Consider the following 54,684-nt stretch of genomic DNA (forward strand, 5'->3'; position numbering starts at 1 on the left):
TTTGTGCAAACTCATGTCGTCACATCCTGGAATCTCATTGGACGAACCTGGATTTGAAAAAAAAATCCAGTTTGAATCTGAACATCCGACTGGTTTTTACGAGCCCGGTCCGAGCAGTGGGAGTTGATCCAGTTAAATCAAGCTGATGCTTTGTGAAACAGGCTCAGGTGTGGGATCACGCAGAGTCTATGTCACTTCCTGTCAGACGCTGAGGTCACTTCCTGTCAGACGCTAAGGTCACTTCCTGTCAGAAGCTAAGGTCACTTCCTGTCAGACGCTGAGGTCACTTCCTGTCAGACGCTAAGGTCACTTCCTGTCAGACGCTGAGGTCACTTCCTGACGCTAAGGATGGTCATCTGCAGACACTCCTCTTTCAGAGCCTCCAGCTCAGTCTTATAGTTGTTGGTTTTGTTTCCGTTGCCGTAAACACACGTCTGCTTCTTCACAGACAGCGGCGTTTCCATGGTGACAGAGCCAGCGTTGAGCACGTCACCGTGGGACGGCGAGGGCCGGCTTCTGTGGCAGGCAGCCGACAGTAGGGTGGTGAGGGCGCGGCCCACATCGTGCCGAGCCCCTTCGTTGACAAAACAGTACAATATCGGGTCTGCCACGCAGTTGAGGCTGGTGAGCGCCAGCGACACGTGGTACGAGGCGAACAAGCTCTCCTCTGAGCTGCAGTCACACGGCTGATTCAGGAACATGACGCTCCTGACCAGGAGCAGCACGTGGTACGGCCCGAAGCACACCAGAACTATCAGGATCAGACTCAGGGCCAGGCGCTGGATCTTGGCCTTTTCCTGCCGCTCCGTAGACACGTTGCAGCGTACGGCGGCCAGGATCCCGCGGTATGCCACCAGCATGGCCGTCCACGGCGCCAGGAAGCCCAGAAACGTCCTGTAGAGGTTCATCCCCGCCACCCAGTCCTGCATCGGGTACTTCTCAAAGCAGAAGGTGTGGTTGAAGCGGTCCTTGAAGAGTTCGTCGTGGAATAGTGGAGCAGAGTTGGCCACGATCTCAATGAGCCAGACCACCACGCTGACCACCACCGCTGAAGAAAGAGAAACACGTTATACTCTGAGCACCAAAGTCACAACGTTATCTCTAAGTCATATATGAAAACCAATGTGGGAGGAGCATAGCGGGCAGAAAGGAAGCATGAAGAACTGTTAAAAGAATAGGAACCGTTATTGCACTTTTTAACACGGAACTCATAAATTGGCGTCTGACTCGATCTGTGGAGAAAACTTCATCAGTGAAAAGAAAATGATGGAGCTTCTGCGTGAGTAATAGTAATCATTGTGTCTGCTCAGTGTCCAACGTCTCTGAATTGTGAGGAAATACAGCATAAAATTATATTTGTTACTATTGCACCTATCACTAGCTCTCCCTGTTCAGCACCACTCGCACTCTGACTGACTAATGTAGATAATGGGCTGGTCTGGACACATCCACCATACACACACACACACACACACACAGTTTTCACATGACCTCCAGGTCACTGAGCAGAGCTAGTCTTCCCTGTGGAATATAAATCAGGTTTGTACCTCTTTGTACAGGGCAAGGAGGGCCCAGCCCCGAAGATAACTGTGCTTACTTTTTTACTTTTAAACAGAGACATAGATGTAAATATACAGATATACAGAGGATAGAGAGACATGGTGAAACACAGACTTCTTCTCCAGACCACCTGTGTGTGGGCTTAGTCTGATAAAACTTAAATTGTGACTGTAACAAAAATAAACCATATAGAAAAAAAAGAAACAAATGTTCTATTAAAAGATCCAGGAAAAAAGTAGAAAAATGATGAATGAATTTGTGAGAATATTAGTCACAAAAAAGCAGGCGATTGATGTTGTAGATTGTCTGATGTACTGTACCTGTTTTGATGCGTCGGACCTTGGCAAAGCGCAGCGGGTAAGCCACAGCCAGGTATCGGTCCAGTGAAATGCAGCAGAGGAAGGCGATGCTGACGTAGATGTTGGTGTAGAAGATGAAGCCGAACAGTTTGCAGCTGCCCTGGCCGTGGATCCAGTCGTCACGTTGCAGGAAGTAGTCGATCCACAGGGGGAGGGTGCCGATGTACAGGAGGTCGGCCACAGACAGGTTAATCAGGTAGATGCCCAACTCGTTACGCTGTCGGACCTGTGGCGAACAGGAGGAGAGTTAGAGTTAACAGAGGGAATGAAAGTAAAGGAATTTAAGTGTGTTCACTCATACCCAGGTTACAGATTCATTAGCGGCTAACGCGCTACATATCGTTAGTGGTCTAGAAATTTTAAATAATAATAATATATCCAGGGATCCTTCCTGCTGCTTAAGTGACCATCATGAATGTAACAAACGTAAAGTCTCTGATTCTCTGTGAAAACAGACCGAAAATATGGAATTTAGAAACAAAAAATCTTTCTATATAATTCTATATGATTCTATATTTAAAACTACTACTAGAAAACTGGAGACTGAATGTCTAGAAAGTGTTACAAACACACAAATATGTCCAGTTTCTCCCGTAATCTTGTAAGTGTTAAGGTTGGACTGGTGATCATGTTATCCTGTGACTGAAAATGAATGTAGAGCGTCATCTGAAGTTTTTCATTTTTAATGTCTGAGATTATTATGACTGCATTCAAATGTGAAAAGGCTCTGGTTTAGCTGTTGGTGTATTATCTGAACTGGTGATCAGTTTATCTGTGCCACAATCACAGCTGAAGCTCCAATCACACGGCTGTGAAGGCTTTGGTGCAAAACGTAGGAGTGATTATCTGCAGATAATTCAAGGTTTTGAGAACATATCACATATTTCCTTTGGATTTTTCCCGTTAAACTGGAGGCTAAGGGTTAGCATTGCGGCTAACATTACCCTATATTCCACTGAAGCATTACAGTAGAATTTAAATTGAACAACAGTAGTTGACTCTAAAGTATTTAAACAGGGAATGACGACACAGAGAAGCATAAGTTGATGTGGAATCATTTTTAAAATTAAAAACTGCACATTAACAAATAACTGTATTATATATGTTCACTTACTCAAATATATGAATAAATGTAGTAAAAAAAATTCTAATAATCAGTATAGGTATATTTGGCTAGGAAATTTGTGATGTCAAAATGGGGTCACGACCCAAAACGGTTGGGAACCAATGGGATAAACCATGGAAAGGAATTTGGGAAGTTTTTAAACACAACGTGGGAGGTCCTACATGTCGTGTGATGTTTCTTGTGACTTTTTCACAGTTTGAATGCTCATTTATTTGCATTGAAAATTAGAATCAGTTATTAAATTAAAGGTGTAAGTTAGTCCTTTAATGTTTCCCCAGATTCGTGTGTTTTTTCCCGTCAAAGGAACATCTCTAGTGTTTCCCAGAGACTGTAAGCTTCAGCAGCCTGACGATGGATTGCTGTTGACTTTTCTTTTCTGTCTGCATCATAGCTAACTTCTGCTTTTCCAAGAGCAAATATGGTTGAAATTCACTTCAGCGTGGGATTGTTGTTTGTCCTCCATCCACGCGTGAAACTGCAGCTAAGGTCAGTTTTTAGAGATGAAGCAACGTGGGCGGAGAGAGGAGCGTGAGGGGGCGGATCTTCACACTGAATCACTGATTATAGAGGTTTTTATCTGCTTTACTGATAATTACGTACTCAGAAACCAACAGGAGCTGCACCGAATCATGCACGTAACGTGTTTCTGTGCAAACATTCACTTTTTAAGTCATGCAGCAATTTTTATATGTATCTTTTATAAAAAAATAAAAGTCCTGAATGCATCGAGCCAACCTTACATGACACGTCCTGCATGTTTTTAGCTAGCTCAATATTAGGCTTTCTGCAGAGCATCAGGGGTTCTCAGGCTGTGTTGTTTTGTGTGCCACAGAGAGAAAGCTTCTATAATGGGAACTCCCTCAGCACTCAGAGATAAACCTCTCTCCTGGTATTGATTCATAACTTTAAAAAGAAACAATCGATGCATTAAAGGCCAGAGATCGACAACTTTTATCACATTCAGTGCCACAAAAGTCAGCTTTTATGATAAGGACAGGTTTGTGGGGTTTTGTTGTGGTTTTATGTGTTTTTGGAATTATTTTGTGTAGTTTTCTGTCAATTTGTTGCTTTATGTTGTATTTTGGTGTCGTTTTATGTGTTTTTCAAAATCACTGATTGTATTTTCTTTTAGTGTTTTTTTTTTTCTCAGTTGTTTTGTATGTTATTGTGTTTTTTCTGTCTTTTTTGTGTGTATTTTGGAGTTGAGTATCTTTGTTGTGTATTTTATTTGTTGATTTGGGTATTTTTTTGTACATGTGTGTATTTTGGAGTGATTTTGTTTATTTTTCTGACAATTTATTTCTTTATGTTGTTGTATTTCGTGGTTTGGGGAAATTTTATGTGTTTTTAAAAATCAATCATTTTTGTCATTTTGTGCATTTAGGTTTTCCTTTAGTGTGTTTTTGTTGTAGTTTTGTGTATTTTCCTCTCAATTAGTGTCTTTCTGTTGTTGTCTTTATGTTTTTGTTGTCGTTAATTGTTTTTTCTGTGTTTTTTGTGCCTTTTTGGATTCATTTTAAGTATTTTTTTTGGTCAATGTGTGTGTGTGCGTGTGCGTGTGCGTGTGCGTGTGCGTGTGCGTGTGTGTGTGTGTGTGTGTGTGCGTGTGTGTGTGTCACCTGCATGTAGGCCGCCCACAGGGCCATGCAGTTGGTGGGCAGTCCCAGGATGATGACTATGATGTAGAGCGTTGGCTGGAAGTACTGGTCCACCTTACTGTCCACATTACAGAAGGAGATGTTGCACATTGTCCTGCGTGCGCCCGTGTGTGTGTTTGTGTGTGTGCTCAGCAGGTCTCAGCTCTGTCTTTTCACTGCCCGGACTTGGGCCTCCCGCATCCAGCAGTCCATGGAGGAGCAGCGCGGGAATATAGGGAACGTAGAGAACGTAGAATAGTGGCATCTCATGTTTCCTCCTCTTCTCTCACACTTCACAGACTTAACTCCATGTGTCCCTCAGCAGAGGACATGTTACACAGAGCATGGTGACTCTAAACCTAGACTAGACCTCATTAATCTTTCAGAGACCAGTGATCTGCCAAAGACCTGCTAAAGGTCTGCCAGGGTTAATGGGAGTGAGAGGCGGAGTCCCAAGGTCCTGATGACACATGCTATGAGAGGCTTTAATTAAGACAGTGGAAGGATGTCACAGTCCATCTCTCTCTGGGTCAGTCCATCCATCCATCCATCCATCCATCCATCCATGCTGGAAGAGAAACAAAGAGAATGGAACTAGTTTAGTTTTGTTCTTTTAAACTTGCACTTAGCTTCATTAAACCACAAGTGTCAAGGAAACAACCACCCCCCTATTCTGGTCATTTCTACATTTAACGGAACATAGTCATGTGATAAATAGTTTCAAAGGTAATTCAGCGTAGATTACGATTTCACGTCGCACAATTTAATTTGTTTTACTCGGTGGAAATGAGTCATTTCACTGAATTCTCTGGAACGTGGTACGTGTTATTCGGCGTGGAGACATTCCGCGGGCCCGGCCGTACTTCATCAGAACTTGTTTTCTATCAGACTATAATGAGTGTTCTTCAACCTGTCATCACCAGATATTATTTTAGTTTAAATAACCAATAACCTTTGTTTTTCTCCGCGCCGGTGCCTGACCTCACAGGAAACAAATGGTTTGGCCGTCACTGAGGGAGAATGAAATACACACACACACACACACACACACACACACACACACACACAGTCCATCTATTGTTTTCCTATATTGAGTTTAGCTGCTGCTAGCATTGGGGACAGTGTATGAAATGAAGGAGAAGAATCCAGAAGCAGCAGCAGCTCATGGTGGGACTGCAGTGACCTTCCTATAGGCAGACGTCTCCATATGGAACATGTGGTGAGATAACAGTGAACATGCTGACACGGACTCATGGGGAAGATTCCACGGACATAGGATGAGCGTTATGTAAAGTTTGTACGTCTTGGATCTGAGCCAACATGTGCTTTCAATCACTTCACCTGAAAACGCCTTCGTCCACATCCACGTTTTCAGCTGCTTTCCATTCCTCCTGTAGCGACTCTTTCAGGTTTAAATAATAATATTAGTAATAAAATAACAACACCTCTGCATCCCTCAGAATGATGTAACACTCATTTCAACATCTTAATGTTATTTTAACTCTTCAAAATCTCATATTTGCAACAAACTCAAGGTTCAAAGGCCTTTAAAATTATTGTTATAAATAATTAGAGGAAATGCATTGATTATGAGCTCATACAGTATATTATTTAATTTCAGATATTATAGAGTAGTCATTTCAAATAGAAAGTTCATTGACAGTAAAGATACTAATATATCTTTAGGATATTTGAGTTTTACCCTTTTTGGTAATACTCGTTTCAGATACGACAAAATAGAGAATAACTACTCTATGTCAACATTTAGCTCTTTTATTAATTTGATTTTCACACCATTTTTCCTGATTTGTTCCACTTAAAAATAAATGCAACACTGCTTTCTCCAAAGGAATCAAACCCTGAACCTTTCAGCTGTGAGACAGAAGATATTAACACACTTAACGAGTCCTTAAAGGCGTATGACGTATGATTTATGGTCATGTTGTTGATGTCATGTGTTTGTTGATGATTTGAATTTATTTTACTGCTGATTTTAAATGTTCTTATTGATTTTAAACAATTGAATGTTTTATCATGTAAAGCACATTGAGTTGCCTTGTGTATGAAATGAATAAAGTGAATGTGGTCAGTGTGTGTGTGTGTGTGTGTGTGTGTGTGTGTGTGTGTGTGTGTGTGTGGGGTGAGATGAGCATGTTCACTGCTTTTCTTATCTTTACGGCTCATATAACATGCTAAGTGATGTGAATCCCTCCGACCCAAAAGGTCAGAATCTGAATAATTGATCATTTTACATGGTTATCAGACCTGGGCAGACGTTGGATCAATAACAACACAAATGTCCTGCAGCGTGCTGAGTAAGGCTTGATTTCCTGGGTAACGGGACCAGGAAGTGGTCTGTCAGCACCACACGCCCCCCGCCTAAATAACCACGTGAGGGGAAACGGTCCAGTGACTGATATTAGTGGAAGAGACACTTCTCACTAACCTGTTTTATAAAATAGATCAGTTAGTGCACAGCAGAGAGCTAAATTATATGTTGGAGAAAGTGCTGCTCTGTCATTCCTAAATATTATCTCATATTTGACATTTATTCATATATCAGCATCATTCAAGATCTTAATTTACATTGGGTTTACCCTTTACTAGCAGAATTGTAAAATGATTTGTAGAGAATTTGGTCCTGTTTTTCTATACTTAGGGAAACTTTCTCTGTGCATTTTTGGACCATTTAGTTTCATCTGAACCATGGTTTGGACACCACAGCCTACATGAGTATCAACTCAGCCTACCGAGGTATTATTGCTGAGTCATGATTTTAGTGTTAATGCTGGGCCATTGTTTGAGTTTTAATGCTGAGTCATGTTTTCAGGATTGTAGTTGAGTCTTTGTTTGAGTAAGTACATTTTTATCTATAAAGTGCTTTTCACAGATAAAAATCACAAAATACTGTACGAAACAAAGGTGAATTTAAAATAACAGAAGCGTCATCATAAAAACAAAAACAAAAGTTCAAAATGCAAAGTCTTCAAATGCTTTTTAAAAGAGTCCACAGTCAAGCTCCCAGAGGGACTGGTGAAGGTCCTTCCAGAGTCTGGAGGCAACAGTCTACAACGCTAGGTCTCCCCGTGTTTTAAAATTAGTTTTAAGGATCTTTAGAAGACCCTGGCCTGAAGGCTGCGCCCCGAATTGTAGGGGTACAACAAATCAGCAATATACTGAGGGGCCTGACCACGCAACGCACAGAAAATCAGGACAAAAAATTTAAACTCAATGTGAAAACTGACTGGAAGCCAATGAAGACTGGATATAAAGGGGTTAATGTGAGTGTTGTTGCTAAGTCATGGTTTGAGTGTTGTTGCTGAGTCATGGTTTGAGTGTTGTTGCTAAGTCATGGTTTGAGTGTTGTTGCTGAGTCATGGTTTGAGTGTTGTTGCTGAGTCATGGTTTGAGTGTTGTTGCTAAGTCAAGGTTTGAGTGTTGTTGCTGAGTCATGGTTTGAGTGTTGTTGCCGAGTCATGGTTTGAGTGTTGTTGCTAAGTCATGGTTTGAGTGTTGTTGCTGAGTCATGGTTTGAGTGTTGTTGCTGAGTCATGGTTTGAGTGTTATTGCTGAGTCATGGTTTGAGTGTTGTTGCTAAGTCATGGTTTGAGTGTTGTTGTTAAGTCAAGGTTTGAGTGTTGTTGCTAAGTCATGGTTTGAGTGTTGTTGCTGAGTCATGGTTTGAGTGTTGTTGCTGAGTCATGGTTTGAGTGTTGTTGCTGAGTCATGGTTTGAGTGTTGTTGTTAAGTCAAGGTTTGAGTGTTGTTGCTAAGTCATGGTTTGAGTGTTGTTGCTGAGTCATGGTTTGAGTGTTGTTGCTGAGTCATGGTTTGAGTGTTGTTGCTGAGTCATGGTTTGAGTGTTGTTGCTAAGTCATGGTTTGAGTGTTGTTGCTGAGTCATGGTTTGAGTGTTGTTGCTGAGTCATGGTTTGAGTGTTGTTGCTAAGTCATGGTTTGAGTGTTTTGCTGAGTCATGGTTTGAGTGTTGTTGCTAAGTCATGGTTTGAGTGTTGTTGCTGAGTCATGGTTTGAGTGTTGTTGCTGACCATTTCCAGCCCCTAATGGTTCAGTCGTCTGCTCTACTTCCAGCAGGTCAATCCTCCACATCACAAACCTCAAACTGGTTTCTTCAACCTCACCATGAGTTCACTGAAGTCCGACATCAGAGAGAACTGAATCACAGTCATTCTACAAAAGGAGAAGTCCCCACATATAAATACAGAATATAAAATATACTGTACAACTAACATCATAAAATAAACCCACTGCAATACAAACAAACCCAAAATAAACCTGATGGAGGAAGTGATCACAGACTGGTTCAGTCCTGATAACATCTACTGTAACAATGGAAGCTTATAGATAATTACATAATAAATAATATGGGTTAACAGTGACCAAAAATGGTTGAAAATGTGGTGAAATGAGATTTTAAAAACCATAGAAATTGGTTAATAAAGGGCATGACAAATGGAGCATGTGATTAAATTGAATGACAGTAGTTGACTCGACTCGACTCGAATCAACGTTTTTTTAACGGAGTCTGGAATAAAGCAATAATACGTCATGTTTCTGTTGAAACTAATCCTTTCATTTTCACAACACTGTGCTGTAATCCTGGCGATCTATTTATGTTTTGCTAAACATTAGCATTAGCATCAGTAGTGAATGTTTCTTACCTTTACACGTTTTCCCAAGTTTGACACAGAAGTTCTGAACGCGGGAACATTTAAAGTTTACTTTGCATTATGATACTGTTCCCTTTCCTGTGTTTAAATGCAAATATGTGAGAAGGATTGTGTCATCATCATCATCATCATCATCATCATCATCAGCAGCAGCAGCCTCCCTCTCGCTTGTGTACAGTAATAGTTTGGTGTAGAAATGTAAGTCATTTTGTGTGTTTTCTGCATCATTGTGTGGATGTGTTTTTGTCGTTATGAGTATTTTCTGTCAAATATTTGTTATTATTTTGTGTAGTTTTTTGAGTTATTTTTCTTGTATTTTTTTTTTTTTAATGATTTTGAAATATACTATAAGTACCTATAAAAACAACTAAATTACAGTAACGTGAGTACTTGTAATCCATTACTTTCACCACTGACTTTCTTTACATATGTAAACACGTTAAACCAGGATTTGTTTACAACATAACAGCTGTGATTACACACGCAACATTCTGTCCTCACATGTCAACGCCACACACACACACACACACACACACACACACACACACAAACGCACACACATACACACACGCACACACACACACACACACAACGCACGCACACACACGCACACACACACACACACACACACACAACACACACACACACACACACACACACACACACACACACACACACACACACCACAACACACACACACACACACACACACACACACACACACACACACACACACACACACAACACACACACACACACAGACACACACACCTCGTTTCCATTATGTTGCTTCAAATACAGCTAAAGTGTGTGTTTTTGTGCGTCTGTAACACACATGGACAAACAGTCAGTTACAGACACACAATGACATCAGCACGTCTTCCTGATTGTTTCAGTGTTTTGGAATCTCAGCGTTTTCTGTCAACAGTTTATATAAGTCACTGCGTTTACATCTTAATACTCATTATTCACACACACATTACACTGCAAGGACTGACACACACATGAACACAGGAAACAACAAATGCTTTTTGTGGTTTCCTTTTCTGTGTCTGAGGTTTATTCCATAAAGTACGTTATGTTCAAACTCTGATTATGTTCAGGCTCAAATGATGAAACTCTGAGTATCTCATTCATAAACGTGAGGTATGTTCTTCTCTGAGTATGTTACCATGGTAACATTGTCCGTGAACTAAACCTGGTCACTGACAGGTTTTATCAAATAAACCCTGGGTTTCTACCTGGCTCCGCCCACCTGAACACTTTAATAAACCTTAACACTTTTCTCTGAAACACATTAGTGACATCACACACCACAGACGTGTTCACATCATTACTAATGTTGTGTTGATTTATGTTATAGTTTTCTTTCTAACATTGTAGATGTAGATCATTTAGTGAAAGTCACTGAGAGGTTGATCTACATTAAAACATCTACTGACGTCTGTAGTAAAGTTCACTGAATACAAACCTGTAGATAATATAAAGGAGGAGATGATCATTTAAATTAATACACTTTTAAGGCTTGATTATTGTTTTATATTGTTATACAGTTAAATCTGTAGATCATACGTCTATGAAGTTATGAAGTCATAGTGAATTGTGACACTGCACTTGAAAGTGACGAGTTCCGGGTTCGCGTCCCACTTCAGTGTTTTTTATGACATTTTTTATGACGTAGAGATGAATCTGGTGATAATATTACATTAAAAATCAATATAAATGATTAGATATGAAGCATCATTTACTGTGTTTATATCCAGTGTAACAGGAGGACTCTCTATGCAGACATCCTATGATGCTGACACGTCTCCTCAGACACATTTTATTATTATTATTCACCACTCGTCACGTCACTGAAGAGATAAAGTGATGAAGTGATCATAAAGTGTTACTAATTACAGGTGATTTAATCACTATAATCACTGAAGACTGAACACACCTTTAGAACAGGATCATATTCATCAAACACTGACTTATTTCATTATTACGGTGAATAAATCACTCTATGGTGGTTGCCATGGCAGCTCGAGTAAATCTCCAATCCATTGATGATGGCTTTTTATCGTGCACGTCAGTAACCCAAGGTTTACATACTCAGAGTTGATTGATCCACTTCATACCAGCTGTAATGAATCAGATACACAGAGTTTACCATGGAGGGTATGTTGACCTAGAGTTTATGGATAGACTCAGAGTTTGTTAAACCTCCTTTATGGAACACACCTCAGATCTCATTTTGTGTTTTTTTGTCATTCTGTATATTTTTATTTCATTTTGTGTATTTTTGTTGTTTTGTATGTCTTTTTATTAATATTCTGTGTGTTTTTGTTTTTGTATTTGTTTTGTGTGTTCTTTGAGTACTTTAATGTTGTGTGTTTATGGAGTGATTGTGTGATGTCATTTTTTGTATTTTTGTATTGCATCCTTTTCTGTAGTTTTTGTAGACATCTTGAGTGGTTTTAGGTGTAATTCTGTCTAATTTTGTGTAATTTTTGTTGTCATTTTGAATGTTTTTGTAATCATTTTGTGTTTCTGTTGTGTTAATGTACATTTGTTGTCATTATGTGTATATTTTACGTCATTTTGTGTATTTTTGTTTTCATTTTGTGTCCTATGTGGGTGCTGCATATCTGACATGTGGTGTGTGATGAAACTGTTGGTTACAAAGGGTACAAATGAACAACTGTTCAGTGACGGGAAAAATGCAGGAAACAAAGTATTATTAAAGGCATTGATTTCCATGAAGCGTTCCCTCTCATATTGTGTCTTCAATCATTCTCACACCTCCTGTCATCCTCTGGTCCTCAGACAGAACTCATCATATCTCACACTAATGCAGCCAGCACTAAAGGGGTGGGTGGGGGGGGTGGAATGTTCCTGTTTGTGGTGATACTCGTGAACAGGTTTGTTTTATCTACCCACACAGAAAGGACCTCCTATTGGCTCATTTAACATGAACGACATGCTTGGTTTGGAAATATCATCCATTTTAGTCTTTAGTTTAAGTCATCCACACCTCGGTGACAGAACAAAATCCCAATGGACAAGAATCCTAATTAAAAAAATAGATTAACTGACAAAATCCCACAGAAAAAAACAACAACTGACAATATCACAACAGTCGGAATCCAGGAGAACAAAATCCCAACTGAAAAAATCCCAAAGAAAAAAATGGATAAAGTGATTTATGACTTATTTCTATTTAATATCTTGAGTGTTATTTTTAAGTAGCTATTATTATTGGGTTTTCTAAAAATACAAAGATATTCAGGTTCTAGCGTGAGGAGGATATCTATATTAGCGGCCACCTAAACTCTTGCCCATGGCGCTAAATTGCTTAGTACCAGCATTGGCTGTATTAATGAGAACTAATGCAGTGACATCACTTTGTTTCTCAAATCTACCACTAATTTCACCCAATCAGAAGCTCATTTTCAGTACTGTAAGTGTAAAGGGGCGGGGCCTAATGCTAAATAAGCCAATCAGATGTAGTCTTTGTGGACGTGGCCTAAAGTCAGTTTAAATCGAGTGGAGCGAGGCCTAAAATAGAACCACGGTGTAATTGTGTGTGGTCAGGTAAATGTTGTGTTACTGGTGATTATAACGTTATACCACAGGTGACTTCAGGTGAGTTCACAGAGAAGATGACGGGCTTTTACCAAAGTGTGTCATTAGAGAGGCTCAGGATGCACCTAAGTGCTCATTTAGGTCGTATCAGCAGAGGAAAAAACTCACACAGCACTGACCACTGACGTGTCAGTCATTAGAACAACAACAGGAACACACCACGTTAGCATTTACTAACGCTTTAGAACTGTCAATGTACAATAGGACTCCAAAAACACTCAAAATCACAGACAAATACACAAAAAAGACAATAAAATGACCCATAACATAAAAAAACAACTAAAGAAGAATGATAAAAACACACAAAACAACCACAAAAACACAGAATGAGAGAAAAATATACAAAATGACAAGAAAATACACAAAACAGCTCCAAAAATATGCAAAAAATGACTCCAGAAACACAAAATGACTCGTAACACAAAAAAACTACAAAAACACAGAGAATGAAAGAAAAATGCACAACATGATGAAATACACAAAAGAACAACATAAACACAGAAAACACAGAATGAGAAAAAGATGAACTTCTAACTTTTCTATCATGTTTTTACACCAACTTAATAATAATTAATGCATTATTTATTCATCTATGTTTATATTTCTTCCTATACGACTTTTTAAATAAACATGCAGCAGCAGCAGGAAGAAGAAGAAGAAGAAGAAGAAGAAGAAGAAGAAGAAGAAGAAGAAGAAGAAGAAGAAGAAGAAGAAGAAGAAGAAGAAGAAGAAGAAGAAGAAGAAGAAGAAGAAGAAGAAGAAGAAGAAGAAGAAGAAGAAGAAGAAGAAGAAGAAGAAAAAGAAGGAAAAAGAAGAAGAAGAAGAAGAAGAAGAAGAAGAAGAAGAAAAAGAAGAAGAAGAAGAAGAAGAAGAAGAAGAAGAAGAAGAAGTTAATTAAAAGTATAAACTGCATATTGTTTGTTTTCAGAATATAATGATAAGAATTTAAGGTTATCATTTATTTGCAGAGGAAGTACAAAATTATCAATATTGTAATGGTTGAAAAAAGTCTATATTAATAAAAACATAATGATATTTTTTTTGGGAAAACTAAGACAAAATCCAAACAGACGAACACAGAGATTACATTTGAGAGGTTGTTGTTAGACTTCAAGTAAAAATCTGAATTTTATGAGAATCAGGTACAATATTACAATAAGAAAGTCATCATTGTATGAGAATAAAGTCGTAATTTAATATGATTTACTTCCAGATTGGAGCTTTTTTCTATTTACAACTTCATTCTTACAAACAACTTTTTTTTAAATCATAATAGTGCGACTTGTAATATTATACGTCTTTCCCTCATATTTAAACTTTATTTACGTAACATTGTGAGTTTATTGCAATATTATGAGATATTGTGATAATATATATTACTTCCTTCTCAAAATCTTCACCGTGGCTCTAAAATGCCGTCGTAGTTTTCCAATGTTGGCGTTTATACGTGGCAATAAATGGACTGAATGGACCATAAACAGGCCGTTAGCCGTTAGCTGCTAGCTTCCTGGTTTGAAGGCTGGGATGAAAATGAATCATAAAAATGTAAAGAATGTAAAACGGGAAACAATCACATTTCTTATCACAGCACAGGACACTCACTTCCTGTTTCTAAATAAAGCTTGAGGAGGGGGCGTGGCTACATTTCCATCACTATGTTCACCTGGTGCGGAACCAGAGAGAACCTTTGATCCAGGACAGAACAGGAGCTTTGATCCTTTGTGTAGCAGCGCTAATAAATGGTTCTTTGTTTTTATGGAAATCTGTTATGTTTCCTGCTCATGTTTTCATAACGTCTGATTGGACGAGTTCAGCTTTTCTAAGGCTTTTAAAGCAGAAAATAAGTTTTAGTTAGCAGCTAAGCTAAGCTAAGCTCCAGTGAGCAGCTAGCATCTATAAAAAGAAACTTTTATCACAAAAAGGTTCTTCACAGTAGTAAAATAAATAAAATGGATAAGTATAAGAGCATGTAAGTATAAATAGTGTCTGATCTGAGGGTCACATGATCAACATTCTCGTCATTCATTGGAATATTGACCAATAGGAGCATTGACACAGGAAACAAAGGATTTGTGTGATTTTGTTGTTTTGTGTATTTTTGTTTTTTAGTAATCTTATGGGTGTTTTTTATTTATTTATTTACATATTTCCTGTCATTTATTTGTGGTTACTTTGTGCATTTTTGCTGATATTTTCTCTTATTTGAAGTCATTTTGTGTATTTTCTGTGATTATAAATATTTTTTGTCATTTTTCCAGTCGTTTTGTGCGTTTAGTTTTGGGGGTCGCTCTAAATAAAGCCAGAATACGACACACTGATTATAAAATACAGACGCCTTCACTACAAACTCATCCACACCACCAACATTTAACCTATACAGGTTGGCCCATGTGAGCAGAAAGGGGTGGAGCTTCCACCTGTAACCCCTCCCACAGACCGTATTAACGTGCCACTACACACAGAGAATCAATGTGTGTATCAACCATCCTGCAGCGGCTGAAATAAAGCGCACCTAAATCAAAAGTCCTTCATCAGCACAAAATGAGGAAAAGTGAAGAGAAATGAAGGCTGCAGCAGGTACTTCATCCTGACCCTTCATTTTACGCTCCAACGGTCGCCATGACGCCCTGCAGAGAGAATTAATGCCTGTGATAAAAGCGCTGAGCAAGGAACCAATCACTGAGCTCGTCCTCTGCACAGGAAGGAGTGATGGACGTTTAGGACCATTTATCACAATTTAATCCTCTTTTTTCTGTCATAACTCAGTGGTTTTCAACCTATTCAGCCCACGACCCCCAAAATAAAGGTCTCAGAGAGTGGGGACCCTCCAAAATAAAGGTCCCAGAGAGTGGGGACCCTCCAAAATAAAGGTCCCAGAGAGCAGGGACCCCCCAAAATAAAGGTCTCAGAGAGTGGGGACCCTCCAAAATAAAGGTCCCAGAGAGTGGGGACCCTCCAAAATAAAGGTCCCAGAGAGCAGGGACCCCCCAAAATAAAGGTCCCAGAGAGTGGGGACCCTCCAAAATAAAGGTCTCAGAGAGCGGGGACCCCTACTGTAGCTGAAGGTGGTTGAACACAGACATGAACATTGAAGAACAGTCATGTGGAGACAGGACCATCTATAAGGGGGAATAAAGGGGAGATTTTTGGGGTCCATCCATAAAGTCAGTAAAATGATGGTCTATTGTTCTATGAATCTGTGATAACCACATTTATTTATTCATCTGAATAATATCCACTGTTATCCAGGAACGTTTATTATTATTATTATAGTCATCTTAAAGATGGAAATCCTGGTTTTAATCACTAATCAAAGCAGTGGGCGTGTACTGTAGCTGTTCCCACTCAACGTTCTTAGGGGCGTTTCCATCTTGTAATTTAGGAGCCAGAGTCTGTGCAGTAGGGTCAGGTGGGAGGAGCCCTGGAAACTCGCCCCGCCCATTTAGCGTACTGCCCTGATGACTTACGCAGCCCAGCTACGCCATGAACATAAATATCTTTCCCACTGGAAATTCCTTCACGACGTAACTGCAAGTCACAAAAAGAGCGACAGCTGTCAATCACTGTCATATATGACGTCAAATCCCGTTTTTCCAACCTGAAATAACTTATTTTAAAACAAGGTTCACAGAAAAATGAGCACTTGAACACAATGTAGGTGATAATAACTAATGATCACAGCAGAGTTTAGGTTTGGAAAAAAATGATGTGACGAGTATTTTAACGTTCCAGTTTGATTCACATCCCATCTGTTATCACTGAGGAGGCTCTAAAAATAAAAGCTTCACTCCACCGGGAGTTTGTCCCATCCATTCTTTTTACAGTCTATGGTACAAAGGTGTTGAAATGGGATTTTAAAAACCACAGAAATTGGATAAAAGTTGTAAATTAGAGTGGATACAAACAGAAAGAAAACGTAATGAAAAAAGGTTAAAAGTGACAATAATGGGTCAACATATGTGACATTACGTGGAAAGGTTTTATAAGTGCTGGAAATGTCTGGAAAGTAGAAAAATGTGCAGAAAAGACATTGAAATGTGAGTCATGTAGCAAAAATACATCAAAAGGAGCAAAAATATCAATTTCACTCTAAACAGGTTCTCAGAGATGCATTCAGCACAGTTACAGCAGAGAAATATGAGATAAATGACAATAGTTAGTGATGGGTATACCTGTGTGTGTGTGTGTGTGTGTGTGTGTGTGTCAGGATGTGGTTGTTTCCTGTGTCATATCCTGTTTTGTTTCCTCCCGTCTGATTGGTCGGTTCTATTGTCATTAGCAGTTTGCAGCGAGTCAAACAGAACTCTGTGATGAAAAATGAAACCGTTTATTAAAAACGCGACCACTCGTTTACCGTTTCCTGTCTGCCTCACTTCACAGCTAAGATCCTCAAGTTGTGGGCCGCTGCCCAAATGAGGGTCACTGACCCACTTTTAGTGGCTCACAAAAAAATCAGCGGTCGACAGAAGACATTAGAAAGAGATCGTAATTCATAGTTCAGTTCAATACCATGGAAGACGTGAGACTTTTCTGTGTGGAGTTTGCATGTTCTCCCTCTGTCACAAACTAAAAACACGTTCTAGCAGGTATTCTCAACCTCCTTTTAATGTATTTTTGCTACATTTCTCCCATTTCTGACACTTCTACATCACATTTAATGCTTTTTCTGCACATTTTTTCCACTTTCCAGACATGTTCATCACTTATAAACCCTTTCCACCACTTTTACACCTAATGTCACATACGTTGAACCATTATTGTCACTTTTAACCTTTTTTCACCAGATTTCATCATTATTTTTTTGCTAATTTAACCACATTCACCATTTGTCATGTCCATTGTTTGTCAGTTCAAACTAATTGTTCCAATATTGACACTTTGAACCATTTTCACCACCTTTTCCACCATTTTTTGTCAATTTAACCCATTTTGTTTCTGATTAAAACATGGGTTTACATCTTTAAGATCACACACACACACACACACACGCACACACACACACACACAGCTGTGTTGTGTGATGAGCTGACTTATCACTGCAGAGCATTAGCATTAGCATTAGAGAGTGACACGTGTACAGAAATGTGTGTCTGCAGGAAACCCAAGCCAGGGTTATCACCATGACAACCAGCCAAGCATGTGAAACCAGGGGAGCAACAAGACTTTTAGGCTGCGAGAAAAAAACCGCACAAGCATCAGAAACTGCTGAGAGACACAATCAGATCAGACTGCAGCGTCACATGACACCATCTGTGTGTGTGTGTGTGTGTGTGTGTGTGTGTGTGTGTCTGATCAAAGTAAACACAACTTGTCACTCATACAATCATCAGTCATTATGTAACACAACTGGTGTTTTACCTAATCACATGTTATCACGTCAGCTAATAAACATACCAAATATACTTAATACTAATATATAGTCCCAATACATGCAGACAAAAGCATACCCATAAACACTAAATTATTCAAAAAACACCAAGTGCGACCACAAAAATACACAAAATGAGACAAAAATTTACAAAATAACAACAAAATCACACAAAATGAGAGAGAAATGAACAAAATCACAACAAATACACACAATAATAAAGAAAGATACACAAAAGAATGATAAAAATACACAAAATTAACAGAAAAATCTAAACAATGACAACAAAAATACACAAAGTGAAAACAAACAGATACAGTAAAGGAAACCACACAAACTGTTGTTTCCTGTGTTAATAATAATAATGATAATTAATAATGCTCTGGTTCTATTTCTAATGATCATGTGACCCTCAGATCAGATAAAATCACATGTTCGTGGCCCTACTGTGATAACATTTGTCGTCTCTGGTCTAATATTGTACGTATTACTGACTTATCATAATATAAGTGTTATGAGGAACTGACATAAGGGAGTGTGTGTGTGTGTGTGTGTGTGTGTGTGTTCCTCACTATCAGATCAGGGTTCACAGAGGAGGACAGGCGTGATACTAGAGGAGTTCCCTCAGGAGGAGAAAGGAGTGATGAAGCTGTGAAAGCAGCACTTAGACGAGTAATGACTGTGATTAACATCCACAGAAGAAGAAGAAGAGGAGGAGGAGAACCTGAGCATCATCACGTTATAGTGGAACACGACACCAGAGAAACATCAGCACCTTTCTACATTCTTTACTCACTATTAAACCTTCTAAAATCAGACCAAACATCATCAATAAGAATGTTCAGAATTTCACTGTTTTATGCTTCAGATGATTTACAGAAGTCTGGATGGTTATGATGAAATCACCTTAGATTATGTTAAAATGGTTTAGCATGTCTGTTAGCCACAATGCTAACCCTCAGCCACCATAAATACCATAGGAATGTGTGATATGATGAAGAATGATTATTTATGACAGTGGTTCCAAAAGTTTTTGAAAAATAAAATATTCTCAGTGACCCTGGTTAAAAATGAAGTGTGACCTTTTTTTAAATAAATAAATATGTGGACTATTCTTCTTTAAATCTAATAAAAATAACAAATAAAATTTGCAATCACATATTTTAGAAGAAATAAAGCTTTTTAATGAAGTGCAAAGACAAAAATATCTTCTATTTTTCATGATTAAGGTTCAGAAAGGAAACAACATTCAATGTTCAGAGTTCAGAAACTCACAAAATAACTACAAAAATACACTAAGAACTCCAAAAAGGCATAGACAACAAAAAGACAACGAAAACACACAAAACATCAACTAAAACACACAAAATGAAGTCAAAAATACATAAAATGAGAGAAAAATACACAAAATGACTCCAAATACACACAAATAAAGAAAAAAAATACACAAAGTGAAAACAAACAAATACAGAACAGGAAACAACACAAACTATTGTTTCCTGTGTTAATATTAATAATAATAATAAATGGACATGATTTATATAGAGCTTTATCACCACTGTAACAGTCTCAAAGCGCTTTACACATCAGTTCATTCACCAGTGGGACAGGACTGACATGCAAGGCACTAGTCGACCACTGGGAGCAACTTAGGGTTCAGTGTCTTGCCCAAGGACACTTCGACACATAGTCAGGTACTGGGATCGAACCCTCAACCATCAAGTGCGTGTGTGTGTGTGTGTGTGTGTTTCCATCATAGTTTTTTAAAGACAATAGACTACGACTAATCTAAACTGTTTGAAAACATTAGACACTTTTGTTCACTAATAAAAACTAAAACAGAAACAAAATCCAATCAGAAATAATTTGTTTCCTCTTTTCTTTGGAAGGTATCCAATCAAAACTCATCTTTGGTTGAATGGAAGGCGGGACTTGCTGGTATCAGTCATCCAATAGGAAGTCAAATACATCAACTATTCTTTCTATTTTAGTCAAATAAAACTAGACGATAAGTGAAATAGTCTATATTTAGACTGAAACTAATCTAAATCAGTGGATGGATAGATAGATATATACTAGATAGATAGATAGATAGATAGATAGATAGATAGATAGATAGATAGATAGATACTAGATAGATAGATAGATAGATAGATAGATAGATAGATAGATAGATACTAGATAGATAGATAGATACTAGATAGATAGATAGATAGATAGATAGATAATAGATAGATAGATATATACTAGATAGATAGATATTAGATAGATAGATAGATAGATAGATACTAGATAGATAGATACTAGATAGATAGATACTAGATAGATAGATAGATAGATAGATAGATAGATAGATACTAGATAGATAGATAGATACTAGATAGATAGATAGATAGATAGATAGATAATAGATAGATAGATATATACTAGATAGATAGATACTAGATAGATAGATAGATAATAGATAGATAGATATATACTAGATAGATAGATAATAGATAGATAATAGATATATAGATACTAGATAGATAGATATAACCAATCGCAAAAATGAGAACAGATCTCAGTGAATGAGTAAAAGCAGAACTTACTTGGCTCCACTCACTCCTCTATCAGTCCTTCTGTGTTTCTCTCTTTCCTTCACATCACATCCAAACACTAAAGTCCAACAAAGTCCTCCAAGAACCGAGAAAACGCGCAGTGAGTTCTGCGTCAGAGAGAGAGAGAGAGAGAGAGAGATCACACACACACACACACACACACACACACACAGAGGAGGAGGAGCTCTGATAGAACCTCCTCTAAATGTTCTGCAGCTGATGATAATAAAGAAGCTGATCAGCACATGCAGCAGCTACAATCAGTGGGTGTTAAACCACGGTCCGCGGGCCACAAGCGGCCCAACATTTACTGCAGTGGATTCATTTGAGCGCTAATACAACAACACGACAATAGCTGGGTTTCCATTACACATTTTCACAAGTATAATTGCTCTTTGAACGTGTTTCCATTGAACGTTGTTTTGGGGAGGAGCCTCGTAACTCCCGTGAGTCTTTGCTGCAGAAAGACGGACGCTCTAAACCTCCTTAGAACTCTCCGTATTCTTTGTTGTTTCACGTCTAATGTGGCAGTAATCAATCATTATTAAATCTAAGGTTAAGAAACATACCGCGCCATGTTGTTTTCTCAGAGAGAAGTGGTCATGTGACCAGGTATGTCACATACTGTAACATGTAATTGCAGAAAAAGTGTTTCCATAGCACCTTTGCGACACATTTCAATATCGAAACATCTGAAAAAATTCTTCATGAACGCGTCAAAATTTTCGACGATATTTGAGTTTTTTTTTCTAATTTTCATTACCAGTTTTTATTGCGTTATTTCGATTTCCAAAGGTAATGGAAACAGCTTAAAGTTGTTTAAATCGCCCGTGATGAGTCGCTTGAACATAGTCGCGCTTTTTGCACGCTTCATGGCTCCAGTGATGTGATAACAACGCTGTTATTTTTGTGCCATAATTCAGAACAAAACAGCGTAACAATGTTCCATGATTCCTAGTCAACAAAACAACCTCATGTGATTGGCTGATATGTTTCCAATCACAGGCACGAAGCATCTCGTAGTGCGAAGGAAGTCGTAGATGCAACATGGATCCTAGCGCGTTGAGACAACAGGTGAGTTAGTAAAGTATGAGATGATTAAATCCAACAATAAGATGATGTGTGTTTTTATTCATGGTTTCTTTTTTAACAAACTGTAATTATAAGTCCAATATTTAACCATAATAAAATATATTCAGGTGCGGTGGGGGTCGCCCCCTGGACCGCTGGGGTATGTGGCTGGTGCCCGGCTGCACCTGTGGGGTGGGGGGTGCTGCTGTGCTTCGGGGGCACCGTGGAGTGGGTCCCTGTCTGTGCTGCTTGTTGCATCCCTGGGGCTCACAGTGCTGCGTGCCCGTCTGTGCCATCTACCCTCTCCGATGGCCCGCCATGTGGCACACAGGCCTCCTACATGGACACTTCACTCTCAGCTGGTCTGGCACACTCACACCACACAACCATACCCAACCCTTGGGGGGCTGGATGGTGGGGCTAGGGGTGGAGGGGGCTGCCATTTGTGCTACTAAGTAGTGGCACCGGAGCAGTACTCCCACTTCAAGTTGTCCTACCAATCTCTCCAATTTTAGGTACGACGATGGAGGGTACGACCACCGCTCCCCTCCATCCCCTTTCTTTTAATTGCACCTCATACATTCACTAAACATATATGGGGGGGCGGTGGCTGCCTCTCAGCTTGGGATGTTGGGGGCGTCTGGGGGGCTGCTCGGCTGTGGGGGAGGGGAGCGCTTGGGTTTGCAGTAGCAGTTCTTACACATACACTGGTCTATGATACACTGACATGTCTTAGACTGTAGATAAAACTGGGCTTAACTTTAGACACGTTGATCCTAAATACCAGTTCTAGGTTTTACCACTCACTCCTTCCCTCTGTCCACAGACACCACCATTATAGCTAAGCTTCACACTGGTCACCAGACTGGTTTGATTACACAACACAATATACACAACTACAACTACACATCTCACTCTCACTTTATCATCAACTCTTCCCACCCTTTATATTTCCTACCTTTAGTCTCTCCTCCCTGTTCCCTCCCCCCCACCCCTCCACCCAGGTGTAACACTGCTCTCCCTTTTTATATTCTCCCTATAATAAAGTGTTTCTTACACTTCCTTAGGGAGGGCTGGTGATGGTCACAACTACTGTATTTAATTGCAATAACAAAACATGCATTGCTGTGTTAAAAAGATTCCACTTCTTGTAATGTTGACCTTTGACATCATGTGATCTCAGGTAGTGAACTCTAACAGGACACAGCCCCACGTATCATTCACGTTGGACTGAGTTTGAAGGCTTGGTGTTTATTAACACTTTTTATGGCTTTCATCACTTTTTTTCTCACGACCATCAAAGGTTGATGGAAGAAGACACAGTTTAGGATGGACGAGGAAACCAATATCACACCAGTACAGGCTGTTAAAGGAGATGAAACACACTTTATACTACACACTATAACACACTTTATACTACACACTATAACACACTTTATACTACACACTATAACACACTTTATACTACACACTATAACACACTTTATACTACACACTATAACACACTTTATACTACACACTATAACACACTTTATACTACACACTATAACACACTTTATACTACACACTATAACACACTTTATACTACACACTATAACACACTTTATACTACACACTATAACACAATGAGTACATACTGTCTAGTATATACTATATACTGTAAAGGTCCCAGAATAATTTTCCATTTCACTCACAATGCATCATGGGACGTTGAGTGCGTACTTAAAAAATGACGTCATATACTCATGATGATGTCAGACTTAGTATGAATCGTACATTATGATGACATTTACAACAGCCTAATGTCTGGGTGAGAGAAGAAGAAAAAAGGGCGGAGCCAGAGTGGAGAATAATTAAAGACCCAAAACTCTTTGTTGTGCTGAAATCAAGTGTTTTGTGTGTGAATGAAAGGTTGTGTTGTTGTGTAAGTGTTTAAGCTCTTTCACCGACGCCCCAAACATCAACACGCTGCTCAACAGGCCCTCAGCAGCAGCTCAGACCAGAACAACCTGCATTCCTCACTTTTTCACTTTCACTCTGTGTTCTATGGATCACATGGATCCACTAGGATCTATTTCATCACAAACATGTGTTTGTAGCTAATCTGAGGGTCACATGATCAACATTAACGCTTCAGTTTTACAATAATGACCAGAGTTTGGTTTACATTATTGTTTTGTGTTTTTTTAAGATCACGTTCTGCTTTTTAACCCATTTTGTATGTTTTGTCAGTTTCTGTTATTATTTTGTATGTTTTTGGTGTCATTGTGTGTATATTGATGTCAATTCGGGAATTTTTGTTGTCAATTTGTATGAGACATTTTGTGTATTGTCTATTAGTTAATGCGTTTTTTAATCATTTTGTGTATTGTTGTCCTTTTCTATGTATTTGTGTACTTTTGCAGTCATTTCATGTACTTTTATTGTGTTTTTGTGTATTTTCTGTAATTTTGTATGTTTTTTGTGTGAGGTTTTGCTGTTTTTTTGTTTTGTTTTTTCTGTAATTCTGTGCTTTTACTTTGGGGGCCAAACAGGATTAGAGCGGGGCCACATTTGGCCCCTGGGCCGGTGATTGCCCATGTGTGAGACACTGTAGATCTTTTACACTTAATATAGAATCCTGTTCACTGATGTTTCAGTGTGCGTTTGTTGTGCGTTTCTACAGCTCAGATGAAGAGAAGTGTTTGGAATCATTGAAATGTGAGAATGATCGCTGACATATAAACATATATTCACACAGTTATGGTTACATCATCATATGCTTAACTCTCAGACATGGGGAAATGGGGTCTTACTCTAATTTTGTTCCCAAAGTAAATACACAAAATGATATGAGAAAATACAAAAATACTACAGAAATGCACAAGATGACAACAAATATATACAAAAAATACACATAAATGACTTGAAATGACACATCAATGACAAAAACATAAAATTAGATTAAATTGAAAAAAAAAAATGACTCCAAAAACACACAAAATTATTAAAAATAAAATAAAAAAAACTCACTTTCTGTCCTGCATGTAAAACTCAAATAAGACGAGTCAGAGATAGACTCAGAGAATCGCATTCGTGTGTGTGTGTGTGTGTAACAGCCTGAGGGAGGTACAGTATGATGAGACCATTATTTAATTTATCGTCCCTGAGAACAAATCAGCCTGTGTCTGTTCTCACGGCTCCAAAATGGGACTGCACTTGATTTTAGGGTCATTGTTATGAATCCTGTGTGTGTGTGTGTGTGTGTGTCCTCAGATGGACTGCAGACCTGTTCATGGTGAAATGTGTGTGTGTGTGTGTGTGTGTGTCCTCAGATGGACTGCAGACCTGTTCATGGTGAAATGTGTGTGTGTGTGTGTGTCCTCAGATGGACTGCAGACCTGTTCATGGTGAAATGTGTGTGTGTGTGTGTGTGTGTGTGTGTGTGTCCATGGAAACTCTGAGAGGAAACAGTTTTAATGTCTACACACTGTGACACTTCCTGTCTCTAATGCAAATGTGCAGCCTCACGTGCACATACCGTGCACGAGGAAGACACACTTAGCTCTGCAACAATCACAGGAAATATTTATAGCAACACGTTCTCTAAAAAACACAAACACAACAGGCTTTTAAAGTCCATCACACTCACTTTTGTTTTTACAACTTTTATTACAGGGGGCGGGGCCACGAAAATGTGAATGAATCTGATCTGAGGGTCACATGATCAATATTCATGTCAAAATTTAGAATAATGAGCAATCTGAGCATTAACACAGGAAACAACAAAGGGTTTGTGTTTTTGCTGAGTCATTTATGTTCATTATTTTGTGCATTAACAGAGGGATGTTGGTAATATAGTTATATTTTGTCTTTTTTTAAGGTTTTACAGTCATTTTTGTGTCTTTTTTCTGTGGTTTTTGTGTTTTATATTTCTTCTAATTGTTATTTTTCTTTACAAAAACACTTTAAAATAAATTCCAGGTGATAAAATTCACTCTAACAAAGAAATAAAACTATTTGAGGAGATTTTTTTTCCAATGCCTCTGCTATAGACTTCTATATACACTTATCCACATTAAAGTGGATAGATATTTTTATGTCATTATGTGTATTTTTGGACTTATTTATTACTAATATTATTTTGTTATTATAATTATATATGTGCCGCTTCATTTTAAGGTGAATATTGGGGGTCTTTGACACATTTTAGTTTCTGGCTGCAGTAAAACAAGAGCCACTTTTGCAATAGGGTAAAAACTTTATTAAGCAAACAGAAGGTGAAGCTAAAGCACAGCAGTCCACAACAAGCCCCCGGTCCACAACAAGCCCCCGGTCCACAACAAGCCCCCGACTTCTGCTTTAGAGAACGATACGAGGGTAAATATTAAAATAACACATCCATCGGCTACACTGCAGGATACACAGACAGTTATCATTAATAGTTACTGTTAAAACCTTTGTGTAAGATGAACAGTATCATTCATGCTCTAGTGCTGCGGCCCCCCCTGGTGGCCCCACACACAGTTACAGCAGTATTTCACTCAGAGCAGGTGAAAATGAGACACTTTTGGGGATAAATGCTGACATCAAGGCATTCATAGGTTACAGTCGGCGTTAAAAAGGGGGAATCCCACCTATTTTAGCACAATCCAGTGTAGATTTACACCCCGAGACCCAAACCAGTGCAAAGGCCTGCTAGCTTTTAGCATCTGAAGGCTTTAACTTAGTTATTAACTTAGACATAATCATTATTATTCACCTGTGTTTATATAATTTAAACGGACATACTGTGACACTTTACATTAACACCATCGTAAACAGCCTTCACTCCATAAATATGACAATAATAGTGACAATATTGTTACATTCGTCTATGTGAGAATCAAGAAGATCATTTCAAGTTTAGCTGGAACGTTAGGACCAAAAATAAAACGGCTAAAATAGATGGAATTCCCAGTTAAAGGGAGTGGAAAGTGGAAGGCTCAGGCACGTTAGCGCTAATGCTAATGATACAGGTTAGCTAATGCTAACGGCACAGGTTAGCATGGTGTAAAATCGTTCTAAGCGTGACATCTTGCTCTATTCATGCGTCTTATTTCTGCAGCAGGACGGGGAGGGCGTGTTGTACACAGCATACAGGAGCGGCGTTGCCTAGGCGACCACCCACTGCAGGACGCTGGTGTCTTTCCCTCCAGTAGAGATCAGGTGACTGTCGCCATGCAGAAAGGCAACGTTGGTCACGTGACTGCTATGGCCGCCGTACTCATGACTTGGAGCCTGGAAGGTTAGGAAAGCAGTTTAAACTGAGAACACACACACACACACACACACACACACACACACACACACACACACACACACACACACACACACACACACACACACACACACACACACACACACACACACACACACACACACACACACACACACACACACACACACACACACACACACACACACGCACACACACGCACACGCACACACACACACACACGCTTTTGTTTTCATTTTTGTTTCTGAAGCAATTTCAGTGTATTTTTTGAAATTTTGTGCGTTTTGCTGAATCATTTAGTGTATTTATATTGTCATTTTGTGCATTTTATAGTCATTCTGTGTATTTTTGTTGTCATTTTGTGCATTTAGGAGACATTTTGTGTATTTCTGTGCTGTTTTATGTGTGTTATTATTCTGTGTACCTGCAGTCGTCTTGTTTGTTTTTGGAGAAAAGTTGTGTATTTTTGTTTTCCCTTTGTGCATTTTCTGAAACTTTTTATGTTTTCAGGAGTCATTTTGTGTTTTTTTTTTGTTGTTTTGTGCATTTTTGTTGTCCTTTTTTCGTATATTATCTGTCATATTGTTCGTTTAAATTGGGGGCCACACAAAGTTAGACTGAGGGCCGTGTTTGGCCCCCGGGCCGCCTACACCCTAAACAATGCCCAGGATGAAATAAACTGCTGGCTTTCTTTAATATGTGTGTTGTGGTGTGTGAGAATCACTGACCCTTGGTTGAGAGCACGGGTATGAAAACAAATGCACTTTTCCAAAGTCGTCGGCGGAGGCCAGCAGGGATTGGTCATGTGACCTGCACACGGCATTGATGTCCGTGCCGTCGGCGCCATCGGGCCAGACTCCTGAGAGAGACACACACACAAATAAATAAAGTTAGTTAGTGAACCATCCCTGGATTAACCACACAATGCCACAATATCTAACTAATAAATACAAATGATCAATAAATGACACCCACTTATACTGTAATAACAGAGGCTGTTAGAGTTCTAAATGAAACAATAAATAAAAATGTTCAATAAACAAATAAAATTATAAATGAATGGTGTAAAAAATAAATGAATAAGATAATAAAATAAACAAATGAATAGAATAAAATAAATAAAATGAAATAATATAAACGTAAGACACAAAAATGAATAAAATAAAATAAAAAATAAATGATGTAAGAAACAAATGAATGAATAAAATAAATAAGCAAACAAACAAATTAATCGAATTAAATAATAAATGAATAAATAACCATATAATGAATAAATAAACAAAACAAATGAATAAAATAATTAAAAAAAAATGATGTAGGAAGCAAATAATAATAAAATAAAACAACAAATCAATGAATAAATACAAAATGAATTAAATAAATAAATAAAATAATACCCCCGCAACCCTAAAAAGGAGCAAACCGGTTGGAAAATGGATGAAAATAAAATAATAAAAACATCACCAAAATAAAACTAATAAATAAATCTAACCCTTCTTTCAAAAGTGTTAATAATGCAAAAAAAGTAAATAAAGAAAATGCATTTAAAAAAAATGCAAGATTCTGAACTGGATTCAATGAAGGAAATCAATGAGTCATCACTGATGATAGAACCTGGTGCTCCTTTAAGGACCCACCAAAGACGCTGAAGCCCAGAGTGCAGGTGGAGGTGGCCCAGTCCAGTCTACGCACCGTGTCCATGTTGGTCACATGTTTACCGTTTGATCCCTCCCCTGAACACAGAAAGACGTAAACACCAATCAGCTCAGCTCTTTATGAATCACAAACACGTGTGAATAAAAACACGTGGAGTCGACGTACAGAAGAGGATCTCATAGTCCCCTGAGTTGGTGACCAGGAACTGACTGTCTGTGGACCAGTCCAGGTGGGTGACGAAGCTGGAGTGACCCTGGGAGACAACGAGGACGGGTCAGATGAACACACACATTATTACCCAGCATGCAGCAGAGAACTATCACGTGTGTGAACTCACCGAGCATTTCCCAGCTCGGCTGTACTTCCGTCCGTTCTCCGTCACAGCGTAGATGTAAACAAAGTTGTCGTGAGAAGCCACGGCCAAGAAGTTCCCGTCTATGGACAGAAAGGAGCATGTTAGCTGAACGTTAGCGCTACGTTAGCGGTGAGGCAGAGGAAAAAGGCGGAGCAGGGCTTGGGCTCACCTGGAGAGTATCTGACGTTGGAGATGATCTCGTTTCCGTCCGTGTGAGTAGAAACAAGATCTTGAGTGTCGGTGTCCAGCACCAACCACCTGCACACACAATGATGAACGTTTACCACCAAAGAGCAGTGAACAGTGTGTGTGTGTGTGTGTGTGTGTGTGTGTGTGTGTGTGAAACCTACCTTCCCGTCATCGTCCCCACAGCCACAACGGAGCCACTGGGATGGAAACTGACACACCTCCCTGGATCCTGTGAAAACAGATCAAATACTCGTTCTCTAAACTTGTTATTACGTAAAAAATAATTTTATTAAATGTAATTAAAGAAGAAAATAAATAAATAAATGCTTAGATGGAAACTGTAAAAATTACTAATACAGTTAATTGCCTGATATTTGTGTGTGTGTGTGTGTGTGTGTTCCTACTGGACCTCAATGGTCTTGCTCCAGAGGGGCTGATGGGATTTGGTGTCCCAGAGGTGAACCTGTTTGTCCTGTGCACAGGTAACAAACTGCTCCATGGAGGGGTGGACGTCTAAACCCCACAACTCGTCAGTGTGGCCCTGAAACGCATCATGACTGAAATGTAAATTTGTTGTTCTGTTGCTTTGTATCATGTGCATTGACAAATAAACTCATCATCATGACATGATGTAACACATCACAATGTATGACGTAACACATACAACATGAGGTAACACGTTACAACTAAGCATGTGGAGATTAATCAATACAAATCAAATATCTAGGTACAAACATGCGCGATGTGGGTGTATCGATCCATTCAGTGTGCATCGGTACAATTAACGGGTGAAATCGAGATGCATCGGTCACTGCGTGCCTGCATCGGTAAAATCCATGCTTGCATCAATTTTTTCATCCATCCATTTTCTGACCCGCTTGTTCCTGTTGTCAGGGTCACAGGGCGGTTTTTTCATGCTGTATTTCATTCTATCCTGTTTTTCTGAGGCACACTGAATGCACCACATGCTTCTGTTTAGTTTTGAACACGGAAGCCGGGAAGCACGTTGGTACCGAAACACGGGAATCCAGAGCAGCAGCTATAGAAGATATTTATAAGGCACATAAATACTCAGGCGTAGAAAGATGGTAAACTTGACCAGATGTAAAGAATGCTGTGCTGCTAAACCTACACAAACTGAGGGGCTCACTAGTATTGATACGGCGCCGCTGCTGAAATAAACCCATCCAGTCATTTGCTTGTGGTCTGTGTAAGTCTTATAACACAGAGAAAATTGCCGTGTTTCAAATTTTCTACATTTGTGATGTCACACGTGAAATCGGGAATCAGTGTTGCCAGATCGATGGACAATTTCCAGCTCAATCACATCTTAGAACAGCCCAAACACGAATCACAAATCTGGCAACACTGTGTGTGTGACACAATGTGACACAGCGGTTCAGACAAAACAGTGAACTATCACCTCGAATGGACTTTCCTGTAATCTCTACATGAGATGAGGACAATAAAATTACTGTAATTAATCACACAATATATTTAATCTATTGACAGCACTAATTACAACATGACATAACGCATGGTGTAACGCATCAAAACATGCAGTAATGTATCACAACAATAATAATAATAATGTGCTCTCTCCCCGCTGACGCTGCGTTCAAACTACCGTCTGAAGGTCACCTGTACGATGGGAGTTAAGGAATCAGGGAAAGATGCTCTGATGATGGCGTTCTTGGTCGTTCCAACAAAAAGTTCTCCAGGTTTACCTTCAGCCAGAGCCCGAACAGGACCGTACAGGTCTCCCACCTAAACACACACACACACACACACCGATTAAAACACAGTCACACTAAATAGTCGTGATATTCTATATCCTCGGGGGGGGGGGGGGGGGGGGGTTGGGTGTCCTCCCTGAACTGCTCCCACCTCCATCTCAGACTGTTTCCTGTAGTTGTGGCCCCACAACACCACTCTGCGGTCCTTCCCTCCTCCAGACACCATGGTGCCGTCCTTCAGGACGCACAGGGAGAAAATCCCACCTTCGTGAGCGCCAGACACCACCTGACTAATGCGGTTCCCGCCTGTTGGGACACAGAACTCATCATTCTGGTTTCTCTATTTCAAACTGGCGGAAAATTCAAGAAATGCCTTGATAATGGGCAGGACTAATGCAGACGATAAGTCTATACTATAAAATCTCCAAAGAACAATCCACGTTATGCTAACTAGCTAATAGCATGAGTAACAGTGAAGGAAACAGCACTTCCTTTTTTTTTTTTTTTTTTTTTTTTTTTTTTTTTTTTTTTTTTTTTTTTTTTTTTTTTTTTTTTTTTACCTTGTCTGCACATGCTGTCGAAGGTTAACACTACAAGAAGTGCAATCTTTTAACAGCAATGCATATTTTATTATTGCAATTAAATAAATTTATTTATTTCATTGCATAATTGTGACCATCACCAGCCCTCCCTAGGGAAGGGTAAGAAATACTTTATTAAAGGGAGGATGTAAAAAAAGAGAGGGCAGTGTTTACACCAAGGTGAGGGGTTGGAGGGGGGTGGGGAAGTTAACAGGGAAGAGGGATACAAGATAGGATATGGAATGAGTGGGGAATAGTTGTTAGGTTCCAAGTGATGCGATGTGAAATTGTGGTTGTGTATATTGTGCAGTTTGGTGACCAGTGTGCGGTTTAGGAATAATAGTGGTGGCTGTGAACAGAGGAAGAGGTGAGTGGAAATTCCATAAAACAGGTATTTGGGAACAAGGTGTCTAAGGTTGAGCCCAGTATGAGTGTTATCCCACAGCCCAAGGCCAGTGCATACATGACAAATGTATTTCCAAGAACCGCCACTGCAAAACCCACGAGCCGCCCCCGGGCCCGAAGAAGCAGTCAGGCCAGCAGCGAGAGCGGGCAGCCTAAGGGCCCCCGGCGACCACCCCACGGCCAAGCAGCCCCCCGCACGCCCCCAAGGTCCCAAGCCGAGAGGCAGCCATCGCCCCCCCCCATACACACCCGAGAAAGCCCCAAGGAGCCAAGGACCCAGCGCACCACGCCACCGATCCCACCCCCAACCCCCAGACCCCCCACCCCACCGACCCCCCCCCCCCCCACACACACCCCCGCGCCCAACCCCCCGAGGGGAGGGCCCAGAGAACTCCCTGCCCGAGGCGCCAGCGGAGGAACCGAAGCCCACGCCCAGCAGACGACCAGAGCCGCGCCGAACGGGCAGCCGGCGGGCACCCGCCGGCGAGCCCAGAGCCAGCAGGGGCCCGACCCCAGGCCAGAAGGACCCGGAATGGATGCAGCACCAGGAGCAGCCCGCCCAGGGAGGACGACCACACCCCAAGCCGCATAAGGCACCAGGGGGCCGCTGGGAGTCCCCCCGCCGGCCCCCAGGCACCCCAACCTAGCCCCCCATGGCGCCCCAGATCACCCCCTGCTGATGCCGCCCGCGCCACGAGCTTCAGTTTTTTTTTAAAGCCAGGGCCCCCCCCAAGGGCCAAGCCAGACCGCCCCGCCGGGATGTGGCCCCTGTTCGGGCCCCGACACCCTGCCTCACGGGGCACTGCCCAAGCAGGGGCCGTACCAGTAGGTACGCAAGGGCGCGGCACGCGCCACCCGCCCCGAAAGACCCCCGCCACGACCGGCCCGGCCAGCAGGCCAAGCACCCCGGGCCCCAGGAGCACCCCCCGGGAACAGGACCCCCCAAGGGCAAGCCCCCGGGCCAAGCCCCCCGGGACGCGCCCCCCACCCCGGCCCAGGACCCGGCCACAGCCCAGCAGAACCGCACAGCCCCAGACGGCACAAGGCCAGCAGCCCAGGGCCCGCCGTCCCCCGGACGGCGCAAGCCACGGGGCAGCGCCCCCCGCCGGCCCGCGAGCAACCGGCGACCCCCACCGCGGGGACGGAGGCACCCCAACGGCACACATCAAGTAAGGGACAGCAGCCCCCAGCCAAAGATGCCCCGGACCCACCCACCAGTCCGCAGATGGCAGGACGTACCCACCAGGCGGCCGAAAGCAACCTCAACCACCGGAACAGCTAGCGCCGCCCCCCCAGTAAACAGCATCATCCCGAGGCGCCAAACAACCCCCGCCCCAACCCCGGTGAGGACACCAGCACCCCCCCAGCACACCCACCCCCCAAACCGGCGAGGCAGGCCGCCCCGGGCCCGCACACCACGGGGCCCGCCCCCAAGGCCACCAGGAGACGAAACAAGCACCAAGCCACACCCAAGGGGGAGAGGCACCCCCGCGCCCCACCAGGCCGACACCGCCCGGAAAGACCCCGCAAGGAGAGACCCCGGCAAAGCCCCTCCGAGACCCACCGCCACGCCCGACCGCACCATCGTGATGTATTTTACTCTATGCAGTGGCCCAGCCACCAACAGAGGGGCCAGGCCCCCACCGGAGAGGCCCAAATGTGTGTACCAACCCACCACCCTGTTATGGTGCCTCTCCATTCCCCAATGGAGAGGCACTTCCCGATCCCCTGTGTGAATGTGTGTGTTTGGTGAATGTATGGGGTGTGATTAAAAGAAGGGGGATGGAGGGGAGCGGTGCTCCCCATCCAGCCTCTGTGGATTTATGTGTATGTGGTGTAATAGGCCGGAGGGTGTAAGTGATAATACACCCTCCGGGGGGTGGCATGTTGAGATGTGATTAAAATTGGAGGGATTAGTAGGGCAACTAGGGTGGGAGTGCCGCCCCCACGCCACTACATAGTAACACAGGTGGCGGCCCCCTCCACCCCCAGCCCCACCATCCAGCCCCCCAAGGGTTGGGTATGGGTGTGTGGTGCATTTTGTGAGAAACAGCACTTCCTGATCACGGCTTTAACGATCAATCCTCCAGGTTTCTTCTTCCTACCTTTGGCCCAGACGTAGATGTTCCCGCTGGAGTCTCCGGTGATGGCGTCTCCGTTCTCGGCAAAGGCCACACACAACACGTACTTGGGTTTCTCATGTTTCTGAAACACAGACGTTCACAGTGAGAGCAGTAACAGTAAAAAGCTGAGGCGATGATGTCACAGCGCTCACGTCGAACAGGCCTTGTTTCTTGGTGAGCGAGCTTCCCTCCATTGTCCAGAAGTTGATGTGTGACTTCCCACAGGTGACGATGAGGTTGGAGTCCATGGGATGAAAAGCAGCTCCCAGCACTGAGTCGTTGGAACACTGCGGAGCCACAAAACCAGTGTGTGATTCTTTTACTTCCACAACACGGAGCAGAGAAAGGTGACGCTACCTTCACATCAGCTAGCTGCTTTTCCTTCTGCCAGTTCCACACGGACAGGATGTGGTCGTTGGCGTCGTCCACGGCACACAGGAAGGAGCCGCCGTTCTGAGGAGACAAACACACACACTGTATTACCTGATAACAATAACCTGAGATAGAAATACAGCTCACAGGTGTTGGTACTGTCTGAAGCTCATTATATCAAACATTCTCCTAATCTTAAAGTGCTTTCAATCATTTCTCTGAACCACGATTGATCCGGGCTCGGCTGCACACACGTCTGACTCATTGAACACCCTTGGGATGAATTAAAGTCAGGAACTGTGAACCAGGCCTTGTCATTCAACGTCAGTGCCTGACCTCACCTCTGAATAACAAGTTCTGATGAACTACGACCACGCCCCCAGAACGTCGAATAGCACGTACCACGTTCCCGAGAATTCAGTCAAATAACTCAGTTCCACTCTGAGCTGCGATACGTACACATTTATAGATTATAGCTACCAAAATTAACAGTTTAGGAGTTTAACTAATGTACACAACAACAAAAAGAACAAAGTGAGTCCGGTATCCCAGCATAATAACATGTCAAACACTGAATAAAAATGGTTAAAGGTGTCCAATTACTTTTGGAAATGTTGTTTACTAGTAGAACTAATAAAGCTTTTGATTTTTTACAAGCAATGCATTTTAAGACTGCTGTACTCCACTTACACAGTAGTGATTAAAACATGAGTACGAGTAGATCTTAACTATAGTTGATATCAGTGACATTAGCTTTAATCTTTAAATGGCTCCGTGTGTAAACCTTGTGATGTGTGTGTGTGTGTGTGTAAATGTTGTGTAACGTTGTGTGTCTTCCTGTGGGCGAGTATGACAGACTTACCGACTTGGAGAAAGTCACACATGTGACGGCTCGGTCAAACACTCCCATCCCGATGACGTGCAGCGTGTTCAGGCTCACAGAGTCCCACACACGGACATGAGGGGCCAACAGCTGACACACGCACACACAGACACAGACACAGACACAGACACAGACACAGACACACACACACACACACACACACACACACACACACACACACACACACACACACACACACACACACACACACACACACACACACACACACACACACACACACACACACACACACACACACACACACACGATTGAATATCATTGACAATAGTGCATGATTGTGACCTTTTGTCATTCTTATTATTCAGACCTTTCCATCTTTAGAGTTTCCCGCCACTTGTCCCGTTGCTATAGTGACCATGTCAGGATGCACACTCAGGCTAGGGAGACAAAACACAGTTTATCACAAGTTAACAAAGGTTTTTGTGCATTTTCAAAGTTATTTTATGTACATTTTTCTTGCATTTTGTGATTTTTTTGTATGTTTTTTTCTGCTATTCTGTGTATTTCAGTTAGTGTTTAATGTGTTATTAGTTATTTTTCAGTTGTATTTTTTTTGTATTTTTGAGTCATTTAGTTTATTATTGTTGTAATTTTGTAGATTTTTCATTTTGTGTTTATGTTGTAATATTTTTGTTCATCAGAAATAACAAAGGATTTGTATGTTTTTGTTGTCACTGTCAATTTTTCCTTAACTTTTAAATATTTTTGGTTGTTTTTTTGTGTGTTTCTGTTTGCTGTAAACACAAATACCTAAATTTAATATATGAACTTACACCAATCAGCCACAACATGATGGGCTGCGTTCATTTTCCAAACAAATACTTTTCGTCAGTTTTGGTCGACTTTTTAACTTTTTTAAGACTAAATCCAAACAAATCGGGATGACTTAAACTACTACTTAAACACATAAAAGACATTTACAGAGAAAACATAAAAACCGCAACAAAAATGAACTGATTAAATCCTCTTTCACAACGAGCGTGTTGAAAAGAACCCCAGAGCATGATGCGACCTCCACCGTGCTTCACAGTGGGAATAAGATCAAATTAAGTCTTTTTATTTACATATACTGTATATGCTATCAGTTTCCTCACCATTTGACATCATCGTTGTGGCCCAGGTAGTGCCTCTGCTGCTGCTCCTCGGTGTTGTACAGAACGACCACGGACGCGTTGAAGTACACAATCTCTCCCGTCGGCAGCAGGTAGAGGTTGGAGCGGCAGTCGCGACCGCGGTAGCCGTACCTGATCCAGGATCAGTTAAAGACGTGTAGCAGAGAAACAGAACCTTCTTCCTTTCACAGCAAATATGTGCACAAATCAGATCTATATTATAGATTCTATGTTGTCATGTGTTGTGGTTGTGATAATGAATACAACTCTTAGTGTGTCAGTTTAAAGCAGTGGTTCCCAACCTTTTTCTATTTATATCACACATTAGTTACACCCCAAAGACTTTTTATTTTCTCTAAAATTCATTTTTTCATCATGTTTGTTATACTGCGTTACAAGTACAGAGTAGCCAGTATTAGTGCACAAAGTGAGAATAGATGGTTTTCTCGCGACGTCATAGCCGATTTGCAAAACAATTGCCAACCGGAAGTCGGCCATGTTGGAGGACATACACAAACTGGAGCTTTGTGCTTGTGTGGTTCAGTTGTTACGCTTTGTTTCTGAGTTAATGCCAACCCTTTGTGCTGTTGTTGGATGCAGACATAGTTCTATTCAAGACAAAGGGGTTTATAAACTATTTAGAATAACAGCAATTATAAACAACCAAAGACAAAGGACAAGAGAATTGTCAGAGTGCTGGGAAACCTGCTGCACTGTATGATGAATGCTCACCAGACTGGGCTCCAACTCATAACCTTGGCCATGACAAAGTAAAGGAAAGCTCAAAGTCACTTGATCTACGTTATAGACGTGGAGAGAGAATTAACGACAAAAACTTGCTGCAGAAGAGCTCCGTACATGTAAATAAAGACATCCACTGCTGCTCATTAATGCTGACCCAAGTAAAATCTGTCTGATGCAAAGAACCAGCGTTCTACTCAGAAATGGTTGAAGGTTTGGTTTAATGGTTTAAGTCTGGATTTTTTGCTCTTCTTCTCTTCTTCATGTTGCCTACCAAACAGCAGAGATGGAACTATCGCCCCCTGCGGTAAACAAAAGAGGTTTAGATCGACTTTTTTTTAACTTTCACTGATTTTTAGATCAACCCAAGTTGTTATTTTGACTGAAAAAGCTGCTAAATGATCCTGAATGCTTCTCCTCCTACAGAACTATATGGACTGAAAGAGGTGATCAGCATTATCAATGATGTCATTTCAACATGGCGGCACACAGACTCGCTAAAGTAGTCCCATTTTAAAAACTTAATAAAACAAAAACTGTACAAAATAATGTGTTTGTTAGACATAGATCTTCTAATGAGGACATTTCAAAGGTTTTAGGACACATTTGTAAAAACAGTGGAAGATCTCTTTAAAGGATACACCCACTGCAGTTTGAGCTTACGCTCCGGTAGCGCCACCTTCTGGTCGATGCTGTAGCTTTCCCTCTGCTGGTCAGGGATGTACATGGTGACGGGACGGCCTCGGAGGAACATCCTGACGTAGCCATCCTCTGGAGAGAGAGAGAGAGAGGGATGAAGAAGAGAGAGAGACAGTGTGGAGGAGGAGGGACGTACTTACCTGCATTGAAGCTGCATTCTTTGGATTTACTGCAAACAAAGAAAGAAAGAAAAAGAAAAAGAGGATTAAACGTCTCCAGTGACGATGGTTACACTTAAACAATGTGCACGGCTCCATGTTCACCAACGGCTGCTCAGATAATGTTTCTGTCTAAATTATTCAGCAGCACAAAGTGCACAGTCAGCATAAGGTGCACATCATGACTCCAGACATTCAGGAATAAATAAACCTCCTTGTCTTCAAACAACAAAAATCACCTTCCTGACGTCACAAAAATTAACCAGAAATTGTAAAAATGTCAAAGAATGTTGCATTAAAAAGGCTTGTTTGATTACATATATGGCTTAATTATCGTAGAAATTTCAGGCTTAGCACAAGTTGCTTTTCATTGTTGCTTAATGATGCTTTTATTATTGTTATTATTAATAAGTTTTTTTTCTTTAGTAAATCACCGTGTGGTTGCAGGATTTAAAACAAGATGATGAGAAGAATAACGATCGATCAATCTGAGCATTAATACAGGGAATAACAAAGGTTTTTGTGTGTTTTTTTAAATTATTTTGTGTACATGTTTCTCTCATTTTGTGATTTTTGTTGTTGTTTTGTGTGTTTTTCAGCCACTCTTGGTGTTTAGTGTGTTATTAGGAATGTCTGTTGCTGATTTGTATATTTTTTGCTGTTATATTGTATATTTTTGCTGTTATATTGTATATTTTTGCTGTTATATTGTATATTTTTTGCTGTTATATTGTATAGTTTTCAGTCATTTTTGTAGATGTTTCACTAATTTTTTGTTGCAGTATTTTAGTTTTTGCTGTTTTGGTTATTTTTGTTCATTTTGGAGACTTTTGTTGTCCTGTATATTTCTCTGTTGATAATACAAGAAATAATAAAAGGCCTTTTGTTATCGCTTTGTCATTTAATCTGTCATTTTCAAACATTTTTGGTTGTCGTTTTGTGTATTTTTGCTGTTATATTGTATATTTTTCAGAAGTTTTGTAAATTTGCTGTTTCTTTTAGTATTTTTCTGTCATTTTTACTGTTTTTGGAGTAATTTGTGTGTTTAGTTTGAGGGCCACACAAAATAACCCATATGTGCTCTACAACACGCAGTACTGTGGCCCTCCAGGACCTCATCCTTTCACTTCCTCCTGTTTCCAGGCGTTCCAGCTGCTAAAGTCAAACAGGTCGACTGAAGATGCTCCACATGTGAACCATGAGGCGAGTCCTCGTGGCTGAGGTGTGGGTTTACTCCTGGGGTGGAGGAGCAACTGCTTCCTTTGATGTATCGCTGTTTACACTGAGGAGCCTTTGATGTGGAACATTTGTGAATAATAAATATGACGTTTTTATGACCGACTCCGTACACCAGGTACATCCCTGGTGATACGCAGGATTTTCCCCACGAGAACCATTTTCACAGAGCGATCTGATACAAATCTTAGAAACCACAAACTTTTAACAGTTTATAATAATGAACATTCTAATGTTAAATCATCAAACTCTGAATTTGATTTGAGAAAAAGCTAGTTTTTATTCTGGACACTTTTGTTTATTCATACTGAACATTACTTTAAAGTGGGAATTTCCTCAAAAATATATGAACTTTTCAAGGGAAATAAAAATGGGAATTGGGATTCATTTTAAACAACTGATAGTGATATTTTAGATGATGCTAGAATATATTTAAATATAACATCCCTGTTAAGAGTCAATCTTTAATTTGGAAAAGTTTTCAACTTTGAAAATTCCCGGAATTTTGCAACCCTAGTTGAAATGTACTTTATTGGGTTTTTTTTTGCACAGACGCTCATATTTAATTATGTTTGGATATGATACAGTTATGTATTCTGGTTAATTCCAATAAATAATTCCCATTCTTAACATTCCCAAAATCCCTGATCTTAAATTCCAATGGAATAATACCTGAGATCTAATATAAATTATAATAATTAAACTGGGTAAAGAATCCATCTCTGAAATATAGATTCAGTGTAGCAGCTTATTTAGCGACACCAGGAAGAGCCGTGTGTATCTACCTGTTTGGATTTCTACTTAAGTGGGAGGAGCCTGTCAACAGGAATGGTCCATTGATGGAGCGTCGTCCTGCCTACGTCTGTGTGTGAGAGTCGGCTCTTCACAAACCACCACATGAAAGCTCGTTTGTTTCTCCAGCGTGTGTGCGTTAGTGTGCAACCACATGTTTGTCAGGAGGACAAGGTGGGGCCACCATGGGGACAACATTGGTTCAGTCATTAGAAGCTGCACGGCATTCTGGGAAACTGGCAGCGGGACAGGGAAAACAAGTTGGCATTTAGGCCGTGCGTGAGTGCCTTGGGGGGGTAGGGGGGGGTGGTTCCCAGGGAGACAGGATTTAGAACGAAAAACTTCTTTAATTTACACCTAAAAACTTCACAATGTGACGTGAAAACACAAGAGGAATCAAAAGAATATTAAATATTTTAAAGGATTCCTCTGAACATTCCAGCATCGTGACCATCATTTGTAGAGTTCTGCTCATTATACAGTGAGAGTTCTCACAACATTATGATTGTTGTATTTTTGACCTTGTTTTGTGTGTTTTTGATGTCATTGTGTGTATTTCTTGTCGTTTGTTCGTTTTTGGCATCTTTTAATATATTTTCTCTCATTCTGAATATTTTTATTGTAGTTTTGCGTGTATTTGTTGATCTTTGTGTGTTTTTAGTATAATTTAGCATTTTTTCTCTGATTTTGTATGTTTTTAGTTTTGTTTTTTGTGTTTATGAAGCCATTTTTTTAAGTGGTTTTGAAGTCATTTGTGTGTTTTTGAAGTCGCTTTTTGTGTTTTTATGTTGTTTATTGTATTTTTGCAGTCATTTATGTGTGTTTTTAAGTAGTTTTGAAGTCATTTTTGTGTTTTTGAAGTTGTTTTGAAGTCATTTTTTGTGTTTTGAGGTCATTTTGTGTGTTTTTGATGTCATTTTTTGTGCCTTGAATTTTTTTTTTGTGTTTATGTTGTCGTTAAATGAGTTTTGTCATCGTTTTGTATAGCTTTTAGTGATTTTTTGTATTTTTGTCATCATTCTGTGTACTTTTCTGTCATTATGAAGGTTTTTAGAGTCATTTTGTGCATTTTCTTCTATTCTCATTTGCAGGCAAACACAGTGAGCCACCAGCAGGTTTGCAGACCACAGGTTGGGAACCTCTGCAGGAGGGTAAATGATCAGTTACTGAATATAGTCAAAAAAGTTACAAAACACTGGATTATGTGTCTAAACGAAAGTAGAATAATCAGGTTACAAGCTGCTGCATTTGAGAGCATCCACTTCCTCATCCATTACTGTCCATTATGGTTCTCAACTCATAAACAAAACACACAAGAAGCTGAGTCACTGCTCAGAGAGAAAGTAACATAATTAACCACATCACGTGTCAAACTCAATGTAACAGTGACAGAGAAACATTAATTATTGTGATCATTACTAAATCATTTATATCTCAGTGCCTTTCAAATGCAAAAAATAAATGACATTTCACAAAATGTGGGCTTTTATCATATGACAGTCATTTTTATAATTATATTATTAGATTTACTGTCATTGCACTCAAATAATAAATACATAAAAGTATTCAGTCTCCTCTGTAGCAGTGAGGTAGATTAACACAAACATAAGTACTTAAGTATATAAATAACCATGTAAAAATATTGTATTATTGATATTATCATCATTTTAGAATTTAAAATTGTAATTTAGCATATAAACAGGCAATACAAAAATGTTGTATTAATAATATTTTACATGTTTTTTTAAATAATTTTTAAACTAAAATTGTGGTTAGAACTGCAATTAAAAAATAAATAAATAAAAAACCCTAAAATTTCTCACAAACAATCCCACAAAATGTATCTAAATTCCCCAAAAACTTCCCCAAAGTCACAAAATCAAATTTTTTTAAGTGGATTTCCTGCAGAGACTGTTTTCTGACTCAGTTAATCACTTAACGACAACAAAAAACTTGAATATTGTTGGTGTTTTACATAAATTAGATATAATTTATTCGTGGAAGCACAAACTATGGCACAATAATATTGAAACTGCCCTTTTTTTCTTTATTATTCTTCAACGTTGAGATGAAAAAGCTCCATATTTGGCCTCTGAACTAAATCGATTCAGATTCAACATGAGAGAAACTTAAAGAAATTCCAGCAAAGCTGATGTGTGTGTTCTGAATGTTAATGAAGAGAGAGATTTAATCAGCGTTAGACGCTGGGTAACGCTGGGCCTGCAGCCAAAGCCGTGTTTTATGGGCGTCCATGTTTTACTGCAGTTCAGACAGACGGTAAAAACGCTGCTGGTGCAGTGTGTGGTCAGTAGAACGATAACTGACACATGTGCTGAGTCGTCTGTCACTTCACATTTATTCCTCCCTCACAGTGAGTGTGTGTGTGTGTGTGTTATAATATTAAACCACAATTTAAAATATAAAATATAATAAAATATTTTTTTCAAGTAAAAAACAAAAACAAAATGTACTATTATGAAAATTTCAAAATTAATGACAATGTATAATTTAAATAAGATGTAGTCTACAAAATATAATAAATTTTTTATTGCAAGGTTTACACACAAAAAATTGATTTTAATAATTTCAGACTACTGAAAAAATTACAAAAATAAAATAAGCCAAATACAATTAAAAAAAACTATTCGCCTTTGAAAAATGTCTGTAACCAATAATAAGCTACTTCAAATGTATTTGTCAAAATTAAATGTATTTTAATTTAAGAAAATGTAATAATTATGGGATTAAATTAATTTAGAGTTTTAAAAATGAATTGAATAAATATGAATTATATACAATTATTTACAATTTTTAAGTAGATATGTTACACTGCATTGTAAAAAAAAAAAAAGTATAAGAATTGATTCTTTGTGCATAAATGAAATTAAGAGATCTATACTAAACATTTATTGAGAAAATAATGAAATTAACACACGATCAAAAACAAACAGAAATTAATGTGTTATAATGTTTTAAAATAGGAAATACAATTATATATATATATATATATATATACACACAATTATACCATTGAGTAAAAAAGGGTTAAAAACATTTTTTATTACATGTATTTTAATGCTAAACTGCAAAATACATCTAGATATAAATACCTTTTTTTTTTTTTACTGTATTTTATTTTAGAAACTGCAATAATCATGGGATTTAATCTCTTTAAATATGTAAAGAAATTAGAGTTTTGTAAGGAGATACATTACACTGTATTGTAAGAAAACTAATAATTGATTATTTGTAAGAGAATTATTCTGTACGAAACATTTACTGAGAAAAAATAATAAAATTACCAAACGATCAAACCGAATGATCCTTAAAAAGTATAAAAAATAGAAAATAAATGAAATGCAACTATAACATGGAATAAAAAAGGTTTAAAGATATATTTTGGTTTTTACTGAACACATGTTTAATGCTAAACTGCAAAAAGCATCTACATAAATGACTAAAAATAGATAAAAACACATGGGCTACTATGCAAACAATGCAGGAACAGTACAATATTAAAAACAAAAATAAATATGTGTGAAAGCTAAAACAAACATGAATAAAAAAGTGTTAAAAAAAAACCCTACAAATATAAAATAAACATAAACTTAATGAGTGTTTGCTCTGTGAATTACATGTAATAATGACATCATCATGTGTCTGTTTCATCAGTGCTGCAGCTTATCTCTGTAATAATACATGACAGTGTGCGGTTGCCCCTCCCTACACACACACACACACACACACACACACACACACTGCAGACACATACACACTGCAGACACATACACACACACACACACACACTGCAGACACACACACACTGCAGACACACACACACACACACACTGCAGACACACACACACTGCAGACACACACACACGCACACACACACACACATACACACACACACACACTGCAGACACACACACACTGCAGACACATACACACACGCTGCAGACACACACACACACACACACACACACACACACACACACACACACACACACACACACACACACACACACACACACAGCCTCAGAGCTTAGTACGAGCACAGCTTTCCCGTCAGAAACCAACTCTCCACCCTGTTCTCACAGCTGTAAACTTTGTAAAGTTCTGTGTACAGTAACACTCTGATCTACAGTAACACTCTGATCTACAGTAACACTCTGATCTACAGTAACACTCTGATCTACAGTAACACTCTGATCTACAGTAACACTCTGATCTACAGTAACACTCTTGATCTACCACATGTTCTCACTGTGTGTGCAGCTGTTTGTTACCTGGAAATCTTCTTCATGTTCCGTTAGTCTGAGAGTCACCAAACAGCAGTCAGTCAGTCACACACACACTTCCCTCTTCACTATGGAAACTTTTATACACACGCACACACATCTGAGGAGCACCATCCTCCAATCAGAGCGTGCTTCCTGCCTACACGGCCCCTCCCCCTCTGCACACTGACCACGCCCCCTTCCACAGTGGGCCTTTAGACATTTGAGCTGACAGGACAGAATAAAAGAGAGAGAATGCAATCACTGATGGCTCAGCAATAAATGGAGAAGAAGAAGAAGAAGAAGAAGAAGAAGAAGAAGAAGAAGAAGAAGAAGAAGAAGAAGAAGAAGAAGAAGAAGAAGAAGAAGAAGAAGAAGAAGAAGAGAAGAAGAAGAAGAAGAAGAAGAAGAAGAAGAAGAAGAAGAAAGAAGAAGAAGAAGAAGAAGAAGAAGAAGAAGAAGACGAAAGAAGAAGAAGAAGAAAGAACGAGAGAAGAAGAAGAAGAAGAAGAAGAAGAAGAAGAAGAAGAGAAGAAGAAGAAGAAGAAGAAGAAGATGAGTAGCTTTTATTCCCACTTTAAAGCTAAATTATGTTCTGTATGACTAATCATGAGGAAAAACAGATACGGTTTGGTAGTAGACTATTAAGCAGAGAAGAAGAGCTCTCCTAGAGGACCTTTACTCTCCTTTACACAGTGCGCTGACACGCTCTGGTGGCTGAAGTTTAGCGAGTAAATCAAGGGACACCGGTTTGTGTGTATTTTAAAGGAATGCAGCGCTCCTTAAAATGATTTTAAAATATATATATTTATTTGGACGAGATCACAGATCTACTGAACAGGATTAGGGCTGATCTAGTAGTGGAAGAAAGAAAAAATCTATGATGTCTTTTTGTTTTTTTAGTCTTAATCTTCTTTTTTGTGTTGATTTTTTTTGTGTCAGACAAAAGAATAAAAAACAAAAAAAAAAGATTAAGACTGAAAAAAAAGTTTAAAAAAATAGACAAAAATAGATTTAAGGAGTTCTACAATTGTGATTTTTTTTTCTTCCACTCCTGGGTCTGTTTTAAGTTTTTGTTTCCAGCAGCTCTAATTCTCTTCAATACAGGTCCTTTTTTTTAAAAAGTATTCAACAGGGTCAGAAGTAGGGCTGGGTATCGCCAGGTACCTCGCGATATGATATATGACGGTATTTTTGCCCACGATAACAATATATTGTGGGTTTTTTTTTTTTTTTTTTCCCTCCCGATAACGGAATTATCACAATACGGCGATAATCAATATATTGTGATATTTTTGCCCATGACAAGGGTATTATCACGATACGGCAATAATCGAGATACAGTATCGCAGGAAAATACATCCACGATATCTGTGTCACTGAAGAAGTTCAGAATTTATCCACTGCATTGAATCCATTTCACAGGAATTACAAAACATTGTCAATCAATTTCACATGAATGATAGGGAAGTAAAACAAAGTGGATACTACACAATGTCTCATCTTAATACACACACACACACACACTTTGTAAACATCTACACCTCACCTATTCTCTCATTGTATGTACATTATCTCTGTGCATCATGCGTGTATATATATATGTGTATATATACAGTACATATATATATACATATTTTCATCATGTCTTGTATGTTCCAAAAAATAAAATAAAAAAAAAACAATTTAATATGAAATAAATAAAAATATATTTTGATATGTGGCTCCAGTGAATCAATAATGTATGGCGAGACAAAACCTTGCGATATATTGTTGTATGGATATTTTGGCACAGCCCTAGCGTTGTGTAGGTAGAGTGTGGTGCTCTGCACAGAAACACGTCACCATTTTCCACCAGACGAGCTGCTGGACGAGGTGGTGCGACTCCTGCTCTCTGCTGCCATCTCCCTCCTGACCATGGTGAGGCGCTCTGTGGACATGCTCTTCCTGAAGGAGCACAGAGCAGAGAAATAGTAAACATACAACATAGTATGTTTATTATTTTACTATAAATAGTAAACGTACAACACAAAATAAACTGGGGCTAATTAACAGTTAATCATGTCTTTAATAATTGTGGAATATTATTAATTATAATAAGAGATTAATACATTTATCGTCCATTTATTTTCTCTTTCAATCAATATTATAATTATAAACTGTATTAACAGTTATTTGTAATCTTATGTATTTGTTGCTTACATTTATTGTATTATTAATATTATCAATAATCTTTTTTAAGAATGTCAATAATAAAAAAGATGAAAACTGTTGAATTTTGTTAGCTAATCAATGACTAACGTGCTCATTATTTATTCAAATTTAAACTCTGCCACAAAACAATTTTATTTTATTGTGTAATAAAATACATTTTCAGTGAAACCCTTCGGTTGTTCACTGTGGGAAATATCATTAAATATAATATATAAGGTTTTTTTTATTAGTCCTCTTTGTTTTTTAATGTAAGCTGGATAAAGACAGTGTATTGATTATATAAATCCATGTGTATTTGTTGCAGGAGTCCCTGGATGTGTGTGTGTGTGTGTGTGTGTGTGTGAGCGTCTCTCAGACGTACCTCTTAATGGACTGCAGCACCTCCTTCTTAGGGGACGAGGGTGAGGACAGCAGACGTTTGTGTTGGACGTAGCCATTGCTCAGAGGTCTGGAGGGAAGAGTCTGCAGCAGCTGACGGACTGAGAAGGAGGAAAACATTTGTGAGCATTTGTTCTCAGTTTGTGTGTTTTTTAGAATCATTTTCTGTCTTTTTTATTTCGTGCATTTCTGGTGTTGTTTTCAGGGCTCTACACTAACTCTTCCAGTGGGGGCACCCTTTTTTGAATGGGGGGGGGGGGGGGGGGGGTACAGCATAGACATACATGCTGATGAATAGTTGACTTAACTGTAACTAACGTACCGTAGTTTTGTATGAAGTAAAGACTGACAATGACTCAAGATATATTTGCTAAATATTTTAATGTTTTAGTGTCAAGATTAAGTTTTTCTGCAACAAGCAGTGGTTGAAATGACAGGTTTATTTTATATCATTTTAAAATAAGACGTAATAAAACATTTTTTAAATAACATTAAATCATAACAACAGGTTACATATATTCTGTTTTTTTATTTTACAGAAATGCTGTACATGAATTAATTTAACAGTAACATAACCAACTTATCATCTGCATTGTTTCACCCCATGAATTAAATTGAGAGGGTCCAGCTCTGATAGTGGGGTCTCCTAACCCTCTTCCCCTGGTCAGGGGTCTGTAACCTTTACTCTACAAGGAACCATTGAACCTCATCTCACCTGGATTAAAGTCCTCCTGGAGCCATAAATACCTTCTCTATGAAGACAATACAGTGGATTACATTATATACAGTTATAATTATAGAGGATAATGTTTGATTTGATTTATATTGATCATGTAAATGGAAACTTTAAAACAGTTTAAAATAAAATAAATAAACATCAAGAAATAAAACAGTATCTTCATCTTTAAATTCTTACACATCTCAGTTTACATGAACACAATGTTTATAAAGAAGATTTTTTATAAAAGTAACTTGAATTTGATAACACATGATCATGTGATCAACACATGCTAATTTATTTTAGGTAAACAAATTGGTCATAAGGTCATCAATTCACACTTAAGACGAGATAAAATTTTACTCGCACACACTGAAAAAATATTTTGTATATTTATTGCCATTCTGTGGGTTTACTGGAGTCCTTTTTTGTATTTTTGCTGTAATTTAGTACATTTTTGGTGTCATTTAGTGTGTTTTTGGGGGTAATTTATTTTTTATTTTTGTTGACATTTAGAATATTATTTTCTTCTTTTGCATATTGTTAGTGTCATTTAGTGTGTTTTTAGAGTTGTTTTGTAAATTTCTGTTGTCATGAATGTTTTTCTTCGAATTGTGCATTTCTGTTGTATTTTGTATATTTTCTGTCATTTTGTGTATTTTGGAATTGTTCTTTGCATTTTGGGTGTAATTTAGTGTGTTTTTGGATAAGTTTTGTAAATTTCTGTTGTCAATTTGAATGTTTTTCATTATTTTGTGTATTTTTAGCGTAATTTTAAATATTTTCCACTCATTGTATTTTTAATGTCATTTTGTGTATTTTTGGAGTCATTTGTGTATTTTTATTTGGTGCCACACAAACAGACACACCTGGCCACGGGCCGTCAGTTAGACTTAGATTATTGTCAAACTAGAGTCATGACTTCAAAATTCCTTTTGTAATTTTAGGAAATTTTGCAGAATTATTTGCAAAAAAGTTGAAGGTTTCCAATTTTTTAAAATGTAATCCTTGCCTTAATTTACAATCAGAAACCATTGCAATCATGTAGAGATCCCTGACCTTTGGTTGGTGCCACCGTGGCAGACGCAGGCAGAGACCTCCTGGTGGGGTGAGCGCCCCCCACCTGTCGCCCCTGGCTCTGCTCCTCACAGTATCCCAGACGCCTCAGGGCGTCGGCCAGGGCAGCCTTCAGCAGCTGGATCTCATCCTCCTGCAGCTGGAGCCTCTGTTCCATGTGAGACACGCGGTCCTCCATGTCCATGTTACTGCTGGCCGACACCGTGTCATCTACACGTGAAGGAGGGGGAGGGGCACGCAAGTGAAGACAGAGAACATAAGCAAAATTTACACAACATGACTGCTGCAAGAAAATAAATGGCGGGACGGTGAAAAAGCAACAGTTTGGGATGTTTAATGAAGTCGTGGGTTCAAACCAGCATTATAAATTATGATACGCTAAAATACACTAAGGTACGCTAGGGTACGTTAAGATACGCTACGGTACACCAAGATACAACAAAATACGTTAAGATAAGCCAAGATACACCAAAATATGTTAAGATACGCTAAGGTACGCCCAGATACGCTAAAACATGTTGAGATACGCTAAGGTACGCCCAGATACGCTAAAATACACTAAGGTACGCTAGGGTACGTTAAGATACGCTACGGTACACCAAGATACAACAAAATACGTTAAGATAAGCCAAGATACGCCAAAATATGTTAAGATACGCTAAGGTATGCCCAGATACGCTAAAATACACTAAGGTACGCTAGGGTACGTTAAGATACGCTACGGTACACCAAGATACAACAAAATACGTTAAGATAAGCCAAGATACGCCAAAAGACGTTACGATACGCTATGGTACGCCAAGATACGCTAAAATATGTTAAGATACACTACAGTATGCCCAGATACGCTAAAATATGTTGAGATACGCTAAGGTACGCCCAGATACGCCAAAATACGTTAAAATTCACTAAAGTACGCCAAGATACGCCAAAATATGTTAAAATTCACTAAAGTGCGCCAAGATACTCTAAAATATGTTAAGATACGCTACAGTACGCCCAGATACGCTAAAATATGTTGAGATACGCTAAGGTACGCCAAGATACGCCAAAATACGTTAAAATTCACTAAAGTACGCCAAAATACACTAAGATACGCTAAGACATTGTAAGATAAGCTAAGATATGTTAAGTCTAGTGATGCTTTAAAAATTTGGCAACCAAAAATCTTCGGCAGAGAACTAAAAATCAACAAAACATATTACGAAACAATACTCTACAATATACGTTATGATACCTTGCGATATGATGTGTAAACTGTGCAACTTAAAAATACTGTCACCATTACATTAATTATTTACATCAAAGGCTCTTTTAAGCTTAATGAAAATAAGACGTATATATAAGAGGAACGGAAACGGAGCAGCTTCACCTAATTATCAACACCGTGGTCTCTGATTGGATATCAAAGGTCACATGATTGTCACATCATGGTGAGGAAAAGGTTTATTATCAGCAAACAGGCTGAGAGATGGAAAGAGGAGGAGTCACCTTCATCTGATGAAACACACACACACACACACACACACACACACACACACACACACACACACACGCACACACACACACACACACACACACACACACACACACACACACACACACACACACACACAGATAAAGGACGACGACACACAAAAGGGAAGGAAGGATGGATGAAGAGGTGGAAACAAAGCAGGAGGAGGAGAGAGGGTGTGTGTGTGTGGTGTGTGTGTGTGCTGAAATATTGATGTGGTGCTGGTAGTGATGATGAAGGTGGAGCTCTCTCCTACCTGCCATGGTGCTCTCTCTCTCCCTCTCTCCCCTCCCGAGCCTGCTGCTGTAGCTCCTCCCACTCAGTCTCACTTCCTCCTGCAGCCCCTCCCCTTCCTCTGTCTCTCCTCTCTCACTGCCTCTGACTCCTGCCCCTTTCTGAGCATCCTTCAGACCCCTCCTCCTCTCATTAAGGATCAATGACACACACAGTGAAGGCTGTTCTCCTCCTGTCACTCAGCCTGATTCATCACTGACCATTTGTGAAACATTTTGTGTCTATGGTGTCATTTTGTATGTTTTTTAAGTCATTTTGTGTATTTTTTGTGTCGTTTGTTAGTATCTTCCTGTCATTTGGTTCATTTTACTCAATAAGTGTGTTTTTAAAGACATTTTCTGTTTTGTTTTTTTTGTGACATTTTGAGTATTTTTCATTCCGAGTATCTTTCTGTCATTTGGTTCATTTTACTCATTTTGGGGGCTTTGTGTGCGACATCTTGTGTGTTTTTCTGAGTATTTTTGGTATAATTCTCAATAATTATCTAACGTGTATTTATTTTTGCACACACCCAACACAGCATAACGTCGATGGCTGTTCATCATAGGAATGGGATCCACACAAGGTTCCTGCTGCTTAACAGAAGGTTTTCCTTGCCGCCATGAGGAATTCATGTTGGGTGTGGGATACATATGTATGTGTATATACGTATATATGCATATGTGTGTATCCATAAAATGAAGAGTCCGTCCTTAAGACTGCTCTACTGTAAAGTGTCTTGAGATACCATTGGTTATGATTTGGTGCTATACAAATAAAGATTGATTGATTGATTGATTGATTGATTATTTTCATTTTGAGTACTTTAGTTGTCATTCCATCTACCTTGTTGTTATTTTGTATATTTTTCTGTAATCTGTTTTATTTTTCTCATTATTTTGTGTGTTCTTTTGTGTGTTTTTGGGGTTAGGGTTAACCCTAACCTTTGTCAGGATTTGTTTTAGTTGCCACACAGTGGGTCCATGGGTATGTGTGTATTCAAACTGCACTACATTAGTTGTTCATTAGCCAAACATATAAAGAGAGCATGGAGACTTATCAGGAACATTTACATGTTGTGACAACACGACACTGTACATGATTCTGTAAAGAAAAGCAGGACTGACACATATAACACATCAAGCTGCTCCTCAGAACCATTAAAACATAAAAACAAACAGATCAATGAGACTTTGGACGGTCTCTGGTTACAGCCAGAACACAGATGGCAAATAGAGAAGCACAGTTTTAGTGTTTTTTCAGTCATTTTGTGTATTTTTAGTCTCATTTGGTTCATTTTACTCAACATTTTGAGAAACGTTATGTGTATTTTGTTGTCATTTTGTGTTTTTTTTTTGTGTTGTTTTGTGTATTTTCCTGTCATCTGATTTATTTTACTCATGTTGTGTGTTTTTGGAGAGATTTTGTGGGTTTTTTTAAAGATGTATTTTGTGTTTTTAGTGTCTATTAGTGTATTTCTGGTGTCATTTGGTTCATTTTACGCAACATTTTGTATTTTTTGAGTCACTTTGTGTGGTTGTTTTTGTGTCAATTTTTGTGTTCTTAGTACATTTTTGAGTATTTATAATGTCATTTTGGGTATTTTTAGTGTTGTTTTGTCCATTTTCCTGTCATTTGGTTTACTTTGCAAAAACAGAACATGTAAAGAATATTATTAAGACTTTTTTGATGGTATCCAGTTACAACACAGATGGCAAATAGAGAAGGAAACATTTTGTGTTTTTTGAGTCATTTTGTGTTCTTTTTAGATATATTGTTATATATTTTTATTGTCATTTGGTTCCTTTTACTCAACAATTTGTGTGTTTTTGAGTCATTTTGTGTATTTTCCTGTTATTAACATTTTGTGTTTTTTGTCACTGTATGTTTTAAGTCAAGTTCTGTGTTTTTGGTATCATTTTGAGTATTTTTAGTGTCATTTTGAGTAATTTTAGTGTTGTTTGGTTCATTTTACAGAAACAGAACATGCAGAGCAGATCAATAAGACTTTTTTTGACGGTCTCCGGTTACAGCCAGAACACAGATGGTAAATACAGCAGGAAACAAGAGGAGAGCGACTGACACAAAACAGACAGGTTCACACTCACAAACAGCGTCGTGTCTCAGATCCGTCTCCGTTCTCCTCAGTTTTCAGCCACACGTTCACTCACTCACTCGTTCACATCCATGTGAGACATTTATTAATGTTGCTATTTTGCATAAGCAGGAACTCAGACCTGAATCAGAGCCTGTTCTGCCTTCAGAAAGCTTTAAACCAGGGCCCAACACATGAACATAGAGCAGACAGGGGCAACAGGCAAACAATAATGATAAATAAAAAGTCAAAAATACAAAAATGTACTCCAACAAACAGACATAGTTACAGAAAAATACACAAGAGGACAGCAAATAAACACAAAAATGACTCCTAAAACACGACAGAACACAAAATAAGAGAGAAATATGAAAAATTCATACAAAAATAAACAAAATGACTCCAACAAAAAAGGATAAAAAACAACAACAATCACAAAATGAAACAGAAATACACAAATAACAACAGAAATACACAAAACTAATATTAAAAAACACATACAATATCCACAAAAGAACTCCAAAAATACAGAAAATGAGAACTAAAGTACACAATGTGTTTTTGTTGCGATTTGACTCCAAAAAAAATTACAAAAAAATAAACAAAAAGACAACAAAATACCCAAAAATGACTTCTAAAAGCCAACACGACAACAGAACACAAAGTAAGAAACAAATAGGAAACATTCAAACAAAAATACACAAAATAACTTCAAAACCACAACAAATGGAAACAAAAAAGACAAAAAAAAAAAAAAAACAATCACAAAAAAGCAGAAAATAACAAAAGAAATATACAAAATGATCACAGAAACACATGTAAAATACAAAAAAGGACAACAAATATACTTAAAAATGACTCCTGAAACACAACAGAACACACAACAAGAGAAAAATATATAGAATATGAAACAAAAACACACAAATAACAACAGAAATACACAACGGGATGACAAAAAATACACAACATATAAAATTCACAAAAGGACTCCAAAAATACACAAAATTACAGAAAAATAAACAAAAAGACAACAAATACACAAAAAAAAAGGAAAAATATATAGAAAATCATAAAAATACACTAAAAACACAAAAGGTCTCCATATTAGAAAATGCAAAAAATCATGCAGAATGTTAATTATATGAGATGAGATAAAATCACACATATTTGTGGCCTGTTGACCATCTCTGACATGTCATAAATGATCTCACCGTTGTTGCAGTACTGCAGCAGCAGGTTGCTCTGGCTGTCACACAGACTCCCACACGATGCCACCCTGTCCGCCATCCTCTCCCCGGGCTCCGGCTCCTCTTCCTCGGCTCCTTCGTGTGTGCCTCACGGTGAAAGCTCTCCGCTTCTCCTCCACATTCATTAAAACACACACACACACACACACCTTTACCTGCCTCTGCCTCCCTCTCTCCCCCTCTAACCTCCTCACTACCACCACTGTAACCTAACCAGCTGCTTCCTGTTGGATTTCAAAACAAAAGATAGTTCATTTGTGACCACGCTCAGATTTTACTCTTATTTCTATCTAAAAATGTCTATATCACATTTGCTCTTCCTAATGCTTGAATCAATTTCTAGAATAGCCTGAATATAATAAAACTAATAATTTTACCTTTACACGTAGATATGTATCAATATTTTCAAGATAATAGAATGTCCAAGTAATTTTATGAGCACGTTTAATTGAAAATGCACTCACAATTTTTAAATTTCAGATCCAGGCAACTCAAAGTTCACAACGTTATATTGCAAAAACATCACAAA

At 39.0% G+C, this 54,684-nt stretch overlaps 2 protein-coding genes across 2 annotated transcripts in view; both read right to left on the reverse strand.

Annotated features, from left to right (window-relative positions):
* The window catches only part of gpr4 (G protein-coupled receptor 4), a 21,411-nt gene extending 309 nt beyond the window's left edge, over positions 1–21,102 (reverse strand). The window contains exons 1-4 of the mRNA XM_028464618.1: positions 20,962–21,102; positions 4,665–5,250; positions 1,881–2,145; positions 1–1,048 (exon numbers count right to left, since the gene is read on the reverse strand). The exon at positions 1–1,048 is cut by the window's left edge and continues 309 nt beyond it. Of these exons, the coding sequence (XP_028320419.1) occupies positions 330–1,048; positions 1,881–2,145; positions 4,665–4,793 (1,113 nt within the window). The 5' untranslated portion in view covers positions 4,794–5,250; positions 20,962–21,102 and the 3' untranslated portion in view covers positions 1–329. The remainder of the gene's footprint in view (positions 1,049–1,880; positions 2,146–4,664; positions 5,251–20,961) is intronic.
* Positions 21,103–26,261: 5,159 nt separating this feature from the next.
* Positions 26,262–54,326, reverse strand: LOC114474516 (echinoderm microtubule-associated protein-like 2). The gene is made up of 22 exons (XM_028464900.1): positions 54,120–54,326; positions 49,007–49,234; positions 47,213–47,330; positions 46,483–46,584; positions 38,312–38,340; positions 38,114–38,243; positions 36,714–36,863; positions 35,927–35,996; positions 35,578–35,688; positions 34,701–34,796; positions 34,496–34,630; positions 34,326–34,425; positions 31,386–31,540; positions 31,140–31,265; positions 29,908–30,039; positions 29,660–29,727; positions 29,479–29,567; positions 29,292–29,389; positions 29,120–29,207; positions 28,936–29,031; positions 28,027–28,157; positions 26,262–27,300 (listed from the first exon to the last, which is right to left on the reverse strand). The coding sequence occupies exons 1-22, from the start codon at positions 54,193–54,195 to the stop codon at positions 27,175–27,177; spliced, it is 2,454 nt and encodes an 817-aa protein (XP_028320701.1). The 5' UTR covers positions 54,196–54,326; the 3' UTR covers positions 26,262–27,174.
* Positions 54,327–54,684: the final 358 nt, after the last annotated feature.

Source organism: Gouania willdenowi, chromosome 13 (genome assembly GCF_900634775.1).
Source record: "Gouania willdenowi chromosome 13, fGouWil2.1, whole genome shotgun sequence".
Classification (NCBI taxonomy): Eukaryota; Metazoa; Chordata; class Actinopteri; order Blenniiformes; family Gobiesocidae; genus Gouania; species Gouania willdenowi.

What these genes read in the sequence shown, in the direction of transcription:
- LOC114474516 (XM_028464900.1), bottom strand. Translation starts at nt 54,195, where the DNA reads ATGGCGGACAGGGTGGCATCGTGTGGGAGTCTGTGTGACAGCCAGAGC. An exon ending in GCTGCAGTACTGCAACAACG is followed by an intron (nt 49,235 to 54,119) that starts GTGAGATCATTT and finishes CTTCACGTGTAG; the next exon opens with ATGACACGGTGTCGGCCAGC. An exon ending in TCTGGGCTTCAGCGTCTTTG is followed by an intron (nt 28,158 to 28,935) that starts GTGGGTCCTTAA and finishes TGTCTCTCTCAG; the next exon opens with GAGTCTGGCCCGATGGCGCC.